Here is a 72,089-nt window from a genome sequence, read left to right on the forward strand (position 1 = left end):
ATATGTTGTTTCAACGTTTAATGTTGGTTGACATGTCGATGATGAAGGTTCGTCGAGAAAACATTGGATTGTATGAATTGGTGTAAAAACTTATTCACCATCAGTGTTAAAGAGGAATCATTATGGTTGTACATCGTTTGTTGTTGCATTAACAAAAGTTCATAAATAAGGATTTTGCCATCGAAAACTGTAATTAATGTCGCCTTTTAATTTTTTGTACAATATCTAGTAAAATGAGGAATATTCCAAAAAAATCTAAGCTCAAACTGACTTCTAACCGGGACGTTTATCAAAATCATGAAAGTATACAAAAATATATTATTAATTCATCGAAATATGCTACTAACTAATCTGTTATTATCCGGAAATGTTTAACATAGATAAGACACAGCCATATACACAGCTGATACACGAGGATTAGCACTCCTCATATGATATTGATAGAACTATCACGTGACGTGATGCTGAGTTATGTATGACCGCACGCGTGTGACCGCCTTTTTCAAACGCGGCAGCGATCATCAAGTGTGTGGCATACAAACAGAGGAGATTGTTCAATTTTTACTCAGTAGAGGAGGGCATAAAAAGAGCTGATCAACTGATGTTAACCTTTTTATATCTTGGTCCATCTTTTGAGCTGGTGCATGCTTGAGTGTTTCTGCAATGCACTCCTCAACCTCATTGCATCTGTGGATTTTTATACAAGACTCTGAAAATAAATTTATAAATACATTCAATTATCTTCTATATTCAACAATTAAGATCTATCTGATAAGCAAGCATTTTTTTTACCATAATTGATTACATAAAGTTTGGCATAAAGAGTAGTATGCATATTCTAACATCTTTCCTTCCTTTCAAAGATTTCGAAAGCATGTCATTAAAGTAAATTCTAGTTTTCTTACTTACTTATAACAACTCTACAAAAGGATAGATCTGAAAAGTTCTTCTTTGTTTTCCCCTTTCAAACTGTAGTTGGACCACAGACCATTTGTCCCCAAAACTCTCAACATTTTCAGGACAGTTTCCCCTACTTTGCTACCACCTAAGGTACTGAGTTGGCTAATCTAAAAATAAAAAAAAGGAAATCAAAGAAAATTATATATCACAACTCTCAAAGGAACAAAGTTGATAAAATCTTAACGCTAATCTTATTCAATAATATAGTTACCAACTTACACCACAACTGTGTCTATAAACATGGCAAATGTGGATTGGCAAATTGAAACAGGATGTTCAATATATTTCATGCTACTTCTAGAAATTTGCTATTTTGATGTGTCTGTATTTTCTGGAAGTTGTAGAACCTGATTCTGTACATGTATGTAATCTTAAAAAAACTAATGCAGCCATTAGGCTTAAAAAAAAAATAAAAAACTACAAGAAAATATAAGCTAAAAGATAAGTTTAAAAACTTAATTTTAATGCTTAGGCCGAACAAAAATGTATGTGTGTTTAAGGTTTCATGTTCATGAAAATTAGGGTACGTAGGTAGGTTTTTTATTTTGCTGATTTTTTTTACCTCGTCTCAATAGGAGGAAATTTGTGTTTTAAAGATTGCTTGTTTAAATTGTCATAAAAAAGTTAAGGGCTATGAAATTAATGTCATAAAACAATAGGGTAGGTTGGGAAACCCTAAACAAACAAATATTTTTGTTTGGCCTTACATTTGTGTTCTAACATGCCCAAATTGTCTTAAAAAATTAACCTCAGCTAATGTGCATTGTTTTCATTTCCACCTACCCTGCTCAAGAGTCCCAAAAACCTTAAATGTAAATATCATTCCACTTTTGAATGGACTTCCAGATGCTTTTTCATCATGAGAATTAGAATACAATTTAGAAAAATTAACTGCACTGTACGGTAAGGAATTGGGATATGAAAGTGAAAAAAAGTTCATTACAGTGTATTGTACATTGATTGTAATTAACTAAGTATTACATACCAGTTTCTTTTTAATTTCAGGGTTTTCTTTTTGCCTGATTATGTCCATTAATTCCTCTTCTGATTTTGCTGGAGACTGAATGATATCTTCAACAATAATATCCTTGAGACCAGATTTTGCTGACAATATTTGCCCCAACATCTCCTTCATTTCTTTCTGATTATCTCGTATTTCTGCTAAATTTTCTAATATCTTCCTTTGAGTAGCTGAAATGAAAATAATGTACCATGTTATCTATAAGGAATTAAATACTCTTATTTCAGTAATTATTGCAATTAATGTGACAGTGTTGCATTCTTTTAACTCTAAAAACATATTGATTTTTTGTATGTGTATGAAGCAGTATTTTTCTCTAAATCGCAATAATAAATGCACAGAATAATTTCTGAATTTACAGTAATATATATGAAAACACATTTTTTCAAGATCTGTATGTAGAAGTACACAGGTAATAAAATTAAAAGATATATCAATGACACAATACAAATTGTTAGTGATATTAATATATAATATTTGAGTTTTTCCAGGCGTGTTAATTGCAGAACTTTTTATTTAGAGACACAAATTACCTTCAACGGTGTCAATCTTTTTTTTTTGGCATGTGTAACTCAGGTAGACCTTCTAGGAATTGGTTATCTAAATTAAAAGCAAATTCTACATGTATGTTTCAAAATTAGGAAAATTGTTTAGGCCGATTGATAATTTTGAAAATTCTTTTATTTAGTGTCTTTTTATAGTAATTTCTTAACATATTAAAGCAATTATAATGTATACTCTTGTTTATCATGTTTATTTTTTTCTTGTTCTATGATTAAAAAAATTTGTTTGTCTTACAACCATGCAATTTGACATTCTCGGCTAGATGCATAGGTTCTGTTTTTTTAGGTCATTACTAAAAGGAGAAAATGTGTCCACAGTACACTGAAGCCTAGCCGCCATTTTTAATTATCATTTACCATGTTTAGTCAATGGACCACAAAATTGGGATCAGAATATTAATTTTGCATGCACTCCATCCTAATGATCGTGTGTTCCAAGTGTCAAGGTGATGGGTCACCAACTTCTCAATAAACTACCAAAAAATTTTACCTTATACAAGACAAAGACTAAAAGAACATTATGCCCTCTGCTATCATATGCAGGGCATTAAAATTAGAAATAGATTTTAAATAGGATAAACAATTTTTTCCCCAAAGATGTACTTAAAAATGTTTTGCCTCATATACATGAACATACATTGCAACTTATGTTTTTGCAAGTGATTTCATAGAAACTAAATGATGCAGGAGGGTCTCACTATTATGTTGATACTAACTTACTTGTATCATGAGGTAACAAATCTACTGCTGGTGATGGTGTCATTGGTGACCTGATCATTGCTGGTGATTGTATCATCAACGGTGATGGGGCTGGCAATGACCTGTTAATACAGGACCTCATTGCTGATGTTGATAAAGTTGATGATCTTGTCATTTCTCCTGTCAAACTTCTGTTTAAAGGTCTAAATGAAGAGTCTGTTACAAAATCTGAAATAAAAAAAAATAAATCCATTTGAGATTCCTGAATATAGTACAATAGGACAGCGTGCATACTTTTTCAAAGACAGAAAAATGCAATATATTTTAATTAAGGATTAAATGGTGTAACAATATTATTATCACATTCAAACAACAATTCAAATTAGGTTTTCTCTGATGTAAGATTATCTTAAAAATAAAATATGTCTTCCCACTTCCGTTCCTAATCTTTATTTCAAAGCCTTCTCCAATGAATACTTATTGTGGATAATGATAAGGGATGGCCATTTGTTGTTCAAGTAAAATTAAAATTTATATATACAGAGGCGGATCCAGCCATTTTTTAAAAGGAGGGGGGGGGGATCCCAACCCAGGATAAAAGGGGGGGGGGGTTCCAACTATATGTCCCAATTCAAATGCATTGATCTTCCAAAAAAAGGGGGGTTACAACGGAATGAAGCAGGAGAGCCTCACTATTATGTTGATACGAACTTACTTGTATCATGAGGTAACCAATCTATTGCTGGTGATAGCGTCAACGGTCCAACCATTTCTGGTGATGGGGCTGGCAATGACCTGCTAATACAGGACCTCAATGCTGATGTTGATTAAGTTGATGAACTTGTCATTTTTCCTGTCAAACTTCTGTTTAAAGAGCTAAATGAAGAGTCTGTTATTGGTGATGATAGCATTGGCGGCACTGGCAGTTTTGAAACTTTTTTAGATGTAGGTTCATCTTCATGATCAGAATCTTCTGAAAAAAATATACACAAAGGAAATGACTTGACAGTAAAGTTATAAACATTTTTTTTAAATCAACAGGTTGCACTATATTTAAGCCATCAAACTAGACCACAGGTCATAAAACAATTTCTATTAACAATCAAAAGAATCTATACACGATTTTCAAAAAGTGAACTTTGGAGCTAAATATCATTGTTTCAAAACTAGTTGTCTTTCTTTTACAATCAAGATTGATCCATATATGTCAACAGATCTTCTTCAGGAGGTCAACTCATCAACTTTTTTACTTGGGTGCCAAATTTTTAACAGGCTTTTATATAGTAAAACGAAGTTAACTTAAGAATAAAATTGCCTACAAAGCATCAACCAAATGATTAATATCAAATACTTAACGAATATATACATGTATTACCATCTTGAATACTGTCATATTTTTAGGCCTTTTTGTTTTCCTGGATTTTGTCTGGACTGACTGGACATTGACAGGGTTAATTGTCTGTGTTTCCTCCTCATCCTCACTCGCTATATTGGACGTGTCTACAGCTAACTTTGAATTCATTACAGCCATTTCAAATGAATCTGCAAAATCAAATTTCAGTTACAATTTTGTACATACATAAAGCAAGGAATATTCTACAAGCAAACTTGTATACAATGTATAGTTACATGTAATATAACGAGTAAAGGCACAATCAGTTTTCTAGTTTTGGCTATAGATATGTTATTTAATTTTCAAAACAATCTATAAATTTATATGTTTACAGTTCAATATAAAATCTATGGCACCCAAAACTATACTTCAGGTGGCACGGTTCTGAAATAATAATTGTTTTTATTACATTATAACAGTTTCATTTAGCTTGTAAGCCCAAAATAAACACGTTCAGCTTTTACAGTCTAACCATTTTTGTGTTCCTAATAAGACAAAATTCCTTTACCTGAATAGCCAAATATACGGACAGAATAAATCTTCCACCTTTCCTCGTCAGGTACTTCCCCCTTTCTCGCTTTGGCACTTTGGTTGTTAAAGGGCCAGTAACATGCATTTTCCTTTAAAAAAAATATAAGCAATATTAATAACATCTTAACATTAAATATTTCTAAAAAGTTTTATGTAAATGTATATATATATATATATATATATATAAAGAAGAAATAACATAGAACAATTTAGGCTTTAAATAAAAATGTTTGTTTGCTGTTTGTTCCCTAAAAATGTTTGCCCTACACAAATAATTGTATTGGTGTTTTCAAACAATTTTTTTATTTATCGATAAATTAGAAATTTTATCATTTTATGCATGTGTCTGTTTCGATGGGTTAATTTGTTTGCTGGTACAAAAAAAATATGTTCCAACCTAATTCAGGCAACTGTTTTTTTTTGTTTTTGTTTTATATTTTGTAAATTTGAGGGCCTTTCGCAAAGTAGTAGATATAAAGTTGCCTAAATTTACATCAATTGGATTTGGGTGGATAGCTGTCAGTGTTTAGCTTAAATAATGTGTTATGTCAGTTTTTACCCCTTCCTTTGTTTTTCTTAGCCACTATTTGTGTGCCACTGCCACATAATTATCCGAAAAACCTACACAACTACAAACTGCTTTGACATCTGAAATGAAGAAAATAATAGCTTTTTAACTTGGTTAAATTACCCATTTGAAATGTTCCTGAATAATTAAAGTTCATTTGAATTCAAGTTGAAGTGCATTATCATAATCCATGAAAACAAATAGAATGTACAAACAAGTAAATGTGAGCTAGTGTTCGACTATACATACATTTTATCGATACATGTACATGTACATGTAGGCTTCTGCTATAAATGTTTTTTTATACCCAGTATAACTTCTTCTTAAACAATTATATTATACAATGAATAACTACAAATGTACCTAAAGTAATAACAATCTCATTCTAAAAATAAAATTTCATCTAAGATGAAACCTGTTAAGTCGGGCTGGACCCCCGATATATGGAACCGTACTGATATGGTACATGTGTTTTTTCTAAGTTCACACATGTACATTTACTTGTATTTGATGGCATGTGTACATGTGAAGCATACAAATTGATACTGGAAAAATCAAGCAAATGAAATGCAACTGGGATATCATATGTTTAAGAACTCTGATGTAATTTTACAGTTATGCTGCATGATTTTGATAAGGTCTAAGAAAAAATATGTTTTCTGCTCTTTGGTTTGGTTGTTGTCTCTTTGACACATTCCCTGAACTTCCATTATTTATCCTACTTTTGTTCATCATTGTTATGTTCCCTTAAATTACATTGTTTGGTATTGTAACTATCATATTTATTTAGTTGGCCTTATTTGTTTTGTGTGGCCTATTATATAGTTTTACATTGTGTAAAAATAATACACATTATGTTACAACTATGCAGTTTAGAAATAACTGGAACAATCATTGATACTCATGGATTGATAAGAACTTTCTATTTCACTTACATAACGTTTCAAAAATGATCATAACAAAAGATGCGTAATTTAAACATCTACCGTTATCTAGAAGTTTCCGTTTGAGTTTATATTCAAGTATGCAGACCCTAAAGTTAGATAGACATAGACATCGATAGACTTCAACATTCTCAACAGTTGGATTGACACTTTTATTTACAAACTACATCATACTAGATTGTGACCTATTGGATATAATATTCTGTGGATTCCGAGAAGATTTCCGGATAAAGAAAAGATAAAAGATTGGACACATATTTTTACAGTTAAGTTGACATATATATTTTTGTAATACTTCTTGTAAACTAGTGTATAATAAATCTTGTTAAATTTTATTATTGATTTGTGTCTTTTGATGGCTACAATTAAAAGTCGATTTTTCTGGTCATAAAAGAAATTGGGGGCTCGTCCGGGATAACGTTAATATTTTATTAAAACAAATTTCAGTATTTTATTAGAACTAGCCGACAAATTTCTACAAAATGGCATTTGATGCCGGTAAATTTTTGAAAACGCAAGACCTGGAGGGGTTTGATAATTTAAAGAAAGAGGAATTAGTGTTGCTTGCTAAACATCTGAAATTAGACTTAAGAGTATCTATGAGAAAACAAATTATAAAAAAATTGGTAATAGACAAATTGGTTGACGCAGAAATTTTAGGTGAAGAGGCTCTTAAACTTAAGGTCGAACATGTTGACGCCATCAAATTAAAACAGCTTGAATTAGAACATGAACTCAAAATAAAACAATTGGAAAAAGAAGAAAATCAGGCTGAATTTCAAATGAAGGAACTGTTAGAGATGGAGAAGATGAAAGAAAAAGAGAAAGAAAAAGAAAAAGAAAAAGAAAAAGAAGATGACTTTAAATTAAAACAGGCAGAGCTTGGAATGAGGGAAAGGTTAGAGATGGAGAAAATAAAAATTGAAATGGTTAAAGTAGAAAGCAACACTAAAGTAGAGTCAAAATCAGAACATTTTTAATTTGATGCAGCAAAAAATATACGTTTGGTTCCCAAATTTTGTGAAAAAACAGTTGGCAAATTTTTTCCACAGTTTGAGAAAATTACTCAAAATTTGAAATGGCGGAAGCCTTTTTGGACTACAATGCTGCAAAGTGATTTTGAGGGCAAGGCCGCTGAAATTTACTCAGCACTTTCATCAGAAAATAGTTCTGATTATGACACGGTTAAAAAGGTAGTTTTGAAAGCTTATGAGATAGTGCCAGAACCATATAGACAGAAATGTAGGTCTTATAAAAAGTTTGAATCACAAACCTATGTTGAATTTGCTAGGGAAAAAGAAGATCTATTTGATAAATGGCTCACGTCAAAGAAAATAGATAAAATTTTGATAATTTAAGACAATTGATGTTATTGTAAGAGTTCAAGCAGTGTGTTAATTTAGACTTAAAAACATATTTAGATGACAAAACTGTTGAGACATTGCAAGATGCAGCTATTGTATCGAATAAGTATACTCTTTCACATAAAAGAAGTTTCAAAGGTCAAAACTTTAATACTTCGAGTGGAAATTACAAGAATCAAAGCACTGAGCGTACTGATAGTAAGCCTGTTGCACAGAATAAGAGTCAGTCTAATTATAATATGTCTAGTCCAAAATTTAATACTTTTGAGAAGAAGTCACTAACTTTTGCTTATTGTAAGAAGAATGGTCACCATATGGCTGATTGTTTTAGACTCCATAAGAAGAATGACAGAGATATTAAGCCCAAGACCAGTGATTGTACGACACCCCGTGTTACCAATACGTTGGAATGTCCTGAGAGTCAGGCTTTTAAGTCTAGTTTTTGTGATTACATGGAGGATTATAAACCTTTTATGTCTGATGGGTTTGTTTCTATTGTTGATAATACTACTCCTCAGCCTATCAAAATTTTACTGGACACTGGAGCTTCTCAGTCTTTATTGTTAGAAGATGTGTTGCCTTTGTCCGAGGAGACTTCTGTTGGTGCCTCCGTTTTGTTACAAGGTGTGGAGTTAGATTGTATAGACGTTCCCCTCCATCGTATTTATTTGAAGTCAGATTTGATTACTGAACCAGTTGTTGTGGGTGTTCGTCCTAATCTACCTGTTGAGGGTGTTTCATTATTGCTAGGAAATGATCTAACTAGGAGCAAATTGGTTGCTGAACAAATTGTTACCAGTGAACCGGTTGTGGATGTTAAATCACCTGAAGATGATGATGAACTGTATCCAGCTTGTGTCGTTACTAGGGGGATGGCTAGAAAATAACAAAATGAGGATTTGCAAGAAGACCAGTTTGATTACATGGACCTTTCTGACACCTTTCTAGCCGACATTGAAGGTCCGGTAGCTCAGAGAAGGCCGTAATAAGACCACCTAGTATTAACAAGGCTGTAATTATGCCATGGCCAGACGTTAACAGCCATTCATTAGACCGAAGGTAATTTGTCGAAGAGCAAAATAAAGACCCTGAGGTTCTTCAGCTCAGCTAGAGGGCTCAACCACAGGAGGAAGCAGACAAAGTGGCCAATTGCTATTACTATCAAGACGGTATTTTAATGAGGAAGTGGAGGCCTCTGATGCTACCACAGAGGAGGAACGGAGAGTGGTATACCAAGTGGTGGTGCCTAAAGTCTATAGGCAAGAAATTATTGGTTTTGCCCATGACACCCCCTTTGCTGGACACTTAGGTATAAGGAAGACTTGCCTAAAGATCTTGCAGCATTTCTATTGTCCCAGACTTAGAAATGATGTCGCAGAATACTGCAAATCATGCCACATATGCCAGGTTGTTGGTAAGCCTAACCAGAAAATACCACCAGCGCTACTTCTGCCTATTCCAGCCTTTGAAGAACCTTTCAGTCGAGTACTCATTGATTGCGTTGGACCTTTACCGAAGACAAAGACCGGAAATGCGTATTTATTGACGATCATGTGTACCTCCACTCGTTTTCCTGAGGCTATTCCGCTAAGGAATATCAAGACACCAACTATTGTCAAAGCTCTTATCAAATTTTTCACGCTAGTAGGACTTCCGAAGTCTGTACAATCCGACCAGGGTTCAAATTTTATGTCAGGTTTATTTCAGCAAGTCGTGTACCAGGTAGGAATTGCTCAGTATAGATCAAGTGCTTACTATCCAGAATCTCAAGGTGCCTTGGAACGTTTTCATCATACATTGAAGAACATTATTAGGAATTTTTGTCTTCAATTTGATAGGGACTGGGAAGATGGTGTTCACTTTTTACTTTTGCGGTCCGAGAGGTTGTTCAAGAATCCCTTGGTTTTAGTCCCTTTGAGTTGGTGTTTGGTCATACTGTAAGGGGACCTTTCAAGTTGATTAAGGAAAAATGGCTTACTGAACACACTGACTTGAATCTTCTAGACAATGTATCTAGATTTAAAGAAAAATTGTATACTGCTTGTCAAATTGCTCAGAACAATTTAAAAACTGTTCAGAATAAGATGAAAATATGGTATGATAAAGATGCCAGGGACAGTGTTTTTGAGCCAGGTGATAAGGTACTTGTATTTTTGTCAGTCCCTGGACATCCATTACAAGCTGAATATTGTGGTCCTTATACCATAGAGAGTAAAATCAATGATTTGAATTATATTGTAAAAACACCAGATCGGCGTAAACAAAATAGAGTGTGTCACATTAATATCATATTAAAACCATATTTTGAGCATACTAATGAAGGTGAGAGTAAATCAGTTGCCACTTTAGCCATGGTTAAATTGGAGACCAATCATGACAAGCCAGATGTAATTGAAACACCTTTTAGTTCTAAAACTATGGAAGAGACAGTTAGATTGAAAAATTCAGAAATGTTGTCAAATTTAGACTCAAAACTTGCACATCTGACTTTTGATCGAAGAGAAAAATTAAAAACTTTGGTATTTTCTTTTAAACATCGTTTTCCAAACAAAACCACTGCTGTTTGTCATGATGTCGATGTAGGTGATGCTTCTCCAATTAAGCAACATACTTACCGGCTCAATCCACTCAAACTTGAATTTATGAGAGAAGAAAATAAATATATGCTTGACAATGATATTAGTGAGCCGAGTAACAGTTAATGGAGTTTTTCTTGTCTCCTTATGCCCAAACCAGATAAAACCTTTCGTTTCGTAACTGATTTCAGAAAAGTCAATTCTGTTTCAAAATCTGATTCCTATCCGATTCCAAGGATAGACGACTGCATTGATAACATTGGAAAAGCAAAATTTGTGAGCAAATTTGATTAATTGAAAGGTTACTGGCAAGTCCCATTGACACAGAGAGCTCGAGAAATATCAGCTTTTGTCACACTAGACGGCTTATTTCAATATACTGTAATGTCGTTTGGCATGAAAAGTGCTCCAGCTACATTTCAAAGAATGATTAATAATGTTATAAAAGATTTAGACTGTTGTTATGATTATATATTTGATCTTATTGTATGTAGTGATAGCTGGGAAGAACATTAAACACATTTATTTGATACTTTTGATAGATTGTCACAATCAAATTTGACTGTTATTCTTGGTAAAAGTGAATTTTGCCAGGCTACTGTTGATTATTTAGGGCATACAGTTGGCCAAGGTCAAGTGAAACCTATTACGGCTAAAGTGGACGCAATTACTAAATTTCCTCCTCCTACAAAAAAAAAACAACTTATGAGATATTTAGGCATGATTGGTTTTTACAGAAAATTTTGTTCACATTTTGCTACTGTTGTTCAACCATTGATTTGTCTTTTACGGACAGATTCTAAATTCATCTGAAGTGAAAATTGTCAAAACGCTTTTGAAAATAGCAAACCATTTTTAATTAATAGTCCAGTTCTGATCACTCCAAAACAATTTAAACTTGCCGTTGATGCAAGCGATGTAGGAGTTGGAGTTGTTTTATATCAAGAGACAGACGATAATGTTGAGCAACCTATATCATATTTTTCTAAGAAATTAGATAAACATCAGAAAAATTATTCAACTATTGAAAAAGAGTGTTTTGCAATGTTGTTTGGACTTCAACATTTTGATGTATATTTAAATCCCACTGCCCATCCTATTCTTGTTTATACTGATCATAATCCTCTCACCTTCATAAATAAAATGAGAAACAAGAACCAGAGATGGACTAGGTGGAGTTTATTGTTACAGGAATATGATGTTATTGTTAAACATATAAAAGGTAAAGATAATTTAATAGCAGATGTTTTATCTAGAACTTATTAAAACACAGTGTATATACTATGTATTTTTGTACATACTATTCATGAAAAGTTTTTGTTACACTCAAACTTTTTTAAGGGGGGAGGTGTTATGATATTGTAACTATCATATTTATTTAGTTGGCCTTATTTGTTTTGTGTGGCCTATTATATATTTTTACATTGTGTGCAAACTAATACACATTGTGTTACAACTATGCAGTTTAGAAATAACTGGAACAATCATTGATACTAATAGAATGATAAGAACTTTCCATTTCACTTACATAACGTTTCCAGAATGATCATAACAAAAGATGCGTTATGTAAACATCTACCGTTATCTAGAAGTTTCTGTTTGAGTATATATACAAGTATGCAGACCCTAAAGTTAGATAGACTTAGACATCGATAGACAACAACATTCTCAGCAGTTGGATTGACACTTTTATTTACAAACTACATCATACTAGATTGTGACCTATTGGATATATAATATTCCGGATAAAGAAAAGATAAAAGATTGGACACATATTTTGACAGTTAAGTTGACATTTATATTTGTGTAATACTTCTTGTAAACTAGTGTATAATAAATCTTGTTAAATTTTATTACTGATTTGTGTTTTTGTTGGCTACAATTAAAAGTCGATTTTTCTGGTCATATCAACATGCAGAAAGGTTTGTGCAACAATGTTAGTTCTTCAAATACATTTATATCAGATTCAAGTTATACATTTTTGTTAGACTTAACTTACCTCTAAAAGTCATGCAGAATTGCTAAAAAGGTGATATGCAAATCAGCATCTTTGTTGATCACAATTGCTTGACGATTAAGCAGTCTAACATCAAGCATTTTCATCTGGGAAGAACGTTTCTGGAATTTGTATCCTCCAATAATTCTCGAGTCACAAGGAATATTAAAAATAGCTTCTACCCTTAAATACACAGGACACAAGATTGATCTATCTCCATTTATCTTAGATTCCTGTCTCACACCAATAACTTCACAACAAGTGTGATTGTTCAAAACAAAAGCATTATTTGGTTTCTTGTTGCAAATGTTGGAAATGACTGTTTCCACTTTTTTCGATTGTAAATTATTTAGCTCACTAATTCTTTTAACAATTTGGGATAGTGGATTTTTTTCCAGATCTTATCATTTTCTTTAAGTATTGCAAATGATTTTTAAGGGAAAATGCTGCACAGTTATCTAAACAGCCATTTCCTTTGCATTATCAGCCAAATGCACCATGCTGTGAACATTGTAGACTAGTATCTCTTTTCAATATACGAAATAAACCAATAACTCCTTTGGATACTCTACATAATTATCAACTAAAACCGGACTTACGAGTATAGTCATGGCAACTGAAAAACTCATGAAATGTTCATAAAGCTCTTTCTTTAGTACATCTTTTAACACAAGCTTACCAGTGTAAAGTAAGAACTGCCTGTATTCTGTGGCTTTCCAATAGTCAATTTCATCCAAGCCTCTTGGTTTCCTTGAAATTTTTTTTGGAATGAATTTAGACAATTGGACAAGTCATGTACTGATTTCTTCAATATGACAAAATGATATTTTAGTCTCCTTTTTTCCCCACGCATCCAAATTAATTGTAATCTTTTCATAACACCAAGACAAGCCCGATGCATGTAGTCAATAGGAAATGATTTTATCATATCTATTGGAAAATCACAGAACGGGGATCTGGTACGGTGATGTTCTGGTTGAGTTTAGTTACGAAAAGATAAATCTGTCCTATATGGTAAGTTTTCTATTTCTGGATAAGTCATCCTGCCTTTCAATACACCTCTCTGTCCAAATCTATCTCGACCGCGATAACCACTGTAAAGTTTAATTCCTTTAATCATTGCCTTTGCTGGAGCATCACAAACAATGCATTTTAAACCTATGTTTATATGTTTTTCGTTTAACATTATTCCCCTTTGTAGCAGTATATCTAATTCGTTAATTACTTCATTCAAAAAGTCTAAGCTTTTTAGTTTGGAAGTTCCCAATGTAAATGTAACTGCAAAAACTTTCATTGGTTTCAATTTATACCACACAAGACTGGCCAAAGTGCCTTTTTTGAACTTTTAAATAATGGCAAACAATCAATATTTAAACTTGTTTCTACCCTGTTTACCTGGCTAATTAACTCAGATGGATACTTTTCCAGATTATTTGTTAGTCCTTTCTCCAAACCAAAATTACAGTATTCCATATCAGATACAACTTTTGTGTCAATATGTATTTTGGTTTGTAACAAAGTCCTTGCAGTGGAAGGAACATTTTTGTGTCCATTTTTAATTAAAATCTTGAGCAACTTGTCAGTTGCATTTTGTTTAATAAGATTTTCAGTCGCCCACTCTGACAGATCAGTCAGAATAGTTGAACCGTCACCTACACCTTCGTCCTCATCTTCTGAATCTGTTATTTCAACGTGTTGATCAATCATATCCCAATTCCATTCTTCATTTATACCATCTTCGTTTTGGTTCAATCATACTCTTGCATCAGAGTCATTTGATTTATCTTGGGTAATGTTAATGTCAGGGAAACTGGAAGATTCTATAAATTCTTGTCTCGGTCCAGAGGTTCCCATACTTTTGTTTTGGCTAAAATAATTTAAACATTTTGAAGATGAATCTTGGGCCTCAACATCATCAGAACTTGTAGTGTAATTGGCATTATTTGAAGCTAAATCTTTATTCACTGAACGTGAAATACTCATCCACCGTCTCTTGCATTTTTAACGCCTCTCATTTTGTAAATACATCCTGGAAACAGAAGTTTTGAACAGCATGCACGAATGTTAGCTACAGTTAGTATATCAAAATAAAAATCAAACAAATGTATCTGTACTCAAACATGCAATTTTCAATTTTTTTTCGTTAATTTGTTAAATGTTTTATTGATACTTGTCTTTTTATATAAATAAAATGAATATAGGTACTTTAAATATGTCTAAGACTGCAACTACAAAATGAAACCAGAAAATATTAAAATTTAATACATTATTTCAACAAAATAATATCTTTACAAATTTTCATTATACCTTTCACATTTTAACATTAGACCAAAAATATTATGTCTATCAAATTGTGTTTTCAGTTACATTATGAACCTGAACGACCCTTATTTGTCATAGCACAAACCCTAAGCCATTTTATTTCTGTCATAAAGTGAAAAATTAACTGAACTAATGTCAAAAGGGAAGTTGCAAATAAATTAAATCAATAGTTTGATACATCCCAATGTACACAATCTTGAAAAGGATGACTGTTTCAAGAAAGCTTGCTAATAAAAACTTTGCCGCCATTGTTTAATTTATTAAAAACTGAAGGGAGGTTATTTTTATAGATATAAACCAGTCACCAAAATTTCATGAAAACTGCTTTAATTAATTTAAAGATATTGTCTGAAAACTGGAAAATCACCTCTTTTTATGTATAAAATACAATAACTCAAAATCGTAAAATCTAACATTTATAATAATTGAAAGGGAGCTCATAGATAGAAATAAGAAGATGTGGTATGAGTGCCAATGAGACAACTCTCCATCCAAGTCCAAATTTATAAAAGTAAACCATTATAGGTCATGTCTATATATATAAACTATTTGCCAAAGTTTAGTTATTGCCTGAAAACTGGAAAATCCAGCGTTTTTTTTAGTTATTGTCCGACATGCTGTTGTCCGACATGCTGACGACTGACGGACAGACAACGGTATACCATAATACCACCAGTAAATGAGCATATAAAAACCAAGGGTTCTTAAAATTTTGACATACTTCCGTCTGTTTACATGCGTGTCAGTCCAACAAATCTTTGGGAAAATAAGTTGGTAAGTGACAAATTTACATGCATTCCAAAATTCATAACTTTTATGATTGATTACGACATTGTTTCTGGAAATTATACCCCACTTTTCCTGACTTGATCCCTATCTGCCTAATGCTAAGTCTATCTATGCACCTTTGATAAGACTTTATACTTCCAACATAATTAAAAAAACAACATTGTAAAAGACACTTGCACAAAAATTTGCAGCCTTACTTATACTATTAGTTTCAACCTCCCACCCAATCCCTCTTTTTACTTTCTACAGATAATTGCATATATCTTAAAAAAACAACACACAAGATAATTGAGCAAATCGAAAAATGGATTCAAATAACATTAATTTTTGCTAAAATATCTTATATCAGTGCAATATATTGACAGTAGAAGAAGAAGTATCAAATTTCAACACGGTCTCGGACAACAGACTTGAAAGAGGCGCCAAACACTGCAACAGATGTTTTTATTTTTCAATCATACTTTTTTTTATGATGGAGTACCTTTTGGCGTAATGTGTAATTATTATATTACCTTTTTCTTTGTTCTGGAATCTGGATCGAGCTTAATTTCACTGCAAGTTTTATCACTGTTTAAATCAAGCGGTAAGATAACACTTGTGAAAGTAAAAAAAGGGGGATATATTGGAAATCGTTTGGTGAATATATTCTCGTGAAGGTGAATGATATATCCAGGAAGACTCATACCCCTAAAATGCGTCCCATAAAACCAGATTTAAATGTGTCCCTGGTATTCATTTTTATGTGTATGCAACTGCAAAGATTAATTTTCCCCAATATTGGGAAATTTGTTTCAACTGAATATGTTTTACTCTGATATTCACAGTGTTTGCTCACTACGTTATCATAATGTTGATACGACGTAACAAAATGTTACGTCTGATAATGACAGTTATAACCACGTTGTCACAACGTAGTAAAATGTTACGTCCTGACAGTGTACGAAATTTACCTAAATTCGACGTAATTTTATAACGTTGTCTGTACGTCTGATTCGAACGTTGGGTTTTTTACGTAAACTGAAGACATGACGTTCAGATGACCATTAACCGACGTCGGGAGTACGTCTTGTGTTTGCTGGGTATTTACCATCAAATATATGTCGACAGGCACAAGAACATTTTGTGTTTTTGAAAAATGTTATCCTCTTTTTTGCACACAGACCATTTTGTCGACATAAACTACAACGTTAGCTAATAAATAAATCATTAGGGCAAACTTTGCCTAAGATGCATTTGACTACTTTTAAGTTTTTTTTATATAGCTCCTGACGTGTTTAGGTCTACTACTTGGTTGGCTTGATTTTCAAATGTTTTGGCTAGAGCGTTCTGATGAAGGAGCATAGTGCTATTTTTATTTCGCATGGCAGATGAGTTATAAACAGCAGGAGACGTTCAACCTGTCGACACAGTGATTCTCACTCCTTCTTATGTTCATAAGATTTGAACATCCGTAAATTACTAATGCCTCAATTTGAATATAGCACTAGTAAACCAATTTTGAACTGAAATAATACTTTATTGTCTGGAGATATTCTTTATTTATATTTGGAATGTATGTTGGAGTTCAAATATTGAGACCAAATTAAATTTCAAAATTTATATTTGTAGGAGAGATATTAATCAGTTCCAAATTAATTGACCAAACAAAAGTCTACGGTTCAGAAGTTACATTTTTGTGCAGCGTAACATATGAAATTAGATATGGAAATGTAAGAGTTACCTGGAATAAATTCATAAACGGTAATGGTGATATTGTAAGTCCCAAATATTATGGAAAAGAAAAAGTTATCTTAAAGAATTGTTCACTTCAAATTCCCGGAAAAGACGGTTTTATCATGGAGAATCATTTTCTTACCATAAAATCGCTTTCATTCAACGACAGTGCTCAGTACTTGTGTTTTGCTACTAATAAATTTTCAACTGTAGATGCTCCACAAATTAATCTGAGAATTATCGGAGGTAAGTAATTGAAACTACTATAATCTTTAAAACATAGAAGCCAAAAGTAGATAATCTAAAAGAACATATAAAAAAATTAGTAAATTGTTACGTCAACGAAACAGTAGCGCGAAACATAAAACGCGACTGACGATATTTACAGGTGCAATAAATACTCATGGAAGAAACCCGGTTTGGCAAACTGGTACACCAGACGCTCGTTTCGTTTACATAAGACAGCATTGGCGCTCGAATCAAAACAGTTGAATGGCCAAAGCAAATAATAATACGGTTGATTGTATAAAAAACAAAAGGCTGTCTTTAACTTTGGAAAAGGGTCTACATCAGAGACCATGTGTTTAGTACAAATGTTGCCAGAATCCTGACTAGTTGTCAACAATTTTAATAGAGGCTACAAAAAATCTACCACCCAAAATTATAACGCCTCATTGGATAAACACACTAAAATATATCGAAAGATATTAAGCGACAAGAAACTGACAAATACAACATATACATATACATATGGATTAATTGAAAAGAAAGTCTTGAATGTCATATACCAGATGGCAGACAAGTAGTTCTTGACAGTGAACACATATGGTCTGATGAGGTAAGCCCTTTTCAACTGATTTTTATAGTTTCTTCATATGTTGTTCTGTTACACCGCTGTCCAAGGTAAGGGGAAGGGTTGGGCATCAGCTTACATGTTTAACTCCGCCACATTCTGTATTCTGTATGTGCCTGTCCCAAGTCAGGAGCCTGTAATTCAGTGGTTTTCGTTTGTTGCTGTATATCATATTTGTATTTCGTTAATTTTTTTTTTTTTTACATAAATCAGGCCGATTGTTTTCTCGTTTGAATTGTTTTACATTTGTCATTTTGGGGCCTTTTATAGCTGACTATGTGGTACGGGTTTTGCTCATTGTTGAAGGCTGTACGGTGACATATAGTTGTTAACTTCTATGTCATTTGGTCTCTGGAGGAGAGTTGTCTCATTGGCAATGATACCACATCTTCTTATTTTTATATATACACCGTGAACGTCGAAACAAGTGTTTTCAAACATTGTAATTTTAAAGATATAAATGCAATTATGTTTTAAATCACTATGTTTAAACAAACATAAAATTTTATGTGTAAAAATGCTCCAGCTATTTTGAAACCATGTGAGCATTGTTAAGCATATGCAATTATAAAAGAAAAATTTCACTTCTAACTATAAAGCTTTACCAATCCTCGATAACTTCAAACTCGTGCAGTTACCTTATATACTGACCGCAAAACCGAATAACAACAATAATTACACAACCTATTTAAACTCTCCATTATAAAATCATTGCACAATCTTTCAAACTCATTCCGCATAACGCACATAAATACATATCTATTTTAGACAATGTCAGCTGTATACGGTTACATATGGCTTTGTTTGCTCGTATATTCAAGATTAGACATTTCATATTATGCTCAATTTGATCACTTGTTTATAGATATTCCCCTTGTTTATGTTGAACCTGGACCATACAATGTTGCATTTGGTGAAAGTATTATACTACTTCAATGTAACATCACATCTTCTCCAATACACTTCAATGTATACTGGAAAAGTGTATCGAATGGTGATACTTCAATGTGGTACTATGAAAAAGAACAGTCTGAATTTCTTATATTACTGCATCTTGAACAACTATCACACGACGACACAGGACAGTACATCTGTTATGTCGAAAATGCACTTGGAACTGGTCAAAGCAAAGCTGTAAATGTGACTGTATATGGTGGTATGATTTTGTTTTTATCACTTTTGCGATCACAATAAATAACAATAAAATAGCTGTGTATGTCTTCTGTGGCATTAATGTTAAATAGCGTTACAGTATTTTGAATTATTATCTAAAAACTAAATTAGGAAGAAAAACATGGAAGCTAATTTTCACCCACTTCATTTTATCCTAAACTCTTTAATGTAGGAACAACAAACTTGTGCTGCATTTTCTGTTTATCGGAAATCCTGATGTAACCTCACTATGATTTACTCATGATGAACAATACTTATAAATGATACTAGGTTTTATAAATTCGTTTCCGAACACTTGTTTATTCGACCTTAGACTCATCAGTTGCGCTCAACTCTTAACATTGAACAAAAAGTAAAACAGTTTCAGCTGCTCTGAAAAGATAAATGATTAAAAATTGGAATCAGCAGTAGATTACCGATGTTCAAATCTCATAAAATATTAGAAAAATAAAATATATCACTTTAGAAAAAAATAAAGATCATCGTTAACATTTTTGTTAAGGAAATGTATACCTTAATGAAGAACATACAGTCAGCAGTTTACTTATGTTCAAATCTTATTAATCGATAAAAAAGACAACCATAAAGGTTACAAACAAAAAATAAGGAATTCAATTCAAGTTCAAATGGAGCTAGAAAAGTAGCGGCGACAATAAGCTGTTCATGCTGTGCTCGCATCATCCACAATGCAAATCCACACTTCGGCATTTTTTTTCAAAATCAGGAATAGGAAATAGATTACTTGGTAAAATTACCAATTAATATACCACGGACTAGTCTCGGTATCTAAAGATTCAAAACTGCAAAAACACATCGCTACATAGCTTACATAGGCATTGGTCAACTAATTTAAGGCAAATATAAGTATCGACTTCAGGCGTTCTTCTTCATAAATTTGTTTGATTAGTTTATGTGGAAGGTGCATATCCCTGTTAAGTAAGTCCGTTAAATGTAAAACATTATGATTAAGATATGTAAACCCTGCACAATGCAACACAAGGTATGTTACTGCTGGGCATAAGAACATGTAAATCGTAACGGGTGTCAAAAACTCTAGTTTCCGTTTGGATATCAAGATATGACTTAGACCTTCTAAGTTATGTAGTCTCAATCGTAAGTTCACTGCGATATATTGGATAGAATAACTTAAAGAAATATGTGTGTATGAGTTGCAGTACATCATATAAATATCTGAAAGTGAAGTTAAAGTTTTGAAAGATTTTTTTGTTTCATTTTGTCTTTGAGATGGTTTTGTGTGAATTCTGCTTCATATGAGTACAACAACAGTTCATACTGCAGGAATGCGCAATTCTTACCTTCGGGAATATCGACTGAAATATCAATATCAAAACCTTACCAACTATCTTATTGATTACAGCATATATTGCTAATGTCATCTTTGGTGTATTTGTTATTCGAAACAGTGTGGTTCTTCACGATGCAAGATTTTTTTATAACCTAATTACCTACTATTTGGTACGCCAGATGCGTGTTATTTAAAACTCATCATTGGTGCTCGAATCTAAACATTTGCTAAGACAAATCAAACATGACCTAGTTAAAGAGCCTTAATAACCAAAAATTAAAGTCACATTGGGTCTTTTAACACGGAACACAAACTATCTCATCACTGCAAATTTAGGACGATCCATAGTACCGGTATGAGCGGAGTTCTTTAAAAACGGAAGAATCACGCCACAACTGTGAAATGAAGAACAAAGCCATAGAGTTGTATCAATAAAATAAATCTGGCAAAGAAACCAAATATTTGTTGTGATAATTAAGCCAAACAATCACAATGAAACGTACAAAACAATACAAACAAACATTTAGAAAACCACGGGGCACATCTCAATACATGTTAAATAACTTGGCAGGAAATAACGTATGTATAGGACAAATAATTAAGGTAGACGGTGTCAGATGTCAAAAAGAACAAACCGGAAAGTAATACATATTTAAAACAAAATAGTTCCACTGCATAGGTGTAAATACAAAACTAGGTAGAATATAAGTTTGGAGAATATTATTAATCTAAAAAGGAGAACAATATTTTGTTTTGATATTACTGCTAACACTTTGTTATTTTAAATTGTATTTTCAAAGCGCCAAAATTTTGTTTACATGCCCACCGTGTATCATCGGTACAGCGGATATAGGTACTAACCAAGTGGGGCGTGATCGATTTTTACCTGACACGGTAAGAAAATCTTTGTTTTGATTTATCTACATTCAGTGTACATTTCTCAACATCTGAAATTCCTGCTCCCAAATAATTTTCGCTTCGATGTTTTCCTATTTATAAGACAATTTTTATATTCTAATAATAATTATAAACTTTTACATGCGCAAATAGTTGTGAATGTCAACAGCAACTTTCAATTTCGATACAGTTTCGAGCCATTTACATGTTTTATCTGAATGAAAGCTAATACAGGGCAAAAGTAATAGTTACCAATCATAAACCTACCTGTGATAACTCATTCCATGAAACATTTTGGGTGATAAACACTTTTGGAAAAGCTATATGCCGTACATTCACTTAACTATGCACCGTACAGAAGGATTTATGTGGTCAGCTATACACCGTACACAACGCTTCTTTTCGGAATAAAATATCGAGAAATATTATATGTATGAAAGATTTAAATGCCAATTATTGAAACAGCTATACTTATTACGCACACACAGTGGCCTTCTATCAGAAACAAAGTTGCAATGAATATAGAATTATATCGGATGAGACGAGCGCCAACTTCTTTGACAAGTATTTGCACATGTTTTTAGTAAGCGTTCTTGTTTTGGGAAAATAATGAGACTTCTCTAATCATCAACCTACGACCAAACCATTTCTTAAAACAACAATTATGTTTAGATTGAAGTACACATTGATATTATGTAAATAAAACAAAGATTTTCTTACCGTGTCAGGTCAAAATCGATCACGCCCGCTTGGTTAGTACCTATATCCGCTGTACCGATGATACACGCCAAACATTGACAAGTTCGCCTATTGCTTTGAGGTGTAGGTAGTCATACAGGACACCATATGCATACAATGCAGTCATTTCCTCAATATTGCCCTAACAATGCATCATGCATAACGACGTCTTATCAAAAAGGTTTCCGTACGGAAGCTTATCTTTAGAACAAAAAAAATATTTACATTTTGTACACATAGTGTTTAAAAGTGTCGAACAATTTAAGTTGTTTTAAACACAAAAAAAATAACAGACGCAATTTTCCATTGTAGACCAGAGGTATCCTATTGTAAACATTGAATCAAACCGTTATGTGGTGACATATGGAAGTTCTCTCACCATGAAATGTTCAGTTCGAACATCCAAACAGAACCCCGTTAGTGAGATATATTGGAAGTACAATAATAATGGAGTATTGACAAAGATTTCAGAAGAAACCGAAGGGATATCAGGAAGTTCCATTGAAGTACCATCGCTCACCATTTTGAATGTAACATCGTCTGAATCTGGAACTTACACCTATTACGCTAGAAATGATATTGGAACAGGACAAAGTAGACCAATAAATGTTACTGTTACAGGAGGTAATACTGATAATTACAAGTTTGGATATTTTTGTTTTGATTTATGTTAATTTTGTTTCATTTTCTTAATAGTTTACTTTTTGGTTTCCGCTTTTTCTCGTCTTTGTATTAGGTTTTCAAATTTATATAATGGATTTTGATATTTCAATAATATCCTGTCTCAAATATCTGTAGACATTGACTTTTGTTTATGAACGTTGAGATTGTTCTTAAGACACATATCTGACCTGTCTGATCAGTCTTTTGTAGACGAAGTGGGCGTCTGGCTTACACAAATTGGATCCTAGTACTTATGATGAGTTTATTTACAACCACTTGGTCAATGTCACTGCTGATTTGTATTTCCTCCCCGAGGGTATCACCAGCCCAGTAGTCAGCACTTCTGTGTTGACATGAATTATCATTAATATGGTTATATTTAGCAGCTAACTGTTTACAAAACATAGAATTACTAAGGAGTCTCTGAGATTACTATAGAAGATCCCATTTGTTTAAAATTTTGAAACTCATTTAGTTTTAAAGTTATGAAGTTAGGAATTGATAGACCGACATTTATGCTAGATTCATAAACCGCTGGATACATGGGTTAGGTTTATTTGCTTTTCGTGTTGTCTATTCATTTGTTCATTTGTTTGTAGACAATATGATAATCCTACTTGTACAACAATTAAAAAATTGATGCCAGAAATGTCCAATGAAATGGTAATCTTCCGCATTTCAATTGCAGGTGTGCCGATTGTCTATGTTAAAGATAAAAGGTATTCAATACGGTATGGTGAACAAGTAACAATGTCATGTACTATTACTTCCAACACTTCTGTCACAAATGCTTACTGGGAGAAAGAATTTAATGGTTCAAAACAAGTAATTAATAATTGGACAGTTGGAATAAGAGGCCTTTCTGTAGATGCTCCATCGCTGCCTATACTGAAAACCACCACATCAGATAAAGGAACTTACCGATGTATAGCCACAAATAATGCGGGAACAGGTTATAGTGAAACAACAAGTTTAGAGGTCATTGGTGGTAAGGTTTTATTAAATTTGATTCATTTTTATAGTTTATGTTTTGATTACTGCTTTTTAAAAGTACAATCAACTTTCCACAATAAATCATTGAGTGTTTGTCTTATATTGTTGCCGATGAAAATTGATAAGAAAATAAAAATTTGTTACCGAAATTAACCTAAAGTATTTATAAACTATCAACCATGAAGATAATCTGTTCTATGTTTTAGAACTGCCATCTGTTAGTATCACAGCGGATTTGCCACCAGTGAAATATGGGGAAAAAGTACACATATTATGTGTTGTGAACGCCAAACCACCTCCGACCGAGGTTTACTGGGAGAAAGAATTCAATGGTATCACCAAAGTTATAGATAATGGAACAATTGGAACTGAAGGCATTACGGTTGCAAATCCATCTCTTATATTAATTCACACAACAGATGCAGATGCGGGACTTTATAAATGCTTTGCGGTCAACGAATTTGGAATGGGTTATAGTTCGTCAATTAAACTCAATGTCATTGGAGGTAGATAAAATTTAAACGAGTATATAATAGACTTCTGCAGTTATCCTAAAGATTATAAGGCTGATAATTAATGTTAACCACTACTGCAATATGTGTTATTGGTAATGAATGGATTGTGTGTGAAAGGAACAAAATATGAGAGGAACATCAATCCAATTTTCAATAACAATAGACCATGGTCGTTATATGTACAATCCACCATTTTCCTCGTAAGGAAATATCTGTACCAAGTCAGGAATATCACAATTGTTTTCCATTCGTTTGATGCATTTGAGATGTTAATATTGTCATTTGAAAATGGACTTGGAGTTCGATAGTTTTGTTATTTTACTTTTTACAGATAAACGTAACACGTCATTGTCAGGGAAACAAATAATTAATTGTATTTTTTTTCCGAAATATTTTGCACACGTCGATAGGTATATGTATTCGTGGGTTTAGGGCACATGAACTATTAACATGACTAGAATTGTTATCGGTATACATTTTAAAATATTAAGGTCCTATTGAACTTAACTCAATATACTTGATGAATTAGAATTAATACCAATGTTAATACTCTTAATTGTTGCAGGTCTTCCTGAAGTTGATGTGCCATCTATATCGCACCTAACAGGCATTGGTTATACAATAACTCTCACTTGTTCTATTAGAAATGCCTTTCCAGCAATTTCAAGGGTGTACTGGGAAAGATATATACATGGCTCAATAACAAGACTTTCATCTGCTTCGATCGGAATCATGGGAGTCACCGTTGACAATCCATCGCTTATCATTCCATTGGCAATGGAATCGATGACTGCTTCCCATGATAACCCCCCAAAAAATGCATATGAAACGCTTGATAAAACTCATAATTTCATTGTCGTAGCATACAAATGTTATTATACGAATTGAATGCTTCATTAGGTAATTTTTATAGGATTATACTAGCATTGGTAGTGTACACATTTTAGTATAAAATGCCTCTGTGCTACAAAATTTGCTTCGGTCAACGCATTTACACACCAATACAAATACGAAAAAGAACAGTTAATTCTTAAATACAATTGTTGTCTCTAGATATAGTTATTGCTTTTGAGAATCCTCCTTAATTAAACAAATGCAAACGAAAAAGGTCATAATCCTAGAATTATCTATAACTAAAACAGTGAAAAAATTAAAGTGACAGTTGTTTACCGATGTTTAGATCTCAAAATTAAATTCAAAAGAGACAAACAATATGAAGAAGTTAACAAACAAAGCCTGAGGGAATCGCATGTTCTCTAAAAGGAACTAGACCGGTGCATTAACAGTTTTAGTGTGTACTGCTATGCATGCATGTAATCAAACGTGTGTAAAACATTATCTTGTTGAATTGTTATTCTTTTTCTTTATCAATCTATCAATAACCAGCCAATCCATTAGACAGATATTGCATCTTTCCTTGTGTCAATAACACATACGTTTTTCGAGATTAAATAGATTTATCTATTGATCACATAATGCCAGTTTGATATATATGAACAGTGTTCATGAAGAAACGATTGATAATGTTTGGAAAGCTTATTCTTTTCTGGACAGTTTGATACCAGTTCCTCATTTATAGTTCTACTTTTAACTTTATACAATCATATTTCATTTGATATCTTACATGATTTTTACTAGATTTGAAAAAATATACTGTACAGTTTCAACTATTTTTAGTTACGGCAGGAGTTACACCAGATACTAAATCTGAGGATTCGGATGATGACGAGGACTACAGTATGTATCAGAAGATATAATTCCCATACTGAATTTTTGTAAAATTATCTATTCCTTGTTTTTAAAAATGATCATCATTTATTAGCGGCAATGTTGAAGCATTCACCCTTGATTTCCATTTTGAAAAATTCATAGTATATGTAGTATATGCCCAATTGATAAATATAAATGTATTGATAAGACTTGTGTGTGGACGGTAAACGATTTAAATTATTGTTGGAGTGTAATGTTGTTCTCTTGTAACATATTGTCCGTAATCGAGACAATAGTATGTTCTTTGGAATGTCATATAAAAATAAGGAGATGTTGTATGATTGCCAATGAAACAACTATCCACCAAAGTTCAAATGAAGTGGATGTTAGCAATAAAAGGCAACCATACGGCCTTCGACAATGAGAAAAACCCATACCGTATGGTCGGCTATAAAAGGCCCCAACAGGAAAAATATGAAACAATTCAATTGAGAAAACTAACAGCCTAATTTATAACAAAACAATTTACGAAAAACAAATATGACAGACATGAACCAACGACAACCACTGAACTACAGGTTCCTGACTTTGTACAGGCACATAAAGAATGTGGCGGGGTTAAACATGTTTGTAAGTGCTCAACCCTCCCCCTAACCTGGGACAATGGTGTAAAAGTACAACATAAGAACAAACTGTTAAGTAATCAGGTGTACAATACACCAACAGCAGTCTCTTTATGTGTGATGTTGATTTCATTCTAGACAATGGCAATGTGAACATTCACTACTAGCTTACAAGTTTCTATTATTTAACTTTTTCTAAATGTTTTAATTTGATAATTTTATATCGAGGTTATCAATACTTTCACAGCTGACACAGTAGTTAAAGGAATAATAGGTGCGGTGAGTGCAGTAGCAGGAGTTGGATCACTAGTTGTCGCTTTTTTGGCTTACAGGCGCTCCACGAAGCAGGGTCAGTGTATAATTAATTTGAATTGAGACAAACCAACATTGTCATTGTGAAATAGTAGGGATGTCAACGAGCACTCGAGTATTCGAGTATCGATCGGACGTACCGAGTATCGAATACCAAAACGATACTCTACTAATCGGGTTCCTGTTAGAATATTGTTGTCTTCTCTTTATAAAATTGATCTACTTGAGAACTTCTTGCGGAAAATTAAATAGGCATCCCTGATTAATCATACTTAGTATAGTAAGTGAAATACATTTTGTTTCGAATGCATGTGTAAATTTTTGAATAAAAATGAATAATTATTGAAGAATCAGAATAATAATTTAGTGAATTGGTAAATGGACAATTTGTCTCACTTCATTTAACAGCGAACACATCTCTGGTCAAGGTTTAGTTTGGACAGCCTTCTAATTTAATTTAAACACGTTTTCTTATTGGTCACGCAGTACAGTAATTTATATTGGATAAAAATTTCAGTTTATAAGTAGAACTCACTACTGATTATCACTTTTCAGAAACACCAGAAAAACAGGTAGTCAACAGTTTAATAATTTAGAATTTTTATGTTTAAATATGTCTTAGTTTGTCGTTGAAACTTCTATCAGCGTAGTTAATTTGATATGAACATTGTGTTTCGTCGTTTGTTCATTTTTCAAAACCCTCCCTCCCTTTCCCTTAATGTGGAATAGGGTATGAAATTTACATATCATTTGTATCTCATATAATTTTTATTTTGTTATGCTTCATTCTTTATATTTATTAAGATACTTCTTAGCAGTTCTTTAATTCAAAGTGTATTTGTCAGTTATAATCTATGATCACATGGTATTTCATTTGTATTATAATCTTGACATATGTATATATTATTATGACTAACTGCAAAGCCTAAATAATTTTTTTTATTTAAACAGTATTTTCTTCTGAATTAATTTGCAAAATTGTCATTTAAAATGCATACCTCCGAAAATACGTGGGCTACACCTAGACTAGCTAACACATTAAACTAAACATGTCTTAGCCATTCCGTCACTTCGGAACCGTCAAAGCTAATATTTTCGTCTGCAAGACTGTTAGTTACAGAGTTGCAAAACCGACCGTCTCAAATAATAGTTATGTTTCCAAATAAAATAAATTTGTTGCATCCTCTGGTGACCCTCAGTGAATAGTTAAACTTCTAATCCTTACGCTTTTGTAAACATTAAATGTGTTTTCTTAACGATTACAAAATACTATTGTTTGATATGGTTTTTCATTGTTATAATTTTTAAATAGGTGTTCATTAAAATGTATTGATTAGATTATTATTTTTTACTTAATTAGTACTTATATGTAAAGAGCTATTAATTATGGTGTGTAATTCATTGCCCCAGATACTCATGTAGATGGTTTTTTGTCCGTTGAACAATAAACCGCCGAAAGTAAAATACGTATTTTTGTTTTTCCGTGTTGTAGATATATTACCGAGCTAGTACATAATAAGGCCTTTACATGTAACACGAATCAAAAAAAGATTAGCATAAATTGGCTTGGAAATAGCAATATTCCTATTTAATTAATTATTTTAACACGCAGTATAGTTTTGCCCTTGCAGATTTAAGCCAAAACATTATCGTATTTGAATGTTTATACTTTTTATAAACAGTTTAAAAGAAGAATCTGATATTGACTTAGGATCACAAAATGCAGTCCAACAGCTGGAGAAGGGATCTTGAAATGGCTCCTCTCAATTAAATAATCATATATCTGTTTAAAAGTTATGTTCCTGGTGAATTTCAACCAAAGATCAAGACCAGGATCATGCTCCCCTGTACTGGATACCGACATTTTATAAATTACCTTTCAAACAGTGGTTGTTGTTTGTTCGGGTCTGTTATATATGTTCTTATATCTTCTCGCATGTTGATTTGTTATAATTTAGTTAGTTTTCTCGCTTGAATCGTTTTACATTTTTGATGTCGGGGACTTTTATAGCTGAATGTCTAAGAGTGTTTACATCTACGTCATTTGAACTCTGGTTGATAATTGTCTTATTGTCGATTATACCACATTTCCTTATTTCTATATTGTATTGCTGGGTCTAACAACCTGTTTTTCAATTAGTAATCAAATTTAACACCATTCTAAACACGGGCTTTAGAAATACTGTGAAAGTACCTTATGTATGGTAGATATAAATCTGATGTGGATACTTAAGACAAATACTTATGAGAGTACATCAAGTATAAATCCCCCTTCTAATGCATTTTTTTTTATAACAAATGACTTATATTCCCTTTGCACAAGTAGATATACGAAGATGTGGTATGAGTGCCAATGAGACAACTCTCTATCCAAGTCACAATTTGTAAAAGTAAACCATTATAGATCAAAGTACGGTCTTCAACACAGAGCCTTGGCTCACACCGAACAGCAAGTACTCATTATTTCACACTTAAAGACAAACTTAAAAAAATAGTTTGGTTCTTAAAAAAGAATACACATATGAAGTTATAGGAAGGACAATTATTATTATGATTTATGTTTGAATTAACTACATTTTTGTTTAATATAAATGTCAAATGGTAGACAATAAGCATTGCTTTCATATTACTGCAAACTCATTCCTTTATTTTAAAGAGGCGGACAAAATACAGGATCTTCTAAAGAAAAACAAAAAAAAAGCTAGTGTAAACATTAACCTTATCTTTTTCGCTATAGAGTGTCCTCTCTCTGAATTATTCAGATTTGATGACAATCTTAGTTGCATATTTTTCACCAAATTTTAAATAACGTTATCAGCAATATCTTTACGTCCAATTCATATCTTGTCAAACATCTAGAAATTGACAATGAGGGGCAGTTCAGGGCAACATTTTACGCCAAGAGAGAATGATTTCAATGTTACTCACTCTGAACTTTTCATTTCTGTGTAGGCTCCTTCCAGCAACAAATGAAAATAGAGTTAAAATGTCCACGTTGATGTTATGTCCCTTATTGCGTTTACTAATACTATGATTGAGAGTCGCTGCTTCCATGGAAGCTATTGCACTAAGAGTTCTTATTGGCTCACAGATTGATTAAGTCATCCTTTCAATTGTGACTCGTGCCTTGGTCAACGAAAATGTATGTCACCACTGACAGTTTTCATATTCCAATTATCGTGGCTTTACAGAGATAATGACTTAACCGGAAGAGACGTACAAGCACTACTAAACCAATTTGATCTGAAACTGTCATTTTGATCTGAACATCATCTAAAAGGTCTCATTAATAAAATATTCAGTCATTCTATTTATTTCAGCCAATTTTCATACTGATCCACGGCGGTCAATTCAGTACTGTTCAGACAATTCCTTTTGCAGTCAATTCAGTACTGTTCGGTAGCTTTGCAGACAATTCAGCATGATGTTGATGTGTATAGGTAAAAACAAAACTGAATAGTCTGAACATAGAATGAGCAGGTCTTAATTGACCACAAGTCAATTGTCTAAATAGTTCTAAATTTACCACAGAAGATGAATCTGAAAATTGACTGAAAGATTGAAAATGACTTATCAATAAATTGTTTAGTCATTTACGAGCTGTTCTGATGACAATAACCGTTTCAGATCAAAATTAGTTTACTAGTGAAATGAATGTTTACTTTAACATGGATAAATGGATAATACTAGATGCTGTCACTACCGCTACACGCACAGCTTATCCTTCTAACATACGTGAATAATTAAAAGTCAAACGTATACATTCTTAACTATAGAAATACACACACCTGGTAATAGAAAAACAAAGGATGGAATATCCATCCATGACACACAATCAGTACATGCACAGCAAACAATAAAAGAACAGAAAAAAAGTATTAATTAAAAATCGTTTGGCTGTTATAGAAATAAGGAGATGTGGTATGATGAATAATGAGACAACTATTCACCAAAGTTGAATCGAAGTGGAGGTAAGCAATTATAGGCAACCTTACGGCCTTCAGCAATGAGAAAAAACCCATACCGTATAGTCGGCTATCAAAGGTCCCGACATGGAAATTATGAAACTATTCAATTGAGAAAACTAACAGCCTGATGTATAACAAATTAATTTACGGAAAGCAAATATGACAGAACATTTTCATGCAAATTGTACTTTGCTTAACAGATGAGCAGAAGAGTAAAAAATACAGAACTACGATAAATGACAGTAGAAGTGAACAAGGCACAAGGTATGTACAAGTTTTTGCTTCTTCCTAAATTCAAATCAAATATGCATGCCCTGGTCGCATCATTTATTACTTCGCAAAATGGTTTCTAAAGTATGACATCTTACATTGTACAAGATAATGAATAACGTTGTCAAAATGTGCATTTTGTTTGTGGAAATATGTATTGCTTACTGTTATCTGACATGACAGTAACTGATTCAGACATGCAAATATTAATTCAAAATCATGTTTTGATTAGTTTCCCTTTAAATAGAAATATAACAAATGCATGGCTTACTTTTGAATGTAAATAATGTTACGTTCCTGATTGTCAAATAACAATATTGTGTATTTCTAAAATCTTTTTAGATTTTACTTAAAGTTAATAGATTCGAGCATAATGGTTTATGTTGTACAAATGTAAAGCGTTTAAAATATTATTAGTTATAACTAGTATATACGCGTCTTATCTTGTATAATAATCCGTTACTTCAAACGACAATCTTTTAACTTTATTTTGTATAAATTACATTGTTACTATCAGCAAAAATATGTTAAGGATAGAAAGTATCTGGCCAATAACAAAAATAACCAAGTCAAAAAAAAAAAAAAAAAAAAAATAATTGGAAATCATCAAACATAGCACTTCACAATTAAATAAGCAAACACAGTTCATTTTGATGTCTGTAAACATAGAGTTTTAGGTAGGGGTTTTTAAATTTATTTAAAAAAATAAGAAAAAAACATTAGTAAATGAAATTTCGTCTTAAACATAAGTTGTATTCTCAAATTCGTGTGAGAAGCCTGAAAACAGAAAAGGTGAATTCTTGTTATGAGTGTAAGTTAATTTTCAGATAGTTTCTTCTTGCGAATTCAATACACATTGATATAGTTCCGGCATTTTGTTTGTAGTCAAACTAAAACTGTTAAGTAGCTTTTTCAGACAATTCAGTCTGATGTTAATGTGTACAGGTGAATAAGAACAACTAATAACCCCGAACAGAGACTGAACCAATCTTAGTTGTCTTCAACCGAATTGTGTGAACAGTACTGAATTTACTGCAGTTGATAAGTCTGAAAAATGGCTGAAATACCGAACATAACTTAAGATCAAAAGATGAAAATGGTGGTTTGAATAATTATTAGGAAGATAAAACTACATCTCTAATTCAACATTTTCAAATATCAACAATGTCAACAAAGGAAACTTTTCGTTTCTACAATTATGTGTTTATTTCAATTATGTGTTTCTTCTGAAATTATATACTACTAAACTTCTATTAAGAAAGGTCTCAACTTATATGTGTATCTTACTTTAGTATCAAGTCATATCGTGAATATACATATCCCCTATAACCATCTCCCGACATTTCATTATTATTATATAAAATATGCGAAACGGACATACGAAAAGAAAAAACATTTCAACAAAATACTTCTATTGAAAAAGAAAACAAGAGTTATAATTCTGTTTACGGGAAAATTAATTAATACATATACAGATCCTTTTGACTTCCTTTCAAGTGAACACTATTTTTTGTGTATGTTTGAATTTTAAATATACACTAAAAGACCTATCTGTGTTTGTTCGTACCTTTGACTTAAATTATATTTTGGTAAAGGAAAATATCATTTGAAATCAATCGACCAGTTGTGCAAGTGAACAAACGAAATGTATACTTAGACAGGATTGCATTATACGTTTGAAAAAAAACACACATTTTGCATTGAATAATATAATTCATCATTAACTACAATGTATTATATATAATTTGCATATTATAAGACATATTTTTCTGTTTCAGTCCCAAGAACACGGTAAAATGAAAATGGTATGGAAGCTTATAGTGCATAGTTTTGTCTTAATGGAGGAATATAATATTTGATGTTTGAGCACATATTTTGCGAATACTGAGAAAATTCTTATAACTAAAAAGCCAGATCGTTTTTATTACTTTCTGAGGCAAACATAGCTATGCAGTGATGTGACAAAATAAATCGCATCGTATATTGTGTTTTTTTTATTTTGCTTTCATCCATGTTGATAATGTTCGCTATATCAAGTTTTGAATTGATCATTACCTACACATGTAATTGACTTGTATCGTTAAAATGCAAAAATCTAAAATAGTATATCCCTGTCAAGGAAAACACACTTATAAATCACTAAAAACTAGGATATTGTAAATTCGTTATTATTTGCAAAAAATTAAACAGACGAGATAGGAAACCTAAAAAAATAGCGAAAGGAACCTTGAATTTTGAAAAATAGAAACAATACATTATGTTTGTTCGAAACGATTTTCCAGATTTCAAATTATCAGGAACGCTCAAACCTCCCTAACAATGACGATAAAGAATGTATAAGTATTTGAATATACGAGGAGCTATATGAGCAAAGGGGTTATTAAGAATAGCAAAAACCATCAAGGGTCAATTTTTGCTTGGCGGAGTTGAAGCATACGTTTCATTATAATTTTATTAAATATGCATTGAAAGTTATTATCTGATCAAATAATATGGTTTGAGGAATTACAGAAGTCTTTATAATCGTGACGTCTTGAAACGATTGAATACATGGATAAACTAATCGGTGTTCATGCGACATGTAACAGTGGAATAATATAGGTATAATGTATTTAGCTTCTGCTGGATACTTTAAACAATTACACTTCTAAATTCGACTTTTCCTATTCCAGGTTCAAAAAAGGTTACAAGTAGTTGTTTGCAGGATTCTTGCAACCATGGGACTCAACGAAACCATGTATTGGCTGACAATGAATAGTCTATATTTGTGTAATTTAATTCGTTTTAAAGTTTTTAAAACGATGCATGTACTAGTAACAATGCTCGTTTGTTTTATTTATGAAACTCATACTAAATTCTGATTTATTTATATCTAACCGAGTAATATTTAACATTTTAAAACATCACCAAACAGTTAGTTCTGATATGCATATCGTATAATCCATATACATACATGTAGAATGCTTGACAATTTGTTTTGATTGGTTTTATCTCATTCCTCTGGCTAATTTTTCGGTGATGATAATAAATCATCAAAACTATTTTAACTTTTGTATGTATATGCATCTAATTATTTTTCAGTTTATTTTAGTACTAGTATATCATATGTAGATAGTTATAGATAATTACAACTCCATTGCTTTTTTCTATAAAACGTGTATCTTTATTGCCATGAGTATTTTACATTATATTGAAAAATGTACGTCGTCCGTCTTAAAAAGGCTTTTTTCAGTACTCCTTAACTCTTAGAAACATTGTACATTGAGTGGTTCAAATCGAAAGAGTTGTGTTAGTTAAGTTAATGTAATAATATTTTTCGATCAAAATTACATGGGCAACAACAACGTCAGATCTTGAATTAACATGATGCAGTCTTTGAAAATACAAATTATTAACAAACCAATAAAGAGCAGCCATTATACGTATTCTCCATAAAGGAAAAAAAAATGCAATTGGTTTAGAACTTAGAACGATAATTATCATTGGACGTTGATAAATATTTTGAAGTCTTAGATTCCACGTTCTATCAGTCCGTAACTAAGGAAAGCTCCCATTTTGAATTCCGATTTTTTTGCTATGAAACTTCTAAAACAATAAACAAATACGTCACATGTTGTGCTTCAAAATCTTCCTTTTGTCAATATTTAAACCATTCAGAAGCGTATTAAAAATATAAATACGTCTAACGTTTATGTTATACATAAGCTACGCGTCGCTAGGTGAACAGTAAAATCTTCGTACGTTTTACGAAGGCCAAGCTTAAAATTCAAAACAATTATCTCATAATTCCCGTACACCTTTAACTTTTAGTATGTATATGAATAAATCTTTTCAGTAATTGCATAAACTGTTATCCCAAAGAGCATGCTCTATAATTCAGAACATTTGATTGCCACTACACAAATGCTACACTTCAAATTCAAACAATACAAAGTAAGGACCTACACCGCCAACCAAAAGGACCCAGACTGTAAAATGTGTTTCAACGTCGACCGTCAAGTCTAACACGATTAAACACGAGTTCACATTGACAATCATGACGGATTTGTATTTATTGAACATGCACACTACTAGATAACTTCTATGTTACAACAGTCCGCAGAAAGACGAAATATTAAACACTATTTAAACAGATGATGACTTCAAGCAATTCAACAAACTTTGTGTCTCTTATCCAACGACGCGTGCTTAATGAGTAAGCATTATATATCATTTGTATTTTCGAATTACTTATCAATTGCTACTAAACGTCCAGCATTTAAGTATTTCATGCATCTTCTGGAAGATAGTACGTATGTGTACAACATCGACGAATTAGAATTATCACTGGATGTGTACTTGCATGACAAGCATGATGGGTGCAATATATGGAAACGGAGCTGCTTATGCTTTCGGAAAACCAGAGTTCACCCCCGGTTTATGGTGTTGTCAGTGTTGTTCAATCTAAGGTTGCTATCTAGCGTTTTTTAGACTTGTTAGTATTTTCGTCGTTTATACGTTTATAACCAAGGCTTTGTAAGTTTTTTCGACTTTGAAGTTTGAATCACCCTTTGACATATAATGTCTCTTTTTAGAATTGATTCACGTAAGAAAATATTATACCTCAAACAATAACATGGACTATTGTCAATCATTGTGACATGTGTAATGCGTTGTATATTGTTTACAGATCATAAATTGAATTTCACTGTGCTTCATTACGTTATTCTAAAATTCTAAAAATTCCTATTCTAGTATTTCGTGTTTTTTTCTCTCTTCTATATCACTAGACGGTACAGAACTTTTAAAAGGCCAATTACAGGGATAAAGCTTCATCAGGAATCAACTGTATGATAACAAATGATTAGATACAGTACAACCTGTGACATACTCTGAAAAATCTTCACCATCTGCTATGTTCAACATCCAATGGGGACCATTTATTGTGGGTCATACAACCTGGGATGTTGGCCATTTATTCGGGTCATAAACCATGGGTTGGTGGTCAATCTAATTAGGTTACCTGGAGAGGTGCACTAATTTTATCTATTGATTAAAAAAGATGTGTAAATTATGACATCCTGTATTAAAACTTTACCTGTCCAGGTAAATTGCTCTTGTCTTTTTTCAATTACATACATCATGTGTACATATGAAAAAGATTGAAAGATTTTTTCATTTGTTCATTTAAAAAGGTTAGAAATCATCTACTTTACTTTACGCTTTATAGATGATGTTCTCTCACTACATAATTCAAAATTTGGTGACTATGTTGATCGCATCTATCCCATCGAACTTGAGATTAAGGATACAAAAGAGGGGCGAAAGATACCAGAGGGACAGTCAAACTCATAGATCGAAAATAAACTGACAACGCCATGGCTAAAAAAGAAAAAGACAAACAGACAAATATAAGTACATAAAACACAACAGATACAGTTAAGTCTGCCTCATATCTTGACTTACATCTAATTGACAATGCGGGTCGGTTGAAAACAAAACTTTACGACAAAAGAGATGACTTCAGCTTCCCAATTGTGAACTTTCCATTTCTATGTAGCAACATTCCAGCAGCGCCTGCATACGGAGTATATGTATCGCAGTTGATACGATATCACAGGGCTTGTATTTCCTATCATTATTTCCTTGATAGAGGGTTGCTGCTCACAAGGAAGCTATTGAACAAACGAAGTGGTGAAGTTGAAATCATCCCTTCTTAAGTTTTACGGACGCCATCACGAGTTGGTTGACCGTTTTGAAATACCGTTTTACAGATGATAGCGGATATAATCCTAATGTCGTAACTACAATCCCGTTCCTTTTTCCCGGATGTGACTTACCGAATTGGACTTATTACAGGGTTTTTACTAACATGAGCAACACGACGGGTGTCACATGTGAGCAGGATATGGTTACCCTTCCGGAGAACCTGAGATCACCCCAGTTTTTGGTAGGGTTCGTGTTGCTCAGTCTTTACTTTTCTATGTTGTGTTTTGTGTACTTTTGTTTATCTTCGATTTGACAACAATAACACAGGTGATCAAAGAGCTTGATTAAATACTTTACTACCTAAACCTACCAGAAGTGGGTTGTTAAGGCTCAAGAGGTGCATATGAGTTAATTGTTGAACGTTGTGGGAGCGAAAGGACCCTCCAAATGTATTTCATCAGTTGCATGCAATATATTCATTAATTGCAAAGATATAAAAATCATAATTTAAGCTAGACCATAATAAGCTTAAGAGCATACGATACAGTTACAAGGGAGATAATCACGTTGCTAACGTAAAATGTTATTTATCACGACGTCAAACTGTGACATATAGGGAAAAGATACATTTTTAACTGATTTTTATCATTCAGACTGATTTAACTTGAAAACGAGTTCATGGACCACTCTTTTTAAAATGACATTTGGATTGATTATGTATGAAGGTTATATGTGCCAATTTTTATGAACAATTCACAGATGAATTATTTTTAAACTAGATAAATATACAGGAAAAAATGCCGTGTTTTCAAATAATTCGTTTCTATGTATGTTGGCGTTTGTTTTTGTTGCACTTCAGTGTTCCCGTTGTTCCTTTGTTTTCCTCTTATAGTTGATGTGGTTCCTTCGGTTTTAGTTTGTAACCCGGTTTGTTTTCTTTCATTCGATTTATAACTTTTGAACACCGGTATACTACTGTTGCCTTTATTTACTAAAGTCATTAACATGTGATAAAAACGAATTATTTCCAAAGCATTATTATATAAATTCAAGGCACACTTAAGTAGAGAAGATATTTCGAATGTTCTTACAAAAATCCACTTGCGTTTATCTTTTGAAACAAAAAAGTTCGGTATGTCTTTCTAAAGGATAGAAATGTCCATGAAACCGAAATTTCAAGTACATGTCTAAAATTTCGACCCAATTTATCTCTAAAAGTAACACATGAAGGTATATTTTTTATTACATTCTTGAATTGACTAGGTGACAATTTGCTTGTATGCCCTTAAACTTACACTTTTTTTCCAATCTTAAGATAAAAGCAAAACCGAAAGGCTTAGTGCAGTTGCAAATTAACATGTCCATATTTATCAGGAGAAAGTACGACTGAATATCAGTCTAATTGTATGAATCCATCCGTCATTGCTACAAACGTGTTTCATCTTCATTGTACGTTGAACTGCCAATCTTGACCAATACTCAACGCTTCCGGTGGGGGCAAGAAAAAAAGAGTAATTTTATGAGATGAAACCAAAAATATATAAAGCAAGTATATAGGTATGATAGGAAATGATAAAGAAAAATAAACAAAGAAAGGGGGTACCCATTTGCTTTTCGTTCATCTGGCCTGAATCATTCCGGCTTCCGTGGCGGTACCAGGGAAATAATCCCAGCCGGCATAGCTCCAGTTCATCATTTAACTTACTTGGCAAATGGGGGACTGAACAGACTAGAAAGAGAGTGTTGAAAGCTCTCTCTTGAAGGATACCAAGGAGGGAACCTCAGCTACTGTTGCTGGTAAGAGCTCCAGACGGTCACTGTTCTTGGGAAAAACATGTTTTTGAAGCCATTAGTCTTGGTTTAGTATTGCCAGAACTTCTTGGTATATGATGATCTTGTTCTTGATAACATTGGTGCTAGATAATTGTCGCATGGTATATCCACAAGATCATTAACCACTTTGTAGAGTAATGTAAGTTGTTATTTCACCCTTCTGTTTTCCAATGATTCCCATTCAAGTTCTTCCAACATGCTGCCCACACTACTGGTGTTCCTGTAGCGATTGGTGGCGTAACGGGCTGCACGACGCTGAACCATTTCAACATTTTTCACCTGCTCTTTTTGGTATGGGTTCCATACTGTTGCACAATAGTCTAAGTTTGATATGATTGCAAAATAGGCGTTTATCTTGGTTTCACTGTTAAATGAGGGTGGAAAAGGGTTATTTTCGTGCAATGTGTTTTGCCATTTTTATTTCACGTGCAGCCGTGAAAAAGGTTCGTTATTCACCGTGTTTCGTGAAATCGGTAAAAAGATCAACGTTCAAGAAATTTTTAATTGTTCGTTCATCGTGAAAAGGCAATTTTATTTCGCGTTCTTCCGTGCAGATACCCCCTTTACACCTCTCTTAAATGTTCTAAGGTTGCGTTTTAGAAATCATAGCATGTTGTGTGTGGTTTTTTTTTTTTGGTTACTCTATCGATGTGTTGTTTCCAGGACAGGTCCGATTCAATGTCAACCCCAAGGTATTTGGTACTTCTTGATTTCTCCAGCACTTTTCTATTAAGAGTGTTTGAGTGTTTATTGGTGAGCGTGATCTGGTGGTAGTTTTAACACTGCACTTCTGTGGGTGAAGGTCCATGCCCCAGGTTTTTTTTTCCCATTCTGCAAGTTTGTAGAGATCTTCTTGTAGTATTTTAGTATCAGCAGGAGATGTTATTGTTCTGTATACTATACAATCGTCTGCAAATAGTCGTGTGTTATTAAGGTACAGTATTCGACAATCGATTGATACAATAACAATTGACTTTAAAACATCGATTGATACGATTGATCACGATTGATAACCAGTTTTCAACTCTATCAACTGACTAAAAAGTACAATCCATAAATCGTTACGATAGATACGATTTATTATCAAATATCATTTTAATCAACTCAATAAGAAATACAAATACTCGATTGTTACGATCGATACAATTGATTAACAAATATCAACTCAATCAACTTAATACAAAATACAAACACTCGATCGTTATGATTGATACAATTGATCACGATTGATTAACAAATATCAAATTAATAAAAAATACAAACACTCAATAGTTACGATCGATACGATTGACCACGATTGATTAACAAATATCAACTCAATCAACTCAATTAGAAATACAAACAATCGAACGTTATGATCGATACGATTGATTATCATTGATTACTAAATATTAACTCAATCAAATCAATACGAAATACCAACATTCGATCGTTACGACCGATACGATTGATCACGATTCATTACCAAATATCGACTAAATCAACTCAATACCAAATACAAACACTCGATCGTAACGATCGATACGATTGCTCACGATTGATTACCAAATACCAACTCAATAAACTTATTAAAAACAAGGATCGTCAAGTTGGTTACTTATTCCTTATTCCTTATTCGTTACTTATTCCTTATTCCATATTCGTTACCTATTCGTTACTTATTCCTTATTCCTTATTCGTTACTTATTCCTTATTGCTTATCCGTTCCTTATTTGCTTTTTAATATGTTGCCCTCTTTTAATACTTTCTTTTCTTTTCTTTTTCTTTTTTACTATGAGGTAAGATATTGGTTCGAGGAGGTAAAATTACCCTGTCAGCGCGAATGTACCCGCTTCCGCGCTCGATTGATACCCTTTTGTATATTCGCTTTTACTATGTTGCTCCCTTTTAATGATATTTCGTTTCTTTTTAATCTCTGGTGTTAATTATTGGTTCGTAAGGTGACATTACCCCGTAAGCGTGTATGTACCCGTTTCAGATCTCGACTAAATCACTTTTATTTATTCGCTACTTATTCGTTCCTTTTTCACTTTTTTTTTATACGTTGCACCTTTTTAATGCTTTCTTTTATTTCATTTTTTTGTCTCTAGTGTAAACTCTGGGTATGTAGAGGTGCAATAACCCTTTAAGCGCATATGTACCCGTTTCAGCGCTCGACTGATATCCTATTACTTATTCGATATATATATATATATACTTATTCGTTCCTTATTCGCTTTAAATACGTTGCACCTTTTCAATGCTTAATTTTCTTTTATTTGTTTGTCTCTGATGTTAGCTTTGGGTTCGTAAAAGTGAAATAACCCTATTAGCGCGTATGTACCCGTTTCAGCGCTCGACTGATATCCTGTTACTTATTCGTTATACATATACTTATTCGTTCCTTTTTCGCTTTTTAAACGTAGCACATTTATAGAATAAGTAACGAAAAAGGAATAAGGAATAAGTAACGAATAAGTAACCAATAAGGAAAAAGGAATAAGTAACGAATAAGGGATAAGGAATAAGTAACCAACTTGACGACCCTTCAAAAACATACAACCACTTGATCGTTATCAATGAAAGGCTTGGGTTAAGCGAAATCCAAAAAGACCTGTGCCTTCGTCAATATAGGTGGAAATAAATATTATACAAACGGTTTTCATAAAATTTTAACTGCAAATTGTACTAAGTACGTATTTTCTGCAAGAATTTGTTAGTTTTTTATATATACATATAAATAAAAAGATGTGGTATTAGTGCCAATGAGACAACTCTCCATCCAAGTCACAATGTATAACAAGTTAACAATTATAGGTTGAAGTACGGCCTTCAACATATAACCTCGGCTCACACCGAACAGCAAGCTATAAAGGGACCCAACATGACTAGTGTAAAACAATTCAAACAGGAAAACCGACAGTCTAATCTATATAAAAAATGAGAAACGAAAAACACTTATGAACCACACCAACAAACGACAACTACTGAACTGCAGGCTTCTGACTAATGACAGGTGCATGAAAACTTGAATACCAGCGATACGATCGTGACCCTTGAAATACAAATGATACAATTGATTGCGTTGATCAACTCTTAATCGATCGTAACGATTGGATACGATTGATACGATCGTGTCCCCTTAAATACAAATGATACAATAGATTGATTTGATCAACTCTTAATCGATCATAACGGTTTAAAACGATTGATACGATCGTGAAATTTACAAAACAAATGATACAATTGATTGGGTTGATCAACTGTTAATCCATCGTAATGACTGAATACGATCGGTACGATCGTGACCCTTACAAAACAAATTATACAAATGATTGAGTTGGTCAACTCTAAATCGCTCGTAACGATTGAATACGATTCCATCGTGACCCTTGAAAAAACAAATGATAGAGTTGATTGAGTTTATCAACTCGTAATCGATCGTAACGATTGAACCCGATTGATACGTTCGTAACCCTTGAAATACAAATGATACAGTTGATTCAGTTGATCAACTCTTAATCGATCGTAACGATTGAACACGATCGATACGATAGTGATTCTTTAGATACAAAAGATAAAGTTGATTGAGTTGATCAACTCTTAATCGATCGTAACGATTGAACACGATCGATATCATGACCCTTGAAATACAAATGATACATTTGATCGAGTTGATCAACTCTTAATCGATCGTTACGATTGATTACGATCTATACGATTGTGACCATTGAAATACAAAGATAGAGTTGATTGAGTTGATCAACTCTTAATCGATCGTAACGATTGAATACGATCGATACGATCGTGACCCTTGAAAAGGAAAGGATACAGTTGATTGTGTTGATCAACTCTTAATCAATCGTAACGATTGAATACGATCGGTACGATCGTGATCCTTGAAATACAAAGATAGAGTTGATTGAGTTGATCAACTCTTAATCGATCGTAACGATTGAATACGATCGATACGATCGTGACCCTTGAAAGGGAAAGGATACAGGTGATTGAGTTGATCAACTTTTAATCGATCGTAATAATTGTATACGATCGATAAGATCGTGACCCTTGAAAATGAAAGGATACAGTTGATTGAGTTAAATAAATCTTTATCGATCATAACGATTGCATACGATTGATACGATCGTAACCCTTGAAATACAAATGTATTCTATATTCTTTAAACTGTTGTACACCATTATTCTCTTTTCTTTATACAGTAGCACCTTATCATTCTCTATTCTTTGTATTGTAGCAGCCCATTATTGTTTGTTCTTATATTGTAGCACCCCATCATTTTCTTTTTTATATGGTAACACCTCATTATTCTCTATTCTTTGTATTGTAGCACATAGGCGGATCCAGAGGGGGGCCTGCACCCTCCCCCCCTTTTGTGGAAAAAATTTGGTTGATTATATAGGGAATCACTGAAGCATGACTGGAGCGGGGCCCCCTTAGGTCAGTCAGTGCCCCCCCCCCCCTTATAAAAAGTTCTGGTTCCGCCACTGTAGCACCCCATCATTCTCTTTTTTTTCATACAGTACTGCATCATCATTGTCTATTCTTTATAATGTATACGTAGCACCCCGTCATTCTCTATTCTTTATATTGAAGCACTCAATTATTCCCTATTCTTTATGCTATAGCTTTCTATCATTCCCTATTCCTTATACAGTAGCACACTATTATTATCTATTCTTTATATTGTAGCACACCATTATTCTCTATTCTTTATACAGTAGCACAACATTATTCTCTATTCTTTATATTGTAGCACACCATTTTTCTCTATTCCTTATACAGTTGCACAACAATATTCTCTATTCTTTATATTAAAGCACACCATTATTCTCTTTTCTTTATATTGTAGCACACCAATATCCTGTATTCTTTTAATTGTAGCTCTCTATCATTCTCTATTCTTGATTCGGTAGCACACCATTATTCACTATTCCTCATTCAGTAGCACACCATAATTCTCTAATCTTTATACGGTACCACATCATATCATTGTCTATTCTTTATAATGTAGCACCCCGTCATTCTCTATTCTTTATATTGTAGCACCCAATAATTCTCTATTCTCTATACTGCAGCTCCCCATCATAATATATTTTTTTATATTGTAGATCCCCATTATTCTCTCTTCCTTATACAGTAACACCTCATTATTATTTATTCTTCATATTGTAGCACCCTATTATTCTCTATTCTTTATATTGTAGCACCCTATTATTCTCTATTCTTTATATTGTAGCATTCCATTATTCTCTATTCTTTATAGTGTATCACCCCATTATTCTCTATTCTTTATACAGTAGCAGCCCATCATTCTCTATTCTTTATATTGTAGCATCTCATTATTCTCTATTCTTTATATTGTAGCATCCAAATATTCTCTATTCTTTTTATTGTAGCAGCCCATTATTCTCTATTCTTTGTAGTGTAGCACCCCATTATTCTCTAATCTTTATATTGTAGCAACCCATTATTCTCTATTCTTTATACAGTAGCACCCAATTATTCTCTATTCTTTATACAGTAGCACCCAATTATTCTCTATTCTTTATACAGTAGCACCCAATTATTCTCTATCCTTTATACAGTTGCACCCCATTATTCTCTATTCTTTATAATGTAGCACCCCATTATTCTCTTTTCTTTATATGGTTGCACACCATTATTCTTTATTCTTTATGTGGTAGCACCCCATTATTATCTATTCTTTATATTGCAGCACCCCATTATTCTCTATTCTTTATATTGTAGCACCCCATTATTCTCTTTTCTTTATGTGGTAGCACCTCATTATAATCTATTCTTTATATTGTAGCACCCTATTTTTTCTATCCTTTATATTGAAGCACACCATTATTCTTTGGTTTTTAAATTGTAGCACCCCATTTTTCTTTATTCTTTATATTGTAGCTTCCCATCATTCTCTTTTCTTTATACAGTAGCACCCAATTATTCTCTATTCTTTATACAGTAGCACCCAATTATTCTCTATCCTTTATACAGTTGCACCCCATTATTCTCTATTCTTTATATTGTAGCACCCCATTATTCTCTATTCTTTATATGGTAGCTTCCCATCATTCTCTATTCTTTATACAGTAGCACCACATTATTCTCTCTTCCTCATATTGTAGCAGTCCATTATTCTCTATTCGTTATATTGTAGCTCCCCATCGTTATCTTTTCTTTATACAGTAGCACACCATCGTTCTCTTTTCTTTATACAGTAGCACCTTATTATTTCCTATTCTTTATACAGTTGCACCCCATTATTCTCTATTCATTATTGTGTAGCAGCTTATTATTCCCTATTCTTTATATTGTAGCACCCCATTATTCTCTATTCTTTATATTGTAGCAGTCCATTATTCTCTATTCTTGATATTGTAGCAGTCCATTATTCTCTATTCTTTATATTGTAGCAGTCCATTATTCTCTATTCTTTATATTGTAGCAGTCCATTATTCTCTATTCTTTATATTGTAGCACACCATTACTCTCTATTCTTTATATTGTAGCACACCATTATTCTCTATTCTTTATACAATAGCACCCTATTATTCTCTATTCTTTATACAGTTGCACCCCATTATTCTCTATTCTTTATAGTGTTGCAGCTTATTATTCCCTATTCTTTATATTGTAGCTCCCCATCATTCTCTATTCTTTATATTGTAGCTCCCCATCATTCTCTATTCTTTATATTGTAGCTCCCCATCATTCTCTATTCTTTATATTGTAGCAGTCCATTATTCTCTATTCTTTATATTGTAGCAGTCCATTATTCTCTATTCTTTATATAGTAGTTACTTTTCATTCTCTATTCTTGATTCAGTAGCTCCCCATTATTCTCTATTCTTTACATTATAGCTCCCCATCGTTATCTTTTCTTTATACAGTAGCACAACATCGTTATCTTTTTTTTTATACAGTAACACACCATTACTCTTTATTCTTTATATTGTAGCAGCCCATTATTCTCTATTCTTTATATTGTAGCTCCCCATCATTCTCTATTCTTATACAGTAGCACCCCATTATTCTCTTTTATTTGTATTGTAGCAGCCCATTATTCTCTATTCTTTGTATTGTAGCACCCCATTATTCTCTATTCTTTGTACAGTAGCAGCCCATTATTCTCTATTCTTTGTACAGTAGCAGCCAATTATTCTCTATTCTTTGTATTGTAGCAGCCCATTATTCTCTATTCTTTATATTGTAGCACCCCATTATTCTCTATTCTTTATATTGTAGCAGCCCATTATTCTCTATTCTTTGTATTGTAGCAGCCAATTATTATCTATTCTTTATATCGTAGCTCCCCATCATTCTCTATTCTTTATATTGTAGCACCCTATTATTCTCTATTCTTTGTATTGTAGCAGCCCATTATTCTCTTTTCTTTATATGGTAGCTTCCCATCATTCTCTATTCTTTATACAGTAGCACCACATTATTCTCTATTCCTCATATTGTAGCAGTCCATTATTCTCTATTCGTCATATTGTAGCTCCCCATCGTTATCTTTTCTTTATACAGTAGCACACCATCGTTCTCTTTTCTTTATACAGTAGCACCTTATTATTTCCTATTCTTTATACAGTTGCACCCCATTATTCTCTATTCATTATTGTGTAGCAGCTTATTATTCCCTATTCGTTATATTGTAGCACCCCATTATTCTCTAATCTTTATATTGTAGCAGTCCATTATTCTCTATTCTTTATATTGTAGCAGTCCATTATTCTCTATTCTTTATATTGTAACAGTCCATTATTCTCTATTCTTTATATTGTAGCAGTCCATTATTCTCTATTCTTTATATTGTAGCACACCATTACTCTCTATTCTTTATATTGTAGCACACCATTATTCTGTATTCTTTATACAGTAGCACCCCATTATTCTCTATTCTTTATACAGTTGCACCCCATTATTCTCTATTCTTTATAGTGTAGCAGCTTATTACTCCCTATTCTTTATATTGTAGCTCCCCATCATTATCTATTCTTTATATTGTAGCAGTCCATTATTCTCTATGTTTTGTAATGTAGCTCCCCATCATTCTCTATTCTTTTTATTGTAGCTCCCCATCATTCTCTATTCTTTATATTATAGCAGTCCATTATTCTCTATTCTTTATATAGTAGTTACTTTTCATTCTCTATTCTTGATTCAGTAGCTCCCCATTATTTTCTATTCTCTATACAGTAGCACACCATTATTCTCTATTCTTTATACAGTAGCACACCATTATTCTCCATTCTTTATACAGAAGCACTCCATTATTCTCTATTCTGTATACAGTAGCACACCATAATTCTCTATTCTGTATACAGTAGCACACCATTATTCTCTATTTTGTATACAGTAGCACACCATTATTCTCTATTGTTTATACAGTAGCACACCATTATTCTCTATTCTTTATACAGTAGCACACCATTATTCTCTATTTTGTATACAGTAGCACACCATTATTCTCTATTCTTTATACAGTAGCACACCATTATTCTCTATTCTTTATACAGTAGCACTCCATTATTCTCTATTCTTTACATTATAGCTCCCCATCGTTATCTTTTCTTTATACAGTAGCACAACATCGTTCTCTTTTTTTTTATACAGTAACACACCATTACTCTTTATTCTTTATATTGTAGCAGCCCATTATTCTCTATTCTTTATATTGTAGCTCCCCATCATTCTCTATTCTTATACAGTAGCACCCCATTATTCTCTTTTATTTGTATTGTAGCAGCCCATTATTCTCTATTCTTTATATTGTAGCTCCCCATCATTCTCTATTCTTATACAGTAGCACCCCATTATTCTCTATTCTTTATATTGTAGCAGCCCATTATTCTCTATTCTTTATATTGTAGCAGCCCATTGTTCTCTATTCTTTGTACAGTAGCAGCCCATTATTCTCTATTCTTTATATTGTAGCAGCCCATCATTCTCTATTCTTTATATTGTAGCAGCCCATTATTCTCTATTCTTTGTATTGTAGCAGCCCATTATTCTCTATTATTTATATTGTAGCTCCCCATCATTCTCTATTCTTTATATTGTAGCTCCCCATCATTCTCTATTCTTTATATTGTAGCTCCCAATCGTTCTCTTTTCTTTATACAGTAGCACCCCATTACTTTCCATTCTTTATATTGTAGCACCCCATTATTCTCTATTCTTTATATTGTAGCAGCCCATTATTCTCTATTCTTTGTATTGTAGCAGCCAATTATTATCTATTCTTTATATCGTAGCTCCCCATCATTCTCTATTCTTTATATTGTAGCACCCTATTATTCTCTATTCTTTGTATTGTAGCAGCCCATTATTCTCTTTTCTTTATATGGTAGCTTCCCATCATTCTCTATTCTTTATACAGTAGCACCACATTATTCTCCATTCCTCATATTGTAGCAGTCCATTATTCTCTATTCGTCATATTGTAGCTCCCCATCGTTATCTTTTCTTTATACAGTAGCACACCATCGTTCTCTTTTCTTTATACAGTAGCACCTTATTATTTCCTATTCTTTATACAGTTGCATCCCATTATTCTCTATTCATTATTGTGTAGCAGCTTATTATTCCCTATTCGTTATATTGTAGCACCCCATTATTCTCTATTCTTTATATTGTAGCAGTCCATTATTCTCTATTCTTTATATTGTAGCAGTCCATTATTCTCTATTCTTTATATTGTAACAGTCCATTATTCTCTATTCTTTATATTGTAGCAGTCCATTATTCTCTATTCTTTATATTGTAGCACACCATTACTCTCTATTCTTTATATTGTAGCACACCATTATTCTCTATTCTTTATACAGTAGCACCCCATTATTCTCTATTCTTTATACAGTTGCACCCCATTATTCTCTATTCTTTATAGTGTAGCAGCTTATTATTCCCTATTCTTTATATTGTAGCTCCCCATCATTCTCTATTCTTTATATTGTAGCAGTCCATTATTCTCTATTCTTTGTATTGTAGCTCACCATCATTCTCTATTCTTTATATTGTAGCTCCCCATCATTCTCTATTCTTTATATTATAGCAGTCCATTATTCTCTATTCTTTATATAGTAGTTACTTTTCATTCTCTATTCTTGATTCAGTAGCTCCCCATTATTTTCTATTCTCTATACAGTAGCACACCATTATTCTCTATTCTTTATACAGTAGCACACCATTATTCTCTATTTTGTATACAGTAGCACACCATTATTCTCTATTCTTTATACAGTAGCACACCATTATTCTCTATTCTTTATACAGTAGCACTCCATTATTCTCTATTCTTTACATTATAGCTCCCCATCGTTATCTTTTCTTTATACAGTAGCACAACATCGTTCTCTTTTTTTTTATACAGTAACACACCATTACTCTTTATTCTTTATATTGTAGCAGCCCATTATTCTCTATTCTTTATATTGTAGCACCCCATTATTCTCTTTTATTTGTATTGTAGCAGCCCATTATTCTCTATTCTTTATATTGTAGCTCCCCATCATTCTCTATTCTTATACAGTAGCACCCCATTATTCTCTATTCTTTATATTGTAGCAGCCCATTATTCTCTATTCTTTATATTGTAGCAGCCCATTGTTCTCTATTCTTTGTACAGTAGCAGCCCATTATTCTCTATTCTTTATATTGTAGCAGCCCATCATTCTCTATTCTTTATATTGTAGCAGCCCATTATTCTCTATTCTTTGTATTGTAGCAGCCCATTATTCTCTATTATTTATATTGTAGCTCCCCATCATTCTCTATTCTTTATATTGTAGCTCCCCATCATTCTCTATTCTGTATATTGTAGCTCCCAATCGTTCTCTTTTCTTTATACAGTAGCACCCCATTACTTTCCATTCTTTATATTGTAGCACGCCATTATTCTCTATTCTTAATACAGTAACACCCCATTAATCTCTATTCTATATATTGTAGCTCCCCATCGTTCTTCTTTATTTTATACAGTAGCACGCCATGATTCTCTTTTCTTTTTACAGTAGCACACCATTACTCTCTATTCATTATCTATTCTTTATAATTTAGCAACTCATTATTCTCTATTCTTTATATTGTAGCACCCCATTATTCCCTATTCTTTATATTGTAGCTTCCCATCATTCTCTATTCTTTATACAGTAGCACCCCATTATTCTCTATTCTTTATATTGTAGCTCTCTATCATTCTCTATTCTTTATATTGAAGCACCCCATTATTCTCTATTCTTTATATGGTAAAATCCAATTATTATCTATTCTTTATATTGTAGCTCTCTATCATTCTCTATTCTTTATATTGAAGCACCCCATTATTCTCTATTCTTTATATAGTAAAATCCAATTATTATCTATTCTTTATATTGTAGCTCTCTATCATTCTCTATTCTTTATATTGTAGCACCCCATTATTATCTATTCTTTATATTGTAGCAGCCCATTATTCTCTATTCTTTATATAGTAGCACACCATTATTATCTATTCTTTATATTGTAGCATCTCATTATTCTCTATTCTTTGTATTGTAGCATCTCATTATTATCTATTCTTTGTATTGTAGCACACCATTATTATCTATTCTTTATATTGTAGCATCTCATTATTCTCTATTCTTTGTATTGTAGCAGCCCATTATTCTCTATTCTTTATATTGTAGCTCCCCATTGTTCTCTTTTCTTTATACAGTAGAACACCATCGTTCTCTTTTCTTTATACAGTAGCACCCCATTACTCTCCATTCTTTATATTGTAGCATTCCATTATTCTCTATTCTCTGTATTGTAGCAGCCCATTATCTATTCTTTATATTGTAGCTCCCCATCATTCTCTATTCTTTATATTATAGCACTCCATTATTCTCTATTCTTTGTATTGTAGCAGCCCAGTATTCTTTATTCTTTATATTGTAGCTCCCCATTGTTCTCTTTTCTTTATACAGTAGAACACCATCGTTCTCTTTTCTTTATACAGTAACACCTTATTACTCTCCATTCTTTATATTGTAACACACCATTATTCTCTTTTCTTTATACAGTAGCACCCCATTAATCTCTATTCTATATATTGTAGCTCCCCATCGTTCTCGTTTCTTTATACAGTAGCACGCCATCGTTCTCTTTTCTTTTTACAGTAGCTCACCATTACTCTCTATTCTTTATATTGTAGTACCCCATTATTCTATATTCTTTATACAGTAGCACCCCATTATTCTCTATTCTTTATATTGTAGCTCCCTATCATTCTCTATTCTTTATATTGTAGCACCCAATTATTCTCTATTCTTTATATTGTAGCACACCATTACTCTCTATTCTTTATATTGTAGCACACCATTATTCTCTATTCTTTATACAGTAGCACCCCATTATTCTCTATTCTTTATACAGTTGCACCCCATTATTCTCTATTCTTTATAGTGTAGCAGCTTATTATTCCCTATTCTTTATATTGTAGCTCCCCATCATTCTCTATTCTTTATATTGTAGCAGTCCATTATTCTCTATTCTTTGTATTGTAGCTCACCATCATTCTCTATTCTTTATATTGTAGCTCCCCATCATTCTCTATTCTTTATATTATAGCAGTCCATTATTCTCTATTCTTTATATAGTAGTTACTTTTCATTCTCTATTCTTGATTCAGTAGCTCCCCATTATTTTCTATTCTCTATACAGTAGCACACCATTATTCTCTATTCTTTATACAGTAGCACACCATTATTCTCTATTTTGTATACAGTAGCACACCATTATTCTCTATTCTTTATACAGTAGCACACCATTATTCTCTATTCTTTATACAGTAGCACTCCATTATTCTCTATTCTTTACATTATAGCTCCCCATCGTTATCTTTTCTTTATACAGTAGCACAACATCGTTCTCTTTTTTTTTATACAGTAACACACCATTACTCTTTATTCTTTATATTGTAGCAGCCCATTATTCTCTATTCTTTATATTGTAGCACCCCATTATTCTCTTTTATTTGTATTGTAGCAGCCCATTATTCTCTATTCTTTATATTGTAGCTCCCCATCATTCTCTATTCTTATACAGTAGCACCCCATTATTCTCTATTCTTTATATTGTAGCAGCCCATTATTCTCTATTCTTTATATTGTAGCAGCCCATTGTTCTCTATTCTTTGTACAGTAGCAGCCCATTATTCTCTATTCTTTATATTGTAGCAGCCCATCATTCTGTATTCTTTATATTGTAGCAGCCCATTATTCTCTATTCTTTGTATTGTAGCAGCCCATTATTCTCTATTATTTATATTGTAGCTCCCCATCATTCTCTATTCTTTATATTGTAGCTCCCCATCATTCTCTATTCTGTATATTGTAGCTCCCAATCGTTCTCTTTTCTTTATACAGTAGCACCCCATTACTTTCCATTCTTTATATTGTAGCACACCATTATTCTCTATTCTTAATACAGTAACACCCCATTAATCTCTATTCTATATATTGTAGCTCCCCATCGTTCTTCTTTATTTTATACAGTAGCACGCCATGATTCTCTTTTCTTTTTACAGTAGCACACCATTACTCTCTATTCATTATCTATTCTTTATAATTTAGCAACTCATTATTCTCTATTCTTTATATTGTAGCACCCCATTATTCCCTATTCTTTATATTGTAGCTTCCCATCATTCTCTATTCTTTATACAGTAGCACCCCATTATTCTCTATTCTTTATATTGTAGCTCTCTATCATTCTCTATTCTTTATATTGAAGCACCCCATTATTCTCTATTCTTTATATGGTAAAATCCAATTATTATCTATTCTTTATATTGTAGCTCTCTATCATTCTCTATTCTTTATATTGAAGCACCCCATTATTCTCTATTCTTTATATAGTAAAATCCAATTATTATCTATTCTTTATATTGTAGCTCTCTATCATTCTCTATTCTTTATATTGTAGCACCCCATTATTATCTATTCTTTATATTGTAGCAGCCCATTATTCTCTATTCTTTATATAGTAGCACACCATTATTATCTATTCTTTATATTGTAGCATCTCATTATTCTCTATTCTTTGTATTGTAGCATCTCATTATTCTCTATTCTTTGTATTGTAGCACACCATTATTATCTATTCTTTATATTGTAGCATCTCATTATTCTCTATTCTTTGTATTGTAGCAGCCCATTATTCTCTATTCTTTATATTGTAGCTCCCCATTGTTCTCTTTTCTTTATACAGTAGAACACCATCGTTCTCTTTTCTTTATACAGTAGCACCCCATTACTCTCCATTCTTTATATTGTAGCATTCCATTATTCTCTATTCTCTGTATTGTAGCAGCCCATTATCTATTCTTTATATTGTAGCTCCCCATCATTCTCTATTCTTTATATTATAGCACTCCATTATTCTCTATTCTTTGTATTGTAGCAGCCCATTATTCTTTATTCTTTATATTGTAGCTCCCCATTGTTCTCTTTTCTTTATACAGTAGAAAACCATCGTTCTCTTTTCTTTATACAGTAACACCTTATTACTCTCCATTCTTTATATTGTAACACACCATTATTCTCTTTTCTTTATACAGTAGCACCCCATTAATCTCTATTCTATATATTGTAGCTCCCCATCGTTCTCGTTTCTTTATACAGTAGCACGCCATCGTTCTCTTTTCTTTTTACAGTAGCTCACCATTACTCTCTATTCTTTATATTGTAGTACCCCATTATTCTATATTCTTTATACAGTAGCACCCCATTATTCTCTATTCTTTATATTGTAGCTCCCTATCATTCTCTATTCTTTATATTGTAGCACCCAATTATTCTCTATTCTTTATATTGTAGCACCCCATTATTGTCTATTCTTTATATTGTAGCTTCCCATCATTCTCTATTCTTTATACAGCAGTACCCCATTATTCTCTATTCTTTATATTGTAGCTCCCTACCATTCTCTTTTCTGTATATTGTAGCTCCCTATCATTCTCTATTATTTATATTGTAGCAGCCCATTATTCTCTATTCTTTGTATTGTAGCACCCCATTATTCTCTTTTCTTTATATTGTAGCACTCAATTATTCTCTATTCTTTATATTGTAGCACCTAATTATTCTCTTTTCTTTATATTGTAGCACTCAGTTATTCTCTATTTTTTATATTGTAGCAGCCCATTATTCTCTATTCTTTATATTGTAGCACCCCAGTATTCTCTATTCTTTATATTGTAGCAGCCCATTATTCTCTATTCTTTGTATTGTAGCAGTCCATTATTCTCTATTCTCTGTATTGTAGCAGCCCATTATCTATTCTTTATATTGTAGCTCCCCATCATTCTCTATTCTTTATATTATAGCACTCCATTATTCTCTATTCTTTGTATTGTAGCAGCCCAGTATTCTTTATTCTTTATATTGTAGCTCCCCATTGTTCTCTTTTCTTTATACAGTAGAACACCATCGTTCTCTTTTCTTTATACAGTAACACCTTATTACTCTCCATTCTTTATATTGTAACACACCATTATTCTCTTTTCTTTATACAGTAGCACCCCATTAATCTCTATTCTATATATTGTAGCTCCCCATCGTTCTCGTTTCTTTATACAGTAGCACGCCATCGTTCTCTTTTCTTTTTACAGTAGCTCACCATTACTCTCTATTCTTTATATTGTAGTACCCCATTATTCTATATTCTTTATACAGTAGCACCCCATTATTCTCTATTCTTTATATTGTAGCTCCCTATCATTCTCTATTCTTTATATTGTAGCACCCAATTATTCTCTATTCTTTATATTGTAGCACACCATTACTCTCTATTCTTTATATTGTAGCACACCATTATTCTCTATTCTTTATACAGTAGCACCCCATTATTCTCTATTCTTTATACAGTTGCACCCCATTATTCTCTATTCTTTATAGTGTAGCAGCTTATTATTCCCTATTCTTTATATTGTAGCTCCCCATCATTCTCTATTCTTTATATTGTAGCAGTCCATTATTCTCTATTCTTTGTATTGTAGCTCACCATCATTCTCTATTCTTTATATTGTAGCTCCCCATCATTCTCTATTCTTTATATTATAGCAGTCCATTATTCTCTATTCTTTATATAGTAGTTACTTTTCATTCTCTATTCTTGATTCAGTAGCTCCCCATTATTTTCTATTCTCTATACAGTAGCACACCATTATTCTCTATTCTTTATACAGTAGCACACCATTATTCTCTATTTTGTATACAGTAGCACACCATTATTCTCTATTCTTTATACAGTAGCACACCATTATTCTCTATTCTTTATACAGTAGCACTCCATTATTCTCTATTCTTTACATTATAGCTCCCCATCGTTATCTTTTCTTTATACAGTAGCACAACATCGTTCTCTTTTTTTTTATACAGTAACACACCATTACTCTTTATTCTTTATATTGTAGCAGCCCATTATTCTCTATTCTTTATATTGTAGCACCCCATTATTCTCTTTTATTTGTATTGTAGCAGCCCATTATTCTCTATTCTTTATATTGTAGCTCCCCATCATTCTCTATTCTTATACAGTAGCACCCCATTATTCTCTATTCTTTATATTGTAGCAGCCCATTATTCTCTATTCTTTATATTGTAGCAGCCCATTGTTCTCTATTCTTTGTACAGTAGCAGCCCATTATTCTCTATTCTTTATATTGTAGCAGCCCATCATTCTGTATTCTTTATATTGTAGCAGCCCATTATTCTCTATTCTTTGTATTGTAGCAGCCCATTATTCTCTATTATTTATATTGTAGCTCCCCATCATTCTCTATTCTTTATATTGTAGCTCCCCATCATTCTCTATTCTGTATATTGTAGCTCCCAATCGTTCTCTTTTCTTTATACAGTAGCACCCCATTACTTTCCATTCTTTATATTGTAGCACACCATTATTCTCTATTCTTAATACAGTAACACCCCATTAATCTCTATTCTATATATTGTAGCTCCCCATCGTTCTTCTTTATTTTATACAGTAGCACGCCATGATTCTCTTTTCTTTTTACAGTAGCACACCATTACTCTCTATTCATTATCTATTCTTTATAATTTAGCAACTCATTATTCTCTATTCTTTATATTGTAGCACCCCATTATTCCCTATTCTTTATATTGTAGCTTCCCATCATTCTCTATTCTTTATACAGTAGCACCCCATTATTCTCTATTCTTTATATTGTAGCTCTCTATCATTCTCTATTCTTTATATTGAAGCATCCCATTATTCTCTATTCTTTATATGGTAAAATCCAATTATTATCTATTCTTTATATTGTAGCTCTCTATCATTCTCTATTCTTTATATTGAAGCACACCATTATTCTCTATTCTTTATATAGTAAAATCCAATTATTATCTATTCTTTATATTGTAGCTCTCTATCATTCTCTATTCTTTATATTGTAGCACCCCATTATTATCTATTCTTTATATTGTAGCAGCCCATTATTCTCTATTCTTTATATAGTAGCACACCATTATTATCTATTCTTTATATTGTAGCATCTCATTATTCTCTATTCTTTGTATTGTAGCATCTCATTATTCTCTATTCTTTGTATTGTAGCACACCATTATTATCTATTCTTTATATTGTAGCATCTCATTATTCTCTATTCTTTGTATTGTAGCAGCCCATTATTCTCTATTCTTTATATTGTAGCTCCCCATTGTTCTCTTTTCTTTATACAGTAGAACACCATCGTTCTCTTTTCTTTATACAGTAGCACCCCATTACTCTCCATTCTTTATATTGTAGCATTCCATTATTCTCTATTCTCTGTATTGTAGCAGCCCATTATCTATTCTTTATATTGTAGCTCCCCATCATTCTCTATTCTTTATATTATAGCACTCCATTATTCTCTATTCTTTGTATTGTAGCAGCCCATTATTCTTTATTCTTTATATTGTAGCTCCCCATTGTTCTCTTTTCTTTATACAGTAGAACACCATCGTTCTCTTTTCTTTATACAGTAACACCTTATTACTCTCCATTCTTTATATTGTAACACACCATTATTCTCTTTTCTTTATACAGTAGCACCCCATTAATCTCTATTCTATATATTGTAGCTCCCCATCGTTCTCGTTTCTTTATACAGTAGCACGCCATCGTTCTCTTTTCTTTTTACAGTAGCTCACCATTACTCTCTATTCTTTATATTGTAGTACCCCATTATTCTATATTCTTTATACAGTAGCACCCCATTATTCTCTATTCTTTATATTGTAGCTCCCTATCATTCTCTATTCTTTATATTGTAGCACCCAATTATTCTCTATTCTTTATATTGTAGCACCCCATTATTGTCTATTCTTTATATTGTAGCTTCCCATCATTCTCTATTCTTTATACAGCAGTACCCCATTATTCTCTATTCTTTATATTGTAGCTCCCTACCATTCTCTTTTCTGTATATTGTAGCTCCCTATCATTCTCTATTATTTATATTGTAGCAGCCCATTATTCTCTATTCGTTGTATTGTAGCACCCCATTATTCTCTTTTCTTTATATTGTAGCACTCAATTATTCTCTATTCTTTATATTGTAGCACCTAATTATTCTCTTTTCTTTATATTGTAGCACTCAGTTATTCTCTATTTTTTATATTGTAGCAGCCCATTATTCTCTATTCTTTATATTGTAGCACCCCAGTATTCTCTATTCTTTATATTGTAGCAGCCCATTATTCTCTATTCTTTGTATTGTAGCAGTCCATTATTCTCTATTCTTTATATTGTAGCACTCAATTATTCTCTTTTCTTTATATTGTAGCAGCCCACTATTCTCTATTCTGTATATTGTAGCAGCCCATTATTCTCTATTCTTTGTATTGTAGCAGTCCATTATTCTCTATTCCTTATATTGTAGCACTCAATTATTCTCTATTCTTTATATTGTAGCAGCCCACTATTCTCTATTCTGTATATTGTAGCAGCCCACTATTCTCTATTCTTTATATTGTAGCACTCAATTATTCTCTATTCTTTATATTGTAGCAGCCCACTATTCTCTATTCTGTATATTGTAGCAGCCCACTATTCTCTATTCTTTATATTGTAGTAGCCCACTATTCTCTATTCTGTATATTGTAGCAGCCCACTATTCTCTATTCTTTATATTGTAGCACTCAATTATTCTCTGTTCTTTATATTGTAGCAGCCCACTATTCTCTATTTTGTATATTGTAGCAGCCCACTATTCTCTATTCTTTATATTGTAGCAGCCCACTATTCTCTATTCTGTATATTGTAGCACCCAATTATTTCTATTCTTTAGATTATAGGACCCCATTATTCTCTATTCTTTATATTGTAGCTCCCTATCATTCTCTATTCTTTATTCAGTAGCTCACCATTATTCTCTATTGTTCATAGTGTAGCTCCCCATCATTCTCTATTCTTTATATTGTAGCACCCCATGATTCTCTTTTCTTTATACAGTAGCCTATTATTCTCCATTCTTTATATTGTAGCAGCCCATTGTTCTCTATTCTTTATACAGTAGCACTCCATTATTCTCTATTCTTTATATTGTAGCTCACCATTATTGTCTATTATTTATATTGTAGCTCCCTATCATTCTCTATTCTTTATATTGTAGCAGTCCATTATTCTCTATGCTTTATATTGTAGCAGTCCATTATTCTTTATGCTTTATATTGTAGCAGTCCATTATTCTCTATTCTTTATATTGTAGCAGTTTATTATTCTCTATGCTTTATATTGTAGCAGTCCATTATTCTCTATTCTTTATATTGTAGCAGTTTATTATTCTCTATTCTTTATATTGTAGCAGTCCATTATTCTCTATTCTTTATATAGTAGCAGTCCATTATTCTCTATGCTTTATATTGTAGCAGTCCATTATTCTCTATTCTTTATATTGTAGCAGTCCATTATTCTCTATGCTTTATATTGTAGCAGTCCATTATTCTCTATTCTTTATATTGTAGCACCCCATCATTCTCTATTCTTTATAGTGTAGCACCTCGTCATTCTATATTCTTCATAGTACTAGTGTAGCACTCCATTATTCTCTATTCTATTGATTGAATCATCTCATTGTTCTCTTTTCTTTATACAGTAGCACACCATTATTATCTTTTCTTTATACAATAGCACAACATTATTCTCTTTTCTTTGTGTTGTTACACCTCATCATTCTATATTCTTTATAGTGTAGCACTTCGTCATTCCATATTCTTTATAGTGTAGCATCTCGTCATTTTATATTTGCATTTTAGTTGTAATGGGAGATTGGCAATTGCACTTGGATCACAAATATAGATCTGTAGATGTAAAAAAAAAAGGGAGATGTGGTAAAAATAAGAGGGAGATTTTTCTGCAAAGTATTTTAGATCTGGTATCTTAGTCTCGTATATGCAGTGATGAAGGATATTACACCTAGTTTACTGTAACATTATATATTTGTTGATAAAATACCATTCTAACACAATGATGCATGTATTTTTGTACAAACAGAACAAAGATATGGTCATTTTTTGTCAATAGAATAAATGCGTGTTAGAACTAAAACAATTATTCAACATTTGTCGCAATTCTATATACTATAGAAATTGAATACAAACGACGTCTTTGTTGTCATTTAAAAAGGGAAATGTTTATGCAATGCACATTGCGTTTTCTGAACTTCCCTTGTAGTTCTCTTAGAATATAAAGTTTAATGGAAATATGTTATTCTATTCTTTTTATTTTTCATGATAAAAGTACTGCAGGTGCAATTTTTCCTATAATAAGTCTTTGTAAAATTTGTATTAATTACGAGGGAAAATCCTATATTATTAGCAGTCAGTTATTTGCTTAGATGGTTGGTGACCCCCTTTTTATAGAATTTTTTTAAATCAATATATTAAGAGGTTTCAGTCAACAAATTATAAGGAAAACTGTAATTTCAATTGTATACAGTCGAGCCTCTTCAAATAAAGATTTTGAATTTGTGTTTTAGTTTTTAAACTTGATAATTATAAAAGATAGGGATCCGAGGACCTTCATTCAAGATATGTTATCAGTAAGACTAGATCTACATACATGTATAAGTGAAATGACCGAAATAATCAGTGCACTCTTAATTAAGGATGTTCGCTCCTCTTGTTTTTGATTTTTTGCCAGATATTCGGAATCCTCTGATTTTATCCATGTAGTGCAATTACAAATTTTGCCCGCTAACCCCTACTTTTATTTTCATAATTTTATTACATATATATAGTAAAAGCCATATTAAAAAATCTTATAAAATCCTTGTTATTTTTGTATTGTTTTGAAAGAAAAAAGGTACCAATGTTAAATGTATAAAAAATCTAGAGAGAATCATTTTCCCGCCAAATTTCCAATGGCTGATATCTCGGACCCTTCCTTTTTTTCTGCTTTATATGTTCCTTCATTTATATACTATCAATTTATCAATCTCCCATGCAGAGTTGTCGAGCAAGCATGGGAGATTATCAATTTATAACAGTCTTTTAATAAGCTTGTTATTTTGAAACAGAGGAGCGAACATCCTTATAATAATAGAAATAATTCTACTGTAAAAACGATTTTCATCAATTTGATGCGTTTTTTAGAGGTGGGGTTGAGGTGTAGAAACTATACATGTGTATAGTAGATAGATAGAAACTTTCAATATCGAACGTGATCAGCAAGGCAAGCTCTCCAAATAAATCGAAAGGCTGAAATGTTCAGTAGACTCCTTATATTATAGGAGTATTTACCCTTCAAAGATAATTTTACCCATTTTTGTGTTTGGCCGGGGCTATAATCTTGAAAACCGTTGTAGAACGAGATAAACATTAACAGCAAAACATGATTCGATAGACATTATCTGCAAACAAGTCAAAGTGGCCGGAATTACCAGTCGACTCCTTACATAGGAGTTATTTTCCCTTATTTACAATAACAAACACTGTTTGTGACGAAATCTACAAAGGACGAACTACACAAAGTCATCTGACCGAAATTGTAAGTCGACCTCTTATTAATTTAAAAATCATTGCGTTTGAATTGCGTTTTTTTTCTCAATTGTTTGGTTTTTTTTTACCATTATCTAGATCGAGATACATTCAGGCATAATGTTGGTCAACATCTTTATACCAAGCGTTAACAAGGAAACCAACAAGGATTAACTTAAATGTTTCCAAGGTTAAATGCATGAGTAATGTCCCTTGTTAGCTATTATAAATAAAGTATCTTGAATAATACGTTACCATCCTTTGTTTTCATTCCAGAAATTAAATTCTCTCTTACTTGAAGGTGCCAAAACATGTTATCTTTGTTGTACTGTCCATTGAATGCAATACCATAGAAAAACAACGAATTGCTGTCATGACCTTTGTATTACAGTTCTGTCGCAAATATTTAATATAATTGAGAAGGCCAATCTTAGCTCACGACACAAAAATAAACTAGAAACTTATACATACTTTTGAGATGTAAACCTACTAGTAGTGGGATATTTGTTGAAGTAAGAACTAAAGAACAAAATCTTTAATGCCAATGCTGCATCAGGCGACGAGAATCGAGGGTCTGGATGTCTTCTTTTGTGTATTCTTAAATATTTCATGGTATATTTTTCTTTTCCAAGTTTTTGGTCCATTATTCTCTCTATTTTATATTGTAGCACCCCATTATTCTCTAGTCTTTATATTTCAGCTCCCCATTCTTCAGTATTCTCTATATTTTGCGCCAAAGTATTCTCTATTCTCTATGATCTATTCGCTTAACCCTATTAAGACCATCATACACGATGGTTTCCTGAAAAATACGGAAACGAATGTTTACTTTCAAACTTTATAAAAAAAATGCAAACATATTCAAGTATTCGCAACATACATAAATTGAAAAAAGAAATACATAAGAAAAACAGATAAAAAACAGTTACAGTATCAATACCGTTTGGGTTTTATGACTCATGCATCGATGATCCTTGATGCAAATTGTTAAAGTATGTGTGTATCTAAAGAATAATAAATGTTTACTTGTAATATGAAATAATACGGGTGCATTGCATTTGCGCCAATTTTTACAAAATCCAATATTTTATTTGCGCCACAAGGTTATATTTCATTTGCGCCAAAAACTAAAAACTACATTTGCGCCATTTAACAGGTAAACATATAACGGAACAGTTTAGAATATTCATTGTAACATCGTGAACAAGATTTTTTTAGAGTATTCACCCTGGGTAAGTAAGTTCATACTCATTTCTAATATAAAACTGAGAGTCACTTAGGTTTAAAACTATATAGTGTTCACATGTTTGAAGTGTCAAGATGGACATTGCCAATTCTGAGACAAACAGGCCGGTAGTTTTTCTCAATTGGATTGTTTCATAATTATGTTTCATGTCGGGTTTCGGAGGAATATGTTTTATTATGCAATCAAAAACTGTGTTTTACAATTATTATTAAAACTCTCTTTTGAATAAAACTATTTTTTATACTATTTACCTGTATTTACCTGTATTATTGGCGCAAATGAAATGTTTTATTTTGGCGCAAAGGAAATATGGTTTGTGGCGCAAATGAAAGATTATTTTGGCGCAAATGAAATATCAATTGGCGCCAAAGAAATGGAACTGATTATCGTAAAAATACCCTTGGGACTAGTGTCGCCATAAAACACTGTTGCTGGATTTTCCAATTCAATTCTATAAATTCTTCTTATTTGTAAAATGTTACAGCTGCAACCAAAAAAACAAGCAATAGAGCAGGCATGGATGATTATGTATATATTTTAGATATATGAGTGTGTGGATGCAGTTTACAAAAAGAGTAAAATGGGCAAAATGTGCAGAATAAAGGGCAAACGACATAAAGAATGGGATCGAATAATAGGCCAAAAAAATAAAGAATAGCGAATAGTTGGGTGCTAAAATTTAGAGCCTCATATATAATCCCCTGAATTTATCAATTAAAGTGATTTTATAATATTATGTCTAAGAGAAGAAAGTTGTGTAAACGCTATTTGGAGTGCAACCCAGAGACACAAATCACACATTGTCGTCTAAAGTTTGTCATTATATAATAACCATTCTAATAGGGTATTTGTATGGTGATTTGGTTTGCCAGGAAAATACCCAAACACGTGATTGGGTGAGGTAAGTTTTTTATTCTTTTTTATTTGGGGTTTGGGGCGGGGGGGGGGGGGGGGTATGCAGGTTGCAAGTTTGAAACTCCTTATTTTCCATTTTCCAGCATAACATGTAGTGACAATAAACCTTTCCTTTTTACTTTGTATTAATCAATAAATTTGCTCTGAATATTCATGAAATATCTGCAACTGGACAAACGTATACGTCGAAGCAAATGTCTCTGGACGGAAAGAAAACCAACGATATATTTCCAACTAGATGAAGGTATAATCATCGAAATACTTCAATCTCAACAAAAGGCGACGACATTAAAAATGCGAAACGATTCATAAGATAATTTCAAAACCAACTGCCAGGCTGAGTGTAATTCAGATAAAAAATAAACATAAAAAAAGAAGGATTACTGAGTTACAGGTTCCGGGCTTGTGACAGGCATATATATATATATAGAGTGTGGCGTTGTTAACGTGTCCAAACCTCCGGGTTCCCCATACACGAAAATAACCTCAGACAGTGTTGTAACAGCACAATATAAGAAGAACTAAATGCTCAAAATTCTCCCACAATCAATAACTTCGGACAATGCTATCACAGCACAACATAAGAACAACTTACAAAAAACCGAAATGATTATCATCTAAGAATGATCGCAGTTAATAACACCTAGTTCAAAGCTTATGCCAACCAATATATATATATAGATATATATATATATCTATATATATGAGTCTAAAAGATTGTGTAACAATACCGATAAATAGATGGAAAACAAAACACTAAAAAGTGTTGAATATCATCGCACAAAGATGGAAAAACTGAACAGATGATATAAATTATACAGTAATTGCAAATATTTCGGCTCAACAAATGGCCTTCCTCAGTGTTAAAAGTTTTAACAATACTGATATATAATGTATAAGGTGTAAACATAGATCAATAATAATACAGGTAAGTTTTGGTCGATTGATTTTAATCCAAAATCCTGAATATCATAATATAAACATTAGACTGTAAATTTAATTATTTCTTTCTATTGATTCCATCTGGATGGAGGACAACCAGTATTTTTATCCAAAACTTCTCCCGATTCTCTCTTTGCCTATTTTGCCATGTACAATCCTGTTCGATCACAAGGATCTTCATGTGATCAAAATCTTTCAGATTGTGATTTGGTAACCTGAAGTGTTGGCTGACAGGAATATACGTTTTTTTTGTGAGGTCACTCCTGTGGCCATTAAGGCGTTTGTGAAATGGCTGCATAGATTCACCAACATATTGGAGACCACATATAGGACACTCAAGAACGTAAATCACGTTTGAGCTTTTGCAGTTGACATTGCAGAAGATCTTGTATGTCTTTTCTGTGGTCTTACTGTGAAATGTTGATGAATGCTGCAATTGGTTGCAACATTTGCAGCGCTTATCCCCACAAGGTTGGCAATTACCTACAGTATGGTTAGGTTTGGAAAGGTCAGCACGGACAAGTATATTTCTCAGGCTGTTAGGTTGTTTGAAGGCAATCATGGGAGGCTCAGGAAAGATTTTGGATAACTTAGAATGTTTCTCGATTGCTGTCCAATGATCACGAATGGTCTTGAAACTATTTCTCAGGCATGGATGGTAGGTGAGCACACATGGGATTCTTTTATTTTTCTGTTTTTCTTTGTAAGTTAGTAGACTGCTTCTGGGGATGGATTCCGCTTTTCGAAAACTATTTTTTAAGTTTTTGTGTTTATATCCCCTTCTTTTCAAATGTCCTTTGAGCTGCACCAGACGTTGTTTTGCAGTGTCTTCAGAGGAGCAGATTCGCCTTATTCTGAGAGCTTGGCTGTATGGAATGCTCTTCGTGCAGTGTGGAGGATGGCAACTTTCAGGCGACAAGTATTGATGAGTATCTGTAGGTTTAGAGTATATATCTGTGTTTATTCTACAGAGAGGGTGCTAGATGTATCAAGGAAGTTTATGGTGGAATTAGATGTTTCATGGGTGAATTTGATGGTAGGATGTTGATTATTAGCATTTGTTATAAAAGTTTGTAATTCTTGGTCTCCCTTGTCCCATTTCATGTCAACGTCATCAATGAATCGATACCAGGAAAGCGGTTTTTCGATGGAGCACTCCAGCAGTTGCTTTTCAACTTTACCCATGAATATATTGGCATAAGATGGAGCCATTTTTGTACCCATAGCAGTGCCATTTGTCTGTAAATAGTGTTCTCCTTGGAATGTGAAGTTGTTCTTTTTCAAGACCATAGTAAGCATTTCTACTAAGCATTCAGTAGGTGGAATTTTAAGAGATCGAGAGTCCCAAACTTCTCTACATGCTTCAATGCCATCCGCATGGGGAATATTCGTATAGAGGGGGTGACATCCATTGTGACAAGAGTAGTATTGGCAGGTAGAGGGTTTAAATCCTGCATTTTTAGTAGGTAATCTGTAGAATCTTTTATAAAAGATGGCAATTTTTCTACATGTGGTCGAAGATAGTAATCAACGAATTCGGATATTTTTTCGGTGGGATGACCATTAGCTGAAACGATTGGTCTTCCTGGGTTACCAGGTTTATGAATTTTAGGGAGCAGGTAGAATCGCCCAGGTTTAGAATCTTCAGGTTTTAAATATTTGAAAGTATCTATATCAATGATGTTATTGTCACACATTTCCTTTTAACATTCTGTTATTTCCTCACTGAATTGGAGGGTGGGGTCCGAATTAAGTGTTTTTGTAAAACCGGTCATCATCTAATTGGCGAATGGCCTCTTGGACATAGTTAGATTTGTCCATGACGACAACTGCACTCCCTTTGTCTGCAGGTTTAATAACAATGTCGTCATTATCTCTCAAATTTGTTAAAGCCACACGTTCACCAGGTGTTAAATTGTCATAGGTCTGATTATTTGTTTTTACATTTGTAAGTATATCCGTTTTAACATTGTCTATAAATGATTCTAAGGTGGTATTTTTGCTTGATGTAGGGACCCAGTTACTTTTCTTTCTAAATCTATATTCGTTGGAGTCGTCAGAGTCACTATCTGAGGTGGTGCTATCGTCCTCTTTCGATGCAAAATGTTCCCTGATGCGGAGGCTCCTGGCAAAATTATCCAGTTCATCAGACAATTTAGTATCATTCACTGGACCTGGGACTGGACAAAAGTTTAGGCCTCTGGATAGTAATGAAGTTTCGTCCTCAGTAAGTTGTTTGCTGGAGAGATTGACAACGGTATTGATCTTGTTGCTGAGGACTTGAGGTCTACGTCTGAAATGTCTGTTTTTGGTTTTATTATTATTTTTTTCTTTTGTACTAATGGATGGGAAAGAAGTACCATCCCGTTGAAATTTGCATCTTTGTCTGGAGCGGAGAGTGGCGGTCTTAGTGTTGGTTAAATCTCTCACGCTCTTGGATGTTCTCGAATTCGCTTGCTGTTAGATCTTTTTTGCAAGCGTGAGACAAGGAGTCAAATTGAAGTGTTAAGTTTTTAAGACGTTCAATGCAGTGTCCTCTAAGGAGTATGAGTAGACGGAGGAAACAGTGAAATAGGGTCTGATCCCACCTACGTAGAAATGTATCAGACAGGTTGCCGGTAGTTTGAGGCAGTGCTTTAATACATAAGCCACTGGGAATAACATTATTGTTAATATAATGACAGTAATTAGAAAGATGGTGTCTAGTTCTAATTTGTTGTTGTTTAGTGATCCTTAGTTGTTTGAAATATTTATCATAATTCATTTTGTACACAGTTGGAATATAAGTCTGCTGGGATCGTGAAAAACACAATGCAGGTAGCCCAAAAATAATATAGAGTCTATAAGAATCTACCAACCAGTTAACTTAATAGGTATTGGATCATCAAAATTGACAATACTACACAAACAGGGAAAATTATATGAGTCTAAAAGATTGTGTAACAATACCGATAAATAGATGGAAAACAAATACTAAAAAGTGTTGAATATCATCGCACAAAGATGGAAAAACTGAACAGATGATATAAATTATACAATAATTGCAAATATTTCGGCTCAACAAATGGCCTTCCTCAGTGTTAAAAGTTTTAACAAATTTTGTCTGTTTGTTTTGTTCACACATCGTTGTCAATATAATGGATTTGTATGAGACTGTCATACAAGTGAGAGGTTTAGCTGGCTATAACACCAGGTTTAATCCACCACTTTCTATATGAGAAAATGCCTTTACCAAGTCAGGAATATGACAGTTGTTGTCCATTTGTCTGATGTGTTTGAACTTATGATTTTGCCATTTGCTTAGGGACTTTCTGTTTTAACATTTCCTTAGAGTTCAGTATTTTTGTGATTTTACTTTTTGTTTGAGCTTTTGATTTTGCCATTTGATAAGGGACACTATGTTTTTACTTTTCCTCAGAGTTCGGTTTTTTTTTATTTTACTTTTTACTACAACCAGGTCGATGTCAAGTTTCTTCCTAGAAGAAAGTTTACTCCTGGTGGATTTTTCTCCGAGGGCACCATTAACTTGGTAGCTTAATGCATGATGAATACAAATAATACAAAGAACAAACCAGCTATGAAGTCGCCCGGGTTACCAAAGTCCTCTTCTGCTACACGGGACACTGTAATATTTGATTTCTGTATTCCACGGAATATCCTCCGAGATTCCCCTGATTTGACGTATATTCAGCCAGAAGGTAATTACTATTTTAAAATTTCAGGTACTTTTCATATTATAAAACTATGTTCCGTTAATATTTCTACTGTTTAAAGACACCTGCTACTAGTGAATCAACACCTATCATTTCTTCTTGTAAACACAAAAAAGGAAAAAGGAGCACGTGTAAGACATGTAATATGTTAATCACAACTCCTGATTTACCAGTAATGTAACAGGAAAACGTATTATACTAAATCTTTTGAGCCTCTAGACAGTTCCACGGACAATGTCATTTAGGGAATTGAATGTACTTTGTGTGGGCTATTTTATGTTGGTGAAACTCGATCAACTTTGCGTAAAAGAATGAATCAACTCTGGTCTGATAATAAAGATTCGCAGTTTAGGGTCCTTTATAACCATTTTAACCAACCGGACCATGATCCCTCTTTATCTATGAAAGTACACATCATCGAGAATATTTATCACCACACCAATAGCCCTATACTAAGTACTCCTTTCCGAAAAGATAGAGAAAATTTCTGGATACGGGAACTAGGTACTACAATGCCATATGGTTGCAATGATAACATCAAAGGAGTAGGAAATTTGTCAAGTCCAGTCTGCAGTGATGTTAATGTTATAAGCTTATTTAATACTACAATGTACCTTACGACAACAACCTAGTCATGGGCAAAAACATTGCCATCGGCCTAATGTAAAAAAGTCTTCCAAATCTAGATCGCTATCTGGGAGCTTTGATGACCTTCTTTCACATCATCATCATCCGCCAGTTACATTACATTAGAACTATTTTTTTTTTATAATTTGTGATGTAGCTCTTCTCCGTCTTTTTAAAACAGTAAGATCGGAACCTTTAGATGAGGAAAAGACAAAATTTCTTCCTGTTCAATTTACCAATAGAGGAATTGATGCAATCAACATCAGTAACGTTCTACATCACAAGGAGGTAACAACTAAAATTCCACTTTATTATCAAAATCAGTTTGTTTCTATTGTATCCTACAATTATACCAAAACAATTGCATCCAAAGTATTTAACTAAAAACAAGCATTACAGGACCTTGATTGATAACAATACCTTAAAAACCCTCGGACATGTGACTGTTTCCACTCACCTTATATTTACAGCCCCTCTGGTCATGTTATTAATCGGGATCTAAACATAATTCAACATGATATTTCATGGTCCTAAGTTTAGATAACCCCAACACATCAATTGGAACCATAACTTCAAAATAATTATGGATTCCATTGAGGACTGAGCTAGAGCATGGGCTAAACGAGAAAAAGTTCAACTGGACACTTTGTCATAATGAGTCAAAACAATCAAGTCTCTGACAAAACGTCCCATTCATAAGTTGAAAAAAAACTGTGTGAATGATCGACCAAAGTCCGTTTTCAGAGACAAAGAGGCTGTGAAATGTCTATTATCACCTCACGATAAGTATGTTGTTGTTGCGGTGGACAAAGTTTCAAATAAGGTTGTCTTTTGTATGTAAATCGTACTACTACGAGTGTCTTGTAAAAGAATTAAGAATAAATGAGCACGCAGGTAATCCCACATACAAAACCATATTATTTGACAAGGATGAGATTTTGGCGAATCATAAGTCCTTCATTGCTTCAAAGAACATTACATTGAACAAAAAATCGGAGGACTTACCTTGTTTGTATTGGATACCTAATCTTCACAAAATTCCATACAAACAACGGTACATTGCCGGCTTATCTGCATGTTCGACTAAAGAAATGTTCATTAGATTGACAAAATTATATCCGCAGTGAAAGAGGGTCTTCAGAAATACTGTGAAACTGTTTACTCGCGTAGTGGTATTAATCATATGTGGATTCTAAAATTTATTAAAGAACTTCAAGATAATTTTAAATCTCAATTTTTCAACCTTGTACACCATTTCCCATGAGAAATTGAAAAATCGTCTAAACGAAATAATCCACAATGCTTTTCGACATAAAAATGGTAGCACACGCTATACATTTATATCTTTGGGTTACCATACGGCATATTTTGTAAATATTGAACAAAAAGGTAAAACATGCTACACAGAAGAACAACTGATCAGTATGCTGGAGTTTCTTATTGACAACATATGTGTTGAATTTGGAGGTAGACTTTTTCAACAAATTGTCGGCATTCCTATAGGAACGTACTGTGCGCTTCTCCTTGCCGACCTCTTTTTATTTTCAAATGAGTCGGAGTTCCTTCAGACACTTGTCAAAAACAAGAAGATCAAAGAAGCCAGGTCATTTAATTTCACATTCAGATATATTGATGATGTCCTTTCCATTAACATTCCAAACTTTTCTGATAGGGTTCCATTAATATATCCCCGAGAACTAGAAATTAAAGAAACAACAGAAACGACTTCCTCCGCCTCTATTGTAGACTTATACCTCGAATTTGACATAAACAGTCATCTAAGCACCAGAATATATGACAAAAGAGACGATTTTAATTTTGAAATTATAAAATTCAACCACATTAGTAGCAATATACCAACTTCACCTGCATATGGTATATACATTTTCCAACTTATTCGATATTCAAAAGCTTGCAGCTGCTACTCAGACTTTGTAAAACGTCACAAGTGTCTGAGCAGAATGTTGATGAAGCAGGGGTATGTCAAAGAACGTCTCGTCCTTTTTCTAAAAAAGTTCATCGGAAGATACCAAGATCTTGTTGATAAATATTTCGTATCAACTTCACACATAAACACGATGGTCTTGAAATATAGACTCTGGGATCTGACGTTGTTTATCATCTTAATAACGTGTTATAGTATTCTTTTATTTGTCTTTTTGAAGATTACTTTTACTGTTTAGTGTATTTTGTGTGATATCCATTTGACGTGGCTCTGTACTTGTACATCCCGTCATTGTGTTATTGGGCTTTTGTAAAATTTTGTATTTTTCTCTTTCATTTTTGCTTATGTGCTTTGTCTATATGCCCTTTTGTGTTTCTTTGTTACAATTTTTGTTTTTATAGTGATTAAGATTATAACACAATGTTGACTGTTGTACCCCTATTTTGACATTTATACTTATTATATCTGTTTGATTTGTTCACACATCGTTGTCAATATAATAGAATTTTATGCGACTGTCATACAAGTGAGATGTTAGCTAGCTATAAAACCAGGTTTATTCCACCATTTTCTACATAAGAAAATGCCTGTACCAAGTCAGGAATATGACAGTTGTTATCTGTTCGTTTGATGTGTTTGAGCTTTTGATTTTGCAATTTGATAAGGGACTCTCCGTTTCGAATTTTTCTCAGAGCTCGGTATGTTTGTGATACCACTTTATACATAGATGTGTACCTTTCATGAAATTATTCAAGTAACCATTTATATTACAGATGGGTGTATTACAGTATAATTGACACCTCACACAACGTAATACGGCGAGCTAGAATAAATGGGACTAAAATACAGACTTTTACAGATGCTCATACACAAACAGTATCTGGTTTGAGCATAGGTACAATGTATAATCTTAACTTAAATACTACTACAACTTCTACTATTTTTACTATTATTACTTCTACTACTCCTACTAATACTACTACTACTACTTCGACAAATGAGGTTTTTAGTTTAAATATTTTGCCATCATTCGTCAAATAGTATTTTTTATCTTTTTATCAAGTAGGATTTTGTTTTATGGTTTTAAATCAAAACCTAACATGGTGAAACATATACACTTGGCACACGTGATACACAGCCATTTTGCAATTGTCCCAGCGGTTGAGTAACCTCATGAAATAATATCTTTCTACCAACACATAGTTTTATCTTTTTTTCTTCTTTTCGTGGATTAAGGAAAACTAACATGTTCGTGGATATTTAATTTCGTGGTTTTGACGATGTCTCCATTCATGACTATAGATACTTTGTTATTCGTAGAATATTTAATTTCGTGGTTCCCCTGTACCTACGAAATCCACGAAAATTGGTATCCAACGAATAAGAATGAGTCCACAGTATATACTTTTACGATCAGAGCATCTGCTATCCTTCGAAACAAAATAAAGATATGAAGCAGACCTATCAATGGTTTCCTATCAACACAGATCTTCTGTTTCGTGAAACTCTTATCTTTATCTAATTGTTGAATGGATGACTGTTGCTTAATCATCAGTTTATCATGTCTGTGTTTCTTAATCATTTAACAAAATGGACTTTGAATCATGTGACTGTCAAATAATTTATACTGCATGTTATATGTATAACTAATATTTCAGTACACGAAACAGCATGATAATAATATAAAAACGTGTAAAAACG

At 32.8% G+C, this 72,089-nt stretch overlaps 1 long non-coding RNA gene across 1 annotated transcript; it reads left to right on the forward strand.

Annotated features, from left to right (window-relative positions):
* Positions 1-26,258: 26,258 nt before the first annotated feature.
* On the forward strand, positions 26,259-34,533 carry LOC127718622 (uncharacterized). The gene is made up of 5 exons (XR_007989939.1): positions 26,259-26,314; positions 27,158-27,259; positions 31,391-31,454; positions 33,239-33,265; positions 34,133-34,533. It is a non-coding gene; the product is annotated as an uncharacterized LOC127718622 (long non-coding RNA).
* The last annotated feature ends 37,556 nt before the right edge of the window (positions 34,534-72,089 follow it).

The sequence above is a fragment of the Mytilus californianus genome, unplaced genomic scaffold (assembly GCF_021869535.1).
Source record: "Mytilus californianus isolate M0D057914Y unplaced genomic scaffold, xbMytCali1.0.p SCAF_10, whole genome shotgun sequence".
In the NCBI taxonomy this organism is placed as follows: domain Eukaryota; kingdom Metazoa; phylum Mollusca; class Bivalvia; order Mytilida; family Mytilidae; genus Mytilus; species Mytilus californianus.